The sequence below is a fragment of the Anabrus simplex genome, chromosome 3, assembly GCF_040414725.1.
Source record: "Anabrus simplex isolate iqAnaSimp1 chromosome 3, ASM4041472v1, whole genome shotgun sequence".
NCBI classification, from domain to species: Eukaryota; Metazoa; Arthropoda; class Insecta; order Orthoptera; family Tettigoniidae; genus Anabrus; species Anabrus simplex.
In genome coordinates, this window is record NC_090267.1 from 195933586 (window position 1) to 196005674 (window position 72089).

Here is a 72089-nt window from a genome sequence, read left to right on the forward strand (position 1 = left end):
GAAGTGTGGGAAAATTAAACCCCCCTTCATGTCTTGAATAAGGATATCTAAGTTAACTGAAAGAGTCTTATAGCTTCATTTAGTTCATGTATCAATTTTTATGGCCCCTGTGAAGATTGTTTAAGTGGTAAAATACGTCACTCAAGAAAGCAACCTGCCGGGTTGTTTCTTCGTCGTCAAGGAAGTTAATGAAATGACGTTTATTGTTACTGTATTTGAAGTTACACCCAGTGAGAAAACTTCTGATTTCGTCTTTTAGTTCAAAGAATATGAAAAATCTGTTTCCTTTGATAAGCCAGCGAACATCGTCTTGAGATCTGTGTGTATGTTACCAAATTATTCAAGGTAGGTGCTGAAAATGTTTGTGTGTCAATGATGATCTCTCATGCAAGAAATTAATCACACTGTACCAGTGACTGTATTCATAACATCAGATAACTTAGGAGACAACTAACTGCACAACGCTGTTTCATGACTTATGCAGTGGAAAACCACATCATTACTATTTTCAGCTCGAATGTGATGCACCAGGCCACTCTTATCTGCCACCATGATAAATGCATCATTTGTCACACCGATAACAGACTTTGCCATTTCATAGCACCCTCGGACATAATAGCGTGTAGTGATCAATATACTGTATGTCTCCCACACACGACTGCGTTTAATATCCTTGAAGACAGCAATTCTTCCTCAAATCAAACACCATTAAGGAAACGAATATATATCACAGGTGAGCACAGTCAATCTTATATGAAGATTTGTCCAGAGCTACAGAGCTCACTGATTTCCTACTTGAGTTTAGTGCGAACATCCATTGATAACAATTCTTATTTGAGCAAATTTGTAGCAGTAGGTAGAGGTATACTTTTCACGGTTTGTATTTTACTGGTCAGTTGGAGCAACACCAATAACAGAGCAATGGTTTTTCAAAAACGTTGCAGTGAATGCAGGAGTAGAGACAAAAGGGACATCATTAAGATAAGCTCCAGATTTCAAGTTCCTAAGTATTTAAACATAAACAAATAAATACAGTATAAATATTTATTTCTAAATATTTGAGTGTGAGTTGATAGAATCTAATGATGTACTTTCCAGAACGAAACATGTTCAGTTTTCATGTGTAATATTGTTACCATATGCAGGGCAAGTGAAGGCATATGTTTTCTCTTTAAGGTAGTTTATAAATTTATTTACTCATAGTTAGTTCGGGCAAAATGAAGAGCCTAAGAGTTACAGTTAGTACGGACATGAAACCGTTTGATTAGAAAGAGGGTAAAAACCAACGATTTGCTACAGGAAATTATTATTCTTTATTTAATTTGTGCACAAATTTGAAACTCCTCCAAGGAAAAAATTTGTAATAAGAAGTCATGAATGAATTTCAATGAGTATACATACCATTTGGTAATTATCAATATCTTTTAACGACACTGCCTAATCATTGCAACGATTCTTTAACTCTTCCTGATGTTCTCCAATTTCATGGTAATTCTAACATTCAGTCTCATCGTTTGACGTTTTCCCTATGTTCACTAGGATTTTTTATGTCTTGATGATTGCGTAACTTATTTCGTTTTCATTTTTTAATTCTGATATCAGAGTTCTTTACTCTATGTATCTTTTAAAATCTCATTTTTTACTTTTCTTTACGCCCAGAAAATTCAGTTTTATCATCACCACACCCACGTTTTCATTGCTTCTAAATGTCTGCCACCGCAGATTACCATAGGACAAAGAAAACGATTTTCAATTAAAAATAAGTTATTATGTAATTTATATGCTAAACTATTCAATAAACTACATTTTTTCCATCTACTCCTAGTTATTAATCATTAACAATATAGAGGATTCCGTAGAATTTGTACTGAACGTTTCAGTGCGAGAACGACAAATTCCTGGATTAATAGCTTAGAAAATGTAAATAACTTTCAGAAATTTAGAAATGTCCTTGGAATAGTTTCACGGCTGCCGTTCATTAAGACAAAGATGTAGACTTTCTCCAGTGCGTATTTCTTTTTGAAATATGCTGCTGTCGGTTTTCACATTTTTTCTTACGCTCAGTTTCTTGTGCTTTTTAACATTTATTTAAAAGCTCAGGAAATGAAATGAAATACTGTCACACACGTTTGTTTACAAACTCTGGAAAGTAAATTAATCACAGATAACACATTTGTTTACAAACTCAGCACTTTCCTTCTTTTTAAACATAATGTAATTCAGTTCAATAAATGGAGAAATATTGTAAGTGTATAGAACTTAAGTTGTGTTGTATGTTGGTCAGTATAGTTTCATGCTTCCAACAACCTTCAGTATCACTCGCACACACTCACTGTATGGGATGTCCTTAGTAACACTAATTCACTTTCACTGAAAATCTGGAGCTTATTTTCAGAACTGATTTAGACACCTATAGAAAGCCGGGATTAAACGTTTACTATGTATCAAAGGCCAGCGTTCCCGTCTGATGTATGATAGGAATCCAGTGACTGTCGTCTGTTTGGGCTGGTTCCTCTCATGAAGGATGTAGTACACACTCGGTGTTGTCATCCACACTACGGTTTTGTTTATGGTGCTGGGGGTAAAGGAAAATTCCAACGTCATGATCCGTTCTTGTAAGGTTGGTTGAGGTGTGATTTGTAACAGACGACATATCCTTGAAAAAGTCCATCTCCATACAACCGCGGCTCTTGTGCAGGATGGAATGCGGTGATAGAGAGTATGTGTTTGTGTGCAGTATTGCAGACGTTGGTGTCGGCTCGCCCGTGTCGATAGAGTTTGTCCCGAGTACGGCGTATTTCATTAACTAAGAAATACAATGTCTCCTTCCACTGCAAGGGTATCCACTTGTTATTCACGTTACGCCATACCATATTTCATCGCTGTAAGGGGTACTTAACCTGTACAGCAGGTGACTTGTGTGTTGCGTCATTATTAGGGCTCGGAATTTCATGCATTTGCATGTTTTCTTTTAGGGGTTAAAAATGAATGCTTATACATTATGTGCACGAATTATCAGTCATTTGAACATGCTTTTAGGGTGCATATAACTGCATTTTTTCGTGATTTTAATATTTTAGTGCCTACATGCCATATATTATAATAATTAAAATTGTTTTTACAGTATTTTTAATCAGCTTTTTTCATGTGGCTGTTGGCAGTAGTGTTGCGCATGATGACGCAACTTTTCATATGGTGAGGAGTTGTGATGTCACGCAGTGAATCCCCTGTTTCACCATCTACCCTCACGTTTTGTGCTTAGCTGTCGACTGGCTGTCCATTGAGTCGTGTAACGGTGTTGTGAACTGGTTGTGACCACACTATGTTTCGCGTAAAAAGAGTCCGTTAAAATGTTCTTTAAATGCCGAAAATAAGAGCAATTTCGAGTTGTAAATTAACTAATTTACAGAAGGAGTTTTCAGGTGACTTAATATCTGCAGATTCTGTGGAGCGTGGGAGAAAACTACAGGGAGTGAGAAAACATTTCAAATAGTTCAACACATAAACACAGCAAAACATAAGGAGACTTTAACTAGCAAACTCGCAAATAAAGAGCCTGTTCAAAAACAACTATTAAGAGTGTTTAGGAAGTAAGATTAGTGAATTTTCTTACGATTTGTGTCAAACATTTTTAACTGCTGATATTCTTTTGTATAAAATTAATAACCCCACATTGTCCGACTCGTTGGCTGAACGGTCAGCGTACTGGCCTTCAGTTCAGAGGGTCCCGGGTTCGATTCCCGGTCAGGTCGGGGATTTTAACCTTAATTGGTTAATTCCTATGGCACGGTATGTGTTGTCTTCATCATCATTTCATCCTCATCATGACGCGCAGGTCGCCTACGGGAGTCAAATAGAAAGACCTGCACCTGGCGAGCCGAACCCGTTCTGGGATATCCCGGCACTAAAAGCCATAAGACATTTCATTTTCAACCCCACATTAAAACATTTTCTTGCCAAATACACTCGACAACATGTATCTGAAGCAAGTACATTGCGTAAGACTAACGTAGGACGTTGTTACAATAACGTATTGTCAAATTTTACAAATTGATTTAGCAGGTCAGTTTGTGTGGTTGTCTATTGTTGAAACTACTGATTCTGAAGGCCAATTTGCTGCTAATATGATTGTGGGCGCCTTAAATAAGGAACAAAAACGATATCATATCTTCTTAATGTGTGTGATTTGCCGGCCACTAACAATGTAATTGTAACGCAGTGTGTGATGGACTCATTGAAATTATTATGGCCATTTGGAATCAAATACGACCGGCTAATTTTATTTGTTACCGATGCAGGTACTTATATGGTAAAATCAGGACAAACACTGAAAGGCATTTTTCCTAACTTAATTCACATAACTTGTTTGGCACATGCTGTTAATCGCATTGCTGAGACAATACGCAATTCTTTCCCATTGGTAGATCGATTTGTGGCCTGTTCAAAGAAAATTTTTGTTAAATATCCTTCAAGAGTCATAGCTCCTTGATACCGACTTTGCAGTGTTGCAGTCAGTCTACGGGGAAAGGCGAATTTATGGAGTAGTGATCACAGGTATTTATGTGAAACTCTATCAAATGCCTGGGCAAAGTCTAAGCTGAGACGTGCAGCTTGTGTTGTAGGTTCTATACTCATGTATAAGATGAAATTCCGTAAATTGTTAAGCCCAGTGACAATGTTAGATTTCTCCATGACGCTATGTTGCATAGGACCCAAAATATTCTTCAGTACTGCCTTGATGCGCATGGCTGATATTTTTGTAAGAAGCTTATAGTCTGTATTAATCAGGGTGAGTGGTCTGTAGTCGGATAGGGATTTAGGGAATTTAATTTTTGGTACCATGACGGCAATTCCCTGTGTTAACTCTAAACACTGAATATCTCTCTTGAACAGTTCCTGAAAAAGTGATATCAAATCAGATTTCAGTACATAATAATATTGTTTGTAAAATTCAAATGATACCCCATCTGAATCACGGGATTTATTGTTACTGGCTGCGAATACTACGTTTCACAATTCTCCTTCTGTGATATCAGCTTTCTAAACGCTCGGCGTCTTGGAGACTAAAGTGCAACTGGATAGCGTTGAGGAGAGGTCGGCTGTTGGCGACTCGTTCTTCTGGACAAAGACAGTTGTATAGTGGGTAGTGAATTCTAGAAGGATTTGTGTTGCTCCACTATTAATCCAGCTACCTGTTTGCACCTGAACAATGCATTTATTTTTATAGCGGTTTTCATTTTTGGCGATGTGGTAGAGAGATATGCTTCCTTCCTCGGTGATCGAAGGGTGATATATTCGGATTTGAACGTCTTCCAGTATCTGTTGCTGTTTTGTGCAGATTATATGTTTGATTTCTCTTAGTCGCTGATGGACAACTTGGCTTTGTTATTGTAGTCGACTGTAACTCCCAGTCGAGCATGAACAAGCGACAAGCATAGACATAGTGGGACGAGCGTGCTGGTTGTGTAAGAGAGTAGTGCTGGAGGGGAGTGCAGAGTGAAGTGAAGAGTATTGGAAAATTATGGGTCTTGAACAGTACAGGGCAGCTATAGGAAGATGGCATGACAGGGGAGAATAACGAGAGAAGAAGTGAACAGTGGAGGAAACAACATGGAAATGGGAACGAAGATGGAGATGATGCTGACAGCAGTGGCGATTTTAGTATTGTTATGTATTGTGGTGTGGAATTGAGTCCCGGGCCGAGTTCTAATGGCAGCATGGGATGGGAAGACATGGAAGCAATAAGAAAGATAGTAAAGAAGGTCTCAGAAGAAGTTTCTCAGGTCCAGCAGCTGAAGAATATGATGTGGGAGCAATCGAAGGAACGTGAGAACATGAAAAAATGGTCACAGAAATTAGTAGACGAAACAAGAGCAAAAGTGAGAAACAACGAGGAAGAAACTGCAGTTCTAAGAGAGAGAATTAGACGTTTAGAAAAGGAGAAGGACGGCTTGAAAAGATTCACAGCAGCGTACGGCCAGGAGATGAGGAAGAAATGTTTATTCTTATACGGGGTGCAGGAAGAAGAAGTAGAAACTAAGATAGAGACTATTTATAAAGTAGTGGACGTCATACAAAATAAGATGAAGATTAATTTCAGTGAGGTAGATATTGACGATGTAGAAAGAGTAGGCAGAGTAAAGGGTAATAGGTCAATAAAAGTGCAACTGGTATCTATTAAGAAATTTGAGCAACCTTAAAGGGAAGAAAACGTGGATTAGGAGAGACGTGGGATGAGAAGGCAACGAGAACCTGAGGATGCTAAGAAAACAGGGGAGAGCAAGAGCACAGGGGCTGAGGGCGCATCTAAGCGGGCAGCAGCTGGTGGTTTCCAATGGAAAATGGAAGAGGTTTTGGAATATAGCGGATCTGAGAGCTATGGATGAAGAGGTCAAGAAGGAAGAGGGCCTGAGTTCAAAGGAAGATGGGAGGGAGGCTACGAATCAAGTGGAGCGAAGAATGGAGGTAATCAGGGAAATAAATGAAGAAGTTAAGAACAGTAGTATAGGGCTAGGCCAAAGGGATCAGGAGAGGGAGGTGGTGACCGAGGGCCGAGATAAGCCTGCTGTAAATTCCAGGAGAGAAGACCATAATAAAGACAGATGTGAAACGTGTGAGGTTAAGGAGGGGAAAGACAATCTGATGAAAGGGAAGAGTAGAAGCTTAAAGGTCCTGTGGGGAAGAAAAACAAGGGTACATAGGAAAAAGATGGGAATGATAGCCAGAAACTCTCAAATCATGGAGGAAAGGTGATAGAAAAGGAGAGGGTGGTGTTGACAAGGAGTAAATACAAGGAAGGTAATGGAGAAACTAGAGAGACTAATTTATAACTAGACTTGAAGGTAGGATTTGTGAATACTGAAGGGTTACTAAGTAAAATGAGTAACGCTGAGGTGATAAAGGTGGTGGAAAGTTTCGATATCATTGCTCTATTGGAGACTTGGTTACCAAAAAGAAAAGAGATATCCTGGGGAGAACGTATTGTCAAATGCAAAACAACAAGAAAAAAAGTAACAAAGGGAGGTCGGCAGGGGAAATAATTGCACTGATAAAAGAAGAGATTTAGGAACTAGTAGAAGAACTTGGGGGTGGTATGGATGAAGTTGTTTGGTTGAGATTGAAATTAGGGAAAGAAAGGGGTGGAGAAAGGAAGGTATGTAGAGCATATGCGTATTGTCACCCTAGGGGATCTCCATATGCTAACGATAAGTTTTTCGAGGAGCTACTTTTAGAGATCAGTAGTATAATGGGAAAGTACTAGGAGAATGTAGTGATAACACTAGGTGACTGGAATGCTAGAATAGGGGAACTAAGCCCTAGGTATAGCAAAGAGACAGTCATAAGTGTTGAAAGGAAAAGTAAAGACAAGGAAGTAAACAGTTATAGAAGAAGGCTCTTGGAGTTTTGTGTGGAAGGAAAATTCTATATCCTAACCGGTTTTTGGGAGGGGTACCGAGAAGGTAAATTGACGTACATTACTGAACAAGGGGGAAGTACGATTGACTTAGTGATGTGTTCAGAAGATATGCTAGAAAACATTGCAAAGATGGAGGTTGAGGATTTGATTGAATCACATCACGCGCCGGTAGGGGTGTGGATTGAAAGAAATGGAAAGTAGGTAAGGGAAGGAGTCAAAAGTGGGGTAAAAGAAAAGGGTAAGGGATATAACAGATTCAGATGGACTGGGAACGTACAAAGAGAAATTGAAGACCTCATGAAGAAGGAGATAGCATTAATCAGATGCGTTTGGGAAGTAGCCCTGAAGGAAAATAACATAGACAGAGCCTTGGATCTAACTGAATACCCTATAAGGAGGGTGGCAAGGAAAGAGCCGGAACGTAAAAGAAGTAGATGTAGAGAGTATGTTTGGTACGATCGGGAATGCAAGGTATTAAGATGCTCAGTAATTGAGGCCTTGAAAAAATATAGATTAACTGAAGGTAACGAGGAAAGAGAAACGTTTAGTAGATTAGGAAAGGTGTATAAAAGGAAAATCGCCGAGAAGAAAAATGCATGGTCAATGGAACAAGTAGAGTTAATTAATAAAGAACGCAGGTTAAACCAGGGGGAGCGAGTTTGGGAAAGAATAAATAAAGTTAACAAACGAGGAGATGGGGGGTCCAAGCCAGGATTGATTATGATCAGTGGGTGACATACTTCAGTGGTTTATTAGGAGGAAAGGACTGCTGGAAGCCGAAAGAGGGGATAAGGACTCCAGGGAGAAACCTAGATGTTGGTATTTATGAACTCGACAAAGAGATTGACATAGAGGAAGTCCAGGATGTACTGGAGAAACTAAAGAGTAAATTTTCGGGGGGATTGAACGGTATAAATAACATGGTATGGAAGGAGATCGGCAAATATAGACAGATAACAAAACTGTTTAATAGGATATTTAATGTTGGTAAAATACCCAAGGTGTGGGAAGGTGGGATTATCTCTCCAATATATAAGAAAAGATGAAACAAAAATCTACCGGGCAACTATCGAGGGATAACGCTACGGGATTCACTGAATAAGATATATACAGGGGTTTTGGTAAAAAGGTTAACGGCTTGGACAGAAGAACACGCTATAATATCAATACTAAAGGGAGGGGTCCTAAAAGGAAGACGGACTACAGACAACATCATGACGGTGAAGACGATTATTGATAAATACTTAAGAAGGGAAAATGGCTGTGTGTACCTGGCCGCCATAGACTTCGAGAAAGCATTCGATACGGTCAGTAGGGAGGCACTGTTTGAGAAATTAGGCAGGCTGGAAGTCTCTAGGAAGATGATAAGGGCGATTCAGGCTATTTACCACAAGGTATACTGTTGTATTAAGATAGGAAAAAATGTAATCAGTGAGCTGACTGATTGTAAGATTGGTCTGAAACAGGGATGCAAAATTTCGCCGTTATTATTTTTGTTATTCATTAATGATATCTTGGAAGGACATGGAGGAACAAAATGGGCAGTACCGGTAGTACAGAAGTTAGAGATACCAGGAATGATTTTTACAGATGACATCATTCTTATGGCCTTCACAGGAGGAGGTCTTCAAAAAAGTCTGATTGAGTTGTCGGAGTTCGCGGAGAAATGGGCCTTAAAAATTAACAGTCGAAAGTGATAACTATTCAAAAGAAAAGAAGGAGACATAAAGAGAGGAATTGGTTGATCTAGCGGGAAAGAATAGAAGTAGATAATGTAGATTACGTAGGAGTCCTGTTAAATAGAAAAGGAGAGTGGGAAGGCCATATCAAGCGGGCTGGATGGAGGGGTGTCGCAGCACTAGCTGCGGTCAAGACATAAGTAGCAAAATTCCCGGGGATAGATTACAAGGTATTGAGGATGGTACTAAGATCATTAGTCTTAAGCAGAGCATTATATGGGGCCAAATTATGGGGACTCGATCGAAAAAGGGACACATTAAACCTAATCATCCATAAGTTTACTAAGATCATTATGGGTTTGCCTCTATGCACAGCCAACGTGGGAGCGTTGCTATTATGTGGAGAATTCATAGAAGTTGAATGTGTCAGAAGAGTGATGAATCACTGGTCTGGTATGAAACGAGGGGAAGAAGAGTAGTTCAGGAGGCATTTAAACAGCGAGAGAAACATATTATGTACAACGAAAGTTGGCTAGCAGAAATCAAAAACTGTCTTGAAAGTATAGGCATGGGTTATATCTGGTTCGAGACTTGGAAAAGGAAAGGGAGTAGAAGCAAGAAAGCGCTAATGACTAGAATAAGAGATATTCAAAGGAAAAGATGGATGGAGGAGTGTAGGAAATAAACATCTTTGAGTCTACTCTATGAGGTAGTCCAGGTCTCCAATATTAGCATAAGATTCGGAGAGAGAATGTGGAAGAAAGTTTTAACATGGTGGATCTTGGGGTTATACAAGAACAAGGGTGGGAATAGGGAGGATGAATTACACCTAGTTGGTGAACGTGTGTAGACAGAAAAGTTAAGGAATATGTTCCTAAGTGTGAAACAGCAAGATTTATGTAGAACCGGTGATAAACCAAAAATTATTGCTTGGATCTCCAATGAATGGAACAGCATGGGAAATCTGAACTCATTCCTAAGTGCCGTGATGAAACTTTGTGAAAGAAAGGTGAAGTCAGCATGTGATAGCGAGTTAAGAAATGGGTATGTAAACACTCACGTGGAAAGGAACTTAAACTGTATTGAGATCGGACCTGTGGCAGGTAATTTTGGATTTTGTTCATGCTGATATTTAGGCAGAGGGTTTTCGGAGTCCGTAAGGTAGTAAGTTGATTATTAAGGTGTTAGGAATATGGTGTAGAGACTTAACTGCGTAGAATTTTAATAAAACTACATTTCCTTCGCTCAATGTAGCTATTTAAACGTCAATAGCGAAGAAAAATGGACCCCCACAAGACGACTTTTATTATATCAGGAGAGGAAAGTGTTACAGGAGGTGAAACACAAATAATTTCACATCAAGGACTCTTTCTTAAAATTGTATTTGCTTATTTATTAATGAACATATATGACATTAAATACAGTATTTACATTTTCTACAGAAAATGAGTAGATATATGCGTACTTTAACTCATTAAAATCAGGTCATGTTCGTCCCATTTTTATCATGAGAAACTAATAGTGGCCCAATTCAGTTTTTCGGGACAAATTATTTGTACTTTTAATTAGTTTAATGGCTAAAGCATATTACTCTCAAGTTGTAGTGTGAAACATCAATTACAAATTTTGGCTCGCTCTATCATATTTTGTTGGTAATAACAGTGCTGTAGGACATTCTTGGCTTCAGTATTGTGACAGGTCATAAATTTTCTCTTAAGAAATTCGTCGTAATGAGAATAGCTCAAACAAATTAATTGTTGTTAATTATAAACAAAGAGAAATGAATTATCTTTGAAATCCTTACAAGAGGTCTTGCCGTGCCTTGTTCTTCTTATAATTCCATCTAGCAAAGCATTTTTATTCACTGTACCACATAGTTTTAATTCATAGAGCTGATGACTCTATATACTAGGGTTAAGACATTCCCAATATCCAAAATAACAATTGAATTTAAGTTGCAACAATACAAAATGAATTCTACGAGAATGCTTTCAAACATTCGTTGTAGTGACATCTAGGAAATATTTATTCTTAAGATTAGAGGTTGTGTAATGTGTAATAATGTAAATTAAGTATTAAAGTAAATAAAGAAAATTAAAATAAAATAAGCAAATAAGGATAATAAAGCAATGTGTAATAATGTCAATTTTCGCTGTACTTTTGCTGTTCGGGAGAGCGATGAGCTAGAAGTAAGCGATGTAACTGAAAATTGACTGACTCATGCCCAAAAGAGACAGTGTTTAAGAACAACGAACAATAGTACATGGAGCGATAACTTTGCTATTTCTTTCAGATGTGTTGTGATTGCTTATTGGTTTACAGCATGTAATTTTTTAAAGGAGCAGGAAATGGCGAATAATATATGCATAATGCACATGTGAATAATATATGCAACTGAATGATCTAAATGAATGATCTAAACAAAGTAACTAAAAAACTAACTGAGTAACATATGATGATATATTCAATAACTTACGTACCACAAAGGTCCATACATACATGATTGAATAAAGAAATTCTTGTGAACCTAATCCATATGTAAAGTGGGTACACATTCCAAATGTCCCTGCTAGATGTGATAATACATGGACTAAACACATCGTTAACTAAGATTCAAATGTTTATAAATTAATTTCTGAATAAAAAGAACAAACATCCGATATAGCAGTATTTCGCTTGTTAATATCAAGCTTCATTTCATGTCGTGATTTCTATTGCTCAATGCGAGTATGGTATTTTCAGAAGAAGATCCTACATACTGTGATAAAAATTCAAGGTACAGAGGTTTCTACATTTATTTTATAACGGTATTGGATTTATGTATTCAAATTAGAACTGTAAGTCTCCAGCATGCTATTACATTTCATCAACTAACTAGATTTTAAGCTGTCGAACACATCATCTCATTGTATTAATAATTGAAAAAGTGAAAATCCACAGCTTGTTTCCAGCCATTCGACCGGGTCAGGAATGGAATGCATGAACCCCCATCTAGTGGCGAGGATAGGAATTGTGCCGGCTGCCGAAGCCTGTTGCACTCCTCTAGAGCAATGATTAATTAATGACAGATGAAATGATATTGCTGGAATGAAACATGACAGGAAAACCCGGAGTACTCGGAGAAAAATCTGTCCCACCTCCGATTTATCCAGCACAAATCTCACGTGGAGTGACTGGGATTTGAACCATGGAATCCAGTGGTGAGAGGCCGGTGCGCTGCCACCTGAGCAACGGAGGCTCTTATTTTATTAATTAAACACGTAAATTGAGACTCTAATATTTGAAAGAGATCAGATATTTGTGTCATTATTTCGAAAATAAGGACATTCTAAATAAATAGATATGAGAAAATGTCCTTTGAATAATGAACACTGAAAATAATAGTGTAATGTGTTGCAGATAACGCACTGAATATAGACATATTTTAAGGTGAAAATGGTGGAAATTTTAAATACCATTAGTCATTTTGTCGGCCTCGACTATCTATGGAGTCCATCAGATTCTTCCGTGACAAATCAGCTGTAATATTTGCTGAATGAGCGCACACCTATGATCTACATCATACCCGACAACAATACAGCTTCAAGACCTCACTCGTGACCGGTACTTTTCAAATGCTACGTGAAATTTTAATTTTCATTAACAGATTGTAGTTATTTTCACGGACTACACTCCGTATCGTTTGGGGACAAAAATGCTCAAATCTTCTGCAATCCCCGGGGAATTAACTTGAAAACTTATAGACGGCTTGAAAATCCACGTTGTTGTACAAACACTGTAATTACCAAGTCATGCGGAACCGTTGAAATTCCTTAATATAAGATAATATAATTACATACCAAAAATAATGATTTGATACTAAGTTAAATCTATCACTATGACAAAACCCCAAACTTATGCGAATGCCTCCAAAATCTGTTATGAACTAAAGCGGAACTTCCTTATCCCTACTAATAATAAAATGCTGAAAGAAATGTACAAAGTTGTTCAAAGACTGCAGTTTTAAGGATGTAATTTGGGAACTTAACGCTGTAACTAAATGTTATAATGGATTATCCTTGAAATTATTGTTGAAACCTTTCTTATTGTGTCTGAATACAAAACTGGCGCTATATAGCCTACGAAATCGGAGTGAGAAGCCTTTAAATAAATACCAAGGAGCTTAGTATTGTTGATCTAAACCATGTGAAGACGAAATTATGAATGTTGACAAATTAATGCATGTCAGTGACTTGTTAACATTCTCCGACTGCAAATATTTTACAAACAAAATAATAAGTCAATAAATAATACGATACTACAATAATAAACATTTAGTGCATAAATATTTGGAAATTATTAGTTATTCCCTTTTTAAAGCAATACATTTCGAATTAATATTCCCTTTACTTTCTGAAATGCGTAATAATGTTAGTCTAAAGTCATACATTACACGATATTATTAATTTAAAATTAAATCAGAAATTATTCGACAGATTTTTATTAATATGTTACTGGCGACTGTATTCAAGTTTCGATGAATTGTAATTGTAACAGTGTTGATGTATTTTTAAAACTAAACATTTCCCCTAAATATTAAGGTACTAGTCAAAATAATTGTATACAGAGGTAAGTCAAAAAGTAAGTTTCCCTTTTCCTTTGTTTAGAAGCAAAGTAATGAAGCGAGCTCAACTAATGTACCGCGCAGATCGAAACCACACGTACAGATTGCGCATAGGTGCACAAGTCAGTAAACTAGAAACTTGGTACAGTGACAGTTGCGAAATGGCGGAGCGACTTAACGAGTAGTCCCGGAAGAATGTCCCTGTAGTGATCCTTTTCCTACAGGAAAATTCATGGAACCTATCTGTATTCGGCTAGAAAGTGAAGTCTGTCCAACAAGTGATGCAGTGAATTTGCAGAGGATCGAACATCTGTGACATAAGGAGAGCGGACAAATTCGTTAACGCAATTGATGAAATGAAACGAGAAAACAGACATGTAACAATGACTCAGGTAGAAAGTGTTCTACGAACAGGATGCCACATTCTATCGACAAGGAAAGAAGGCGCTTGGATAAACGCTTCAAGAACTTTAGTGATTATGCCGAAATAAATCAGTGTTCATTTTGTTGACTTTTCTTCGCCTGTTTACTTATAAAACATTATCTATGGAAACTTAATTTTTGACATAACCGCGTAATATGGCGTTTTCAACCTATAATATCGAATGTATAAAATATAATTGTTTAATACTCAATTTCAGTATTGTACCGTAACTACTGGTACGATATATAACTAGAGAACATTTTTTTTCAGAATATAAGTAGACAATATTCTTCCATAATCATAAAAATATTTGTGTTTGCCTGCAGCGTGTGAAGTTACCCTTGTTGCACCAGCCTCCTCCTCCGGTGATGAGTTCCATTGTCAATGATCGGGGAGGGTGTTTTCTCGTTTCCCGATTGGATTTCATCACCAACTGATGCATAACCATCGTCCTTGTGCACATCAATACCTCCTTTCAGTTTCTCACTATTTTGTGCATTCTCACCCCATATAACATGACTTCCATCTCCACGTTTTTGTGCACGTAGTCGAATCATTTCCAGGGGAGCTGTCCTCAAACCATAAACCCAGCCTAAACGTGCTGCCGTATCTATGATGTAAGTGGACGGATTGAAGAATCTGCCATACTCAGAAGTGCGGTAATCCCAAGGAAAGCAATGATGGTAGTTATGCCAGCCTTCACCCAAGGCAATAATTGATACGAGGATGGCTTCGACAGGGCGAATGTCTCTATGAAAAGAAATAAAATATTATAACATCACCTTGCAATAATACACAGGATATACGGAAAAATGACATCCAGTAATAACGAATCGTGACGAAGAAAATGAAAGCAGTTAAAATTAGGATTATAGGCATCATCAACACTCTAACTCGCGATTTTTATCCAAATTCAAACAGAGAAAGGAACGTAATATCGTTTTAGACAAGATATGCGGACGAAATGTCTCCAAGCTAACTCCCATGACATCGTATATGCATGTTTTCGATATCTAGTGGTATAGAACTTCAAGATCCGTCCAAAATAGAATGTCCAGGTTTTTTTTTCTTTCTGAAATACGGTACTGCCTTCATTCAGGCCGTCGTTCGAAAGTGAAAATCTAACTGAGACCAACCAAAACGACCATGGAGACTCCCACGCAATTAGAGTATCGTTCCTGTGTACGGGACAATAGCCAGGATTACTTGCTTCGAGAACGGGAAAAGATCCAAAGGAATGATTTGTTGTGGGCGATTTCCGACAAAAAAAAGTAGTGTTACGAAAATGTTATAAACTTTCGGTTGAGGAGACTGGAGAGTAAGGAGACGATCTCTTCGACTAAGTGGTATGTTCCGTGCTGTTAGTGGAGAAATAGCGTGGGAAGACATTAGTAGGCGAATAAGCATGTGTGGAGTTTTTAAAAATAGGAATTTGAATACAAGAGGACAATTTGGGGTAAATAAATTATGCCTTTTTAGGAAGAGGGATTAAGGATTTACCAAGAGAGATTTTCGAAAGATTTCTAACTTCTTTGTGATCATTTGAGGAAATACTAGGTAATCTGCATCTGGACTACAGCCCTAAAAGCAGATCAGTCTTGATTGATTGATTGATTGATTGATTGATTGATTGATTGATTGATTGATTGATTGATTGATTGATTGATTGATTGATTGATTGATTGATTGATTGATTCTTACAAAACTACATTAACTTACATTCCACCAGTTGACTCCGAATGAAAATAGGTGGTTTTATCCTCATTTTAACAGCCATGATCTCCTCTATGACCTTCAGTGATTATTGGGTGGCAGTTTTCTTACTCAGTGTACGTTTGCATAAGACAAGAGACACACTGAGTATCTACTCTAAACTGATAACCTTTTTTGTTATATAGGACTTCCCCTTTTCCTTCAATTGGGACCAATGAACTCTGAGCTCACCAATTCCATGTTTTCTGTGTACACGTAGCCTGTTTTGCACGCCTGTGTACCACATAGGTGTGTATGTATGGACAGTATTTTTTATATGTGTATTTATATACTTCTCTCACTTTTATGACTGCACAGGATCACTTTGGTCAGTCCAATTATCCAAGAATCTTCGAAGGGACTGCTTGGGTCGTGCGTTTATCCGGGTTCGTTTTCATATGTTCTGGTCTTCATGTCTTTTCCGGTGTTGATAGTTTTCCTGCTGTGAGTTTTTATTTTCTTGCAAGTGTGAAGCGGATGTTTGTGTCCTGGATTTCTTGTCTGTATCTTATTGGTGACATCGTCCGGTGTATGGCCAATTTTCTTCAGATCCTCTCTTATTTCTCTGATCCATGTGCATCCTGTCGTTGTATTTTTGAGTCGAGATTATACTGCTCCAATTGTTTCAGAAGTCTCGAATCCTGCATACTCATTATGTGTCCAAGGAATCCCAGTCTACTCTCATGCACAGTATCAGTAAAGTGTTCCAACTCTGTACACGACAATGTTTGGGCACTGTCCGCTTTTCTGGTAATTTTTTTGGTGCAGGATCTTCCAGTTCTTCTTTCAACCGTCTGGAGTCTGTCAGTCTTTGTTTGTTCGTTCAGGTAGAAGAGAGTTTTTGGTGAATATGTGGCTTCCGATTTTATAACTGTGTTGTAGTGTTTTGTGTTTATGGATAGACGTTTTTATGTGATGTCCCGGGTTAACTTTTGTGCTTTAACTAGCTTTATTTTTCCTATCTGGATCGAGTTTTATAGTTTAGGTAGTTTGTTGTTAATTCTCCGAGGTATTTGAATTTTCTGACAATTTTGACTTCATTATCATTTACACTTATACCTTTTAATGTTGTTGTTTATGGGGCATACTTCCGGGAATAATTAACATACTATATAAAAGTTCTTGTCCCGTTGGAAACATTTTTTTCTTCTCCTCCTCACTTTTCGAAAGGTTTTGAATGCAGCTTAAAAAAATTATTTTATGTTTGCTTTGAAGATCAATCATTACAGCTTCCTGGATAACTGCAATTTCCTTATAACACCCTCCTATTAGTGCTCTTTTTTTACACGGTTACATGCTAGAAGAATATGGAGGATTGTTGGATCACTATCATTTTACGTGAAGCAAGAAATTAATCTTCGATGAACAGAGAGGTACGTATGTGATAGTCATCATCATAGACCTACACACACGATGGAACGCTGGCCTTCTAAGCTAAGGTTGGCGGTTTCGATCACGGCTCTGTCGAGTGGTATTTGAAAGTTCTCAAGTACGTCAGCCACGTACGTGGTACGTAAAAGTATTCTGGTAACTCGGCGTCTTCAATAATCGTAAAGTAGTGAGACGTAAAACTATTTTTTAGTTCGTTTGGGCCGCCTGAGGACCACAGTTCTTGTGCTTTAGCTGTGTTGTTGTTGTTAGTTTCAATGATTGCCGCTTCTGGTATTCTTAATGGTAGGCTTGGCTGCTGCTTCCTTCTTGGTACCTTGACCTTTTCTGTTGGTTCAGTAACACTTCATTTCCTTGCTGAACTCTATTTTACTTTCTGTGGATCATTTCCTGGTCTCATTGCAGTTAGCTTTTCTAAGGGATGTTAGGGAGAGTTTGGTTTTGATAGCTGAATGATAGTTTTCTCTGTTAATTATTATGGCATGATTAATATTAATTTCTGCCAGATCGTTCTCTACCTGCTGGATCCACAGTGATTTGTGGCTTTACCCTTGCTGGCTATTTTGAAGATCTTATAGCACAGTCTGTGGGAATCCATTCTACAGTATATAGATGTCCGTAGAAAGCTAACCGTTTTCTTCCGATGGCATCCTTGAGAGTTTCTTGTTGTTGGTAGAGTTCATGGTTTGGTTTGTACCATCGCCTTTCATCGTGTAGGATCCTTGGTCGTACTATCTTTCTCAGTAACTTCCTTTCTTGTACTTCGAGGGCTCTTAGTTAGGAGTTAGGCACTTTGCTGCATAGAGGACTGACGGTCTGACTGTTGCATTATAGTGTCTTACAGTAGTTAGGCATTCATCGATAAGTGTTTTGAGGTATACATTTTTCTGCAGGCATGGTATGCTTTGTCTAGTTTGATTCTCCTCTGCTCGAGATCAACTAGCTTGTTTGTTGCAAGGTCTTCTGAAATCCACTCTACAAGGTGCTTCACAGTTTTTGCTCTCTTGTTATACTTAGTGTCACTGACTCTCTAAGTTCTGTGTGCGTCTTTGATATTGGTGATGAACTCGGTCTTTCCGATGTTGGTCAGGAGACCTGTTTTAGCCGCTATTGAGTGTATTTACTAGTATTATTATTAATCATCATCATCATCATCATCATCATCATTACGTTATCGCTGAATAATAAAACGATCGTCTTCTGAGTACATCAATGTTGACTATAACCGGTTCTCCTGTCAGTTTCTCACTTTGTTGTGCAATCTCAACCCACATCACATGACTTCCATCTCCACACTTTTACGTATGTACGCAGTGGAATCCTTCCCATGGGAGCTATTCTTAAGACATAAACCTAGATCAATTCTAGAATCAGACACGCAGGTCACCCATACGGAGTCAACTCGAAACACTTGCACCAGGCCTCTTCGAAGGTCACACGCCATTTAATTCGAGAATTACAAGCTATGGCACATAAAACCTGTCAGAGCTCCTTGAGTACTTGGCGTTCATCAGTTCTTTCCTGATTTTCTCAGTTTCTTTCTTGCCGAGTTCCTGCCTTCTGCGTTCCTGCGGATAATACTTCACCACGTCAAGCAACGAGAACCTACATCCCCCCAGTTGCTGAAATCAGTTTGATACTTCTTGACATTAAACTTTGGGATGTCCTTGTATCGCTTTTGCTGGCTTCCCCGACTCCTGTTCGTCGTTCATCCGAATGAATTACTTGCTTTGACATATCTGTGTTGGGCTGGAGGGTGGGTGAGTCTATCAAAAATCGTTACCTCAGTGCTCTCCTCCAAGATACAGATGATTGTTGATTTTATTGCAAGTATTATTCCAAGACAGATTTGTTGGTATTACTCCGGACACTGTAACTGTCTTCTGTACAGTGAAGTCGTACATTCGTAAGTAAATTTTGTGGTCAGTATGGCATAGTAAACATATAGCTGGGTCTAAACTTTGCGGTCATGGTGGTCTAGGAACGTTTAAAGATGAAGAACAATTAGCACATTAGCGAATCTGACGTAATACTGTGTTTCTGGCGTCTGTCTTAACATTTGTTGCTAGGTGACTACCAAAGCAAAGTGTTCGGTACTGTTGAGGTCTCACCATTCGCCGTGAAGGAGGGAACTACCTCGTTTGAAACTGGTGAACTTGTGTTTTGTTATGTTGACTTGTATGATATGGTAGTACATTGTTACATAATAAGAACTACTCTCCAGAAGATTATAATAATCTTATCGGCTTACGTCCCACCTGCTGCTTTTACGATTCTAGGAGACGCTCTAGCCAGAAGTAATGTACGCTAGGCATGCCCAGGGTCAAATACGAATTGAATAGATACTCCACAAACGAATACGCGCCACTGGAACAAGCATGTTGTAACTACTTGTCGAATATACCGTAAGTTCTTGAGTTATTGTATTTATTCATGTTGTTAAGAACGTGCATTTTGTATATTTTGTGTATATGTAACTACATATGCACAATGTATTTTCTCACACTTACTTGTTATACGGCCGATTGCCGAAGAAATGCGCGTAGCTGTTCACTAGCCACGTTCCATTCAACTGGATGATGTATCTTGAGAAGAAACAGATAACTACTGAGTTAAAGAGAGTTTCACCCCATAGAAGTGGCACACCAATCGGAATCGTCATGGCAAAAATCACGTAGAGAGGTTTGTAGTATCTGTAAAAGAAATAAAAATATGTTGATTAATATTGGAGACCAACACATTATTTTTCGAAGATTATCATATTACCAGGCCAAGCGCTGCCTGCAATTTTCAGTGACAGAAAATGCTGACCCTTCAGCCTTTACATTAATAAATCTGCTTACTAATATAAATCAAACAGAAATATGTGTTATTAATATTATTGGGGATTTCCTTTAAAAATACCATTTAATTTCTTTGAAAGTATAATAGGGTGGAATTTAATCACGAAAATATTTTCTGATAAGTAAATTACCCGGTGTTTATGGTTATGACAAGTAGATGCTTATAATTGGCAAGTTATGATATTTATCATTCAGAGTAAGTTTAGAAGTAATGGTAATCACCTGTGCAAGGTGTTATTAGTAACGGTAACTCCTGCAATAAATGATAGGTAGGAGCCTTGATGACATAATATATAATTATTGCGTAAGAGGTCATGCTGTAGGTAGAATTCTATAGAAAGTGATTCGGGGTTTCTAGAAATATGTTACTGAAAGGAGCGTGCCTCTACTATGACATCTGGCTGAGTATCGACACTTGTTCCAAAACATGATGAGAATTAGTTTATGCGGATGAGCACATTTATAAATAGTTATGTCGCATTGAATTCTTAACACACAAAATTTTGGATGAATAACTTCATATTCTAGACACAGACATCCTTGTCAATGTTACTGATATAACAGTTGATAATGACATTAAACCTCGATTATTTTTCTTTCAGTGTTATCGAAGAATGTGAGTACTTACTTTTTCTGGAACATAACCAAGGGATCAGCCTCAAGGTCCGAAAGATCAATATGTTTCCAAGTGTTTTTCACGTCTGGATGCTTGCGCATCATCAACCAGCCAATGTGAGAGAAGAAGAAGCCTCGCTGAGAGTTGTGTGGATCAGCATCTGTATCGCTATACTTGTGGTGTTGTCTGTGGTCTCGCACCCAGATGTACAGACAGTTCTGTAAGCACGCAGATACCAGTATAATTCTATTAAATAACAATTTATTTTAATTTTCCTAGTAGTTTAATATCAAACCAACTCATACAGATTTTTTGGCGATGATAGGATAAGAACAGGCCAGGACAGGGAAGGAATAAACATTGATCATAATTAAGGTAGAGCCTTTCCTGATGTAAAAATACGAAATCATGGAAAACCATATTCAGGGCTGCAGATAGTGGGGTTCGAATCCAAGATTACAGCTAAGCGGTCCGTACCACGCAGCCAGCTTGCTTGGTTGTAGAATTAATTTTTGAAATATTGTCGTTAACGTTCTCCACCAATTTGGACAAGATTTTCACATTCCTTGGTTAAGAATCTGCTGCAATACTCACAGTGAAAACTAAATCAGACCAGATGCTCTACTTATAGAATACAATACTTCCATCCCCCAGTTTCGGATCACCTCAAACTGGCGAGGGAGTAATCATTTATTTTAATCCAAAATGTGTTTTGATACATGCATTCTTTACCCTATTACTACATTAAATATTACAATTTAAACTTATTAACTACTTTAATCCAGTTTCTCAGAGGTGCGTTTTTTCTTTAAAGTTTATTTATTTATTTATTTATTTATTTATTTATTTATTTATTTATTTATTTATTTATTTACTTACTTATTTATTTATTTATTTATTTAATTGAAATTAAATTAAATGATCTATGGATTTTAGTGCCGGGAGTGTCCGAGGACGTGTTAGGCTCACCAGGTTAAGGTCTTTTGATTTGACGCCCGTAGGTGACCTGGGCGTCGTGATAATGATGATAATGATGATGATATGATGATGAAGACGACACACACACACAGCCCCCTGCCAACGAAATTAACCAAGGATGGTTAAATTTCCCTACCCTGCCGGGAATCGAACCTGGGACCCCTGTGTCCATAGGCTAGCGCGCTAAACATTTAGCCATGGAGTCGGAGATTTATTTATTTATTTATTTATTTATTTATTTATTTATTTATTTATTTATCTATTTAATTTATTTATTTATTTGTTTGACCAAGATGTTAACGAAGTTATATAGTCTAGGAGAAAGATGTATCTTACTCTCTCTAAGTTGTATAACTGCTTACCTTTGTGTCATCAGTCTTTATAGAGTTATACTACAATTGCAACATACATTTTGAATTATTTAAATGACTGAAAGAATGACTGAATACCTATATGAATTGGTGAGTGAATGATTTCATGACTGATTTGTGCTCATGCTTTAGTGAGTGAACAAAAACTCTTCTCACGCAGTCATGGACAGCCACAAACTGGGAGGAGAGCATTCATGATTGAGTGGATGAATGAAATAACTGTATAAAAAAATAAAAAGGTCCTCTCTCCCTGTCACGGATTACCACAAACCTGGAAGTGCTCTATCTATACTTCTCAATGTTTTCATTTTCCTTCAATTAAATGAATAAATTCACTCAATATGTAGTTTATCGTATCATAATTATGATACACCTGTGTTCATGAAATACTTTGTCTACTAATCATTCTTATTATTAAGTCTTGTTCGGTGGTGGTTCACTTGTAGAGGAGCAAATTCTTCGCGATCGGTGGAGGTTTCCTGCAGTTGGTTTCTTTCAAGTGACATAAACTCCGTGGTATAAAAGGAAATGGAGTAAGTATTAACAATGTCGATTATGCTGACGACAATGTCCTTCTGGCCAAAAGGAGCGGAGAACCTACAGCAGATATTGTCGAAAGTGGTGGAGACGTGCAAAAACCTTGAACTTGAAGAAGACCAAATACATGATTGTGAGCAAGGGCCCTGTCGTAAATCCCGGTCCATGGGTCAACGGATCTCCGATACAGAGGGTCGAGAAAATTATGTAGGCCTACCTAGGTAGCGTCGTCAACGAACACTGGGACCATTCCCAAGAAATGAAGTGCCGCACTGAGAAGGCCAAGGTAGCACGTATAAACCTCCGTCAAGTACTCTATAGCAGAGAACTACCATTGCAGCTCCGGGTTAGGATATCACGGTGTACGAAATAGAGACCTGGACTATGACGGAAACTACCATGGAAAGATTAGAAGCATTTGAAATGTAGGTCGACGATCTATGCTTCAAATCAGCTAAGTAGAGATAATACGCAGATGTGTAAAGAATAGAACTGCATAGGACTGTTAAGATCGAGAAGCTCTCCTACTTTGGCCATATCATGGGGCACCCGGAAACTTACACCCTCCTCCAAATAATTATACGAGGAAAGATCCAGAAGAAGGGAAGTCCTCGGAGATCCCACACTTCTTGGGTGGACAGTGGTTCGGTCCAACAACTATTTCGTTCTGCTCAGCCAAAATGATAACCAACGCCCGATGACGGATACTGCACTAGAAGCATAATAATAAGAAGAAGAAGACATAAACTCAAAAATATACCATAGCTGTTATCTTGGATGAATGAGAGAATCCATTTAAACATTGTTTTTGGTATTCTTAAATTCAGTAATATAATTGTCTGTAAGTACCGTAATTTTCCTAGGGACCGACAATATTTCTTCATTTTAAAAACGTCTCAGAAGCCAGTAAATTATTGAATACAAGATACAGGTAAACCCCGTTATACGCGGATTCGTTATCCGCGATTTCGCATGTACGCTATTTTGGTTTAAAGTCTAGTGCTGCTATCTGTTAACAGTGCATGGAAGCTGTAATGCCTTTATGGCGAACTCACGGGGCAAGCGAATCTCTACGCGCATCTTCTGTCGTGTTTGTCGAGACGTGAATCGCCAGCTTCGGGCAGTAGAGCTGTACTCGGCAGGTTTCATATTTAAAACGCCGACTAAAATGAAAGAAAATGTGCCTGTCGAAGAAGAAACAAGGTTAGAAGTTTTGGATCATTTTGAGAAAGGTGAGCGTACTGTTGACATTCAGCGTGCTTTGGGACTTAGTAAACCCACTCTGAGAACTATTCGTAACAATGCAGAATCAATTCGAAAACTGATCAATCTTCTACCAACTTAAGGGTGACTAGAGTGATCAAATCTCGCTTGGAAGCGACGGAAAGAATGGATTGGATTGAGCATCATAACGAACAATACATGCCTCTCTCTGGAGCTACTGAAGCTAAATCCAAGAGCTTGTATGAAGAGTTTAGTTTATTATTGTGTGTTTCAGTGTTAAATGTTTAAATGTATAAAGTTTGCGCAGGCCCCGTGCTGTAGGGATACCGTTTCTGCCTCTTACCCGGAGGCCCCGGGTTCGATTCCCGGCCATGTCAAGCAATTTTACCTGGATCTGAGGGCTGGTTCGAGGTCCACTCAGCCTACGTGATTACGATCGAGGAGCTATCTAACGGTGAGATGGTGGTCTCGGTCTAGAAGGCCGAGAGAATTCGTCCTGCTGACGATACGATACCTCGTAATCTGCAGGCCTTTAGGCTGATCAGCGGTCGCTTGGTAGGCCAAGGCCCTTCAGTGGCTGTACTGCCATGGGGTTAGGGTTGGTTATAAATAGAACCATGATAATGGTTATTTCTTTTTTGTAAAAATACTAAGAAGCTCTGCTATTCAAACTTAATATCTGAGTAAACGGAAACCTAACCCTATATTTTACATATAAAATGACTCGCGCTTTGCGCGAATTCGGTATGCGTGGCAATTCCGTGGAACGTAACTATCACGTATAACGAGATCTACCTGTAATACAGTAACAGTAAACAATGTTGTAAAATGTAATTGGCTACGAGGAATGCCTAGTCTAAAGTTACAGTCCCCGAAGACTGCCGTGGGCAGTTTCGAAGCCTAAAAAGTTAACCTTAGCAGTCAAAGGAGTTCAGCTGGTTACTTAACTACGTTCCTACAAAATTGTTTCTGGGAAGTATAGATGTATTGCTATATATTCTTAATACATACATCCATACTGTACATCTTCACTACAGTCTATTATGACTTTTAGCGTTCAGTCTTCAAGAATCTGTGAGTATACTGAACGCATCCACATTACTCTATTTCCAGCTAGCCTCCTGGCATCGTTTAGTTCCACACCTCTTATCGTTATATTTAGTGCCGATGACCTCTAACAACAAACATCATTATCATTATATTTGTCGAGTCCAACTATTGTCACCTTGGATTTCCTCTATTTCTCTTACCCTCCATCGCCACGTTAAAAATTATCCTGGGTAACCTAACCTATCTTCCTCCATTTATCTCACATGAACCGTCCACTGAAGCCGGTTTATACGTACAGCTTCATCCATGGAGTTTATTTCTAACTTTTTATCTCCTAATTTGAGCACCCTGCTGCTGTTGCTTCCTCCTGTTAGTGCCACCAAACATCCTCGCTAATTTCATGCCTATTACTTCAATGAATGAATAAATAAATAAATAAACAAATAAATAAATAAATAAATAAATAAATAAATAAATAAATAAATAAATAAATAAATAAATAAATAAATAAATAAATAAAACACCACTGATCCGCATTTAGGGCAGGCTTCCCGGTGGCAGATTAAGTATCATTTGCTTACCTGGGCTTTCCTTAAAGTATTTTGAAGAAGCTGGAAATGTATCAAGTATCTCCCTTGGTAAATTATTCCAATCCCTAATTCCTCTTCCTCTAAATGCATATTTGCCGAGCTTGTCTTCTTGGATTCCAGCTTTATCTTCATATTATGATCTTCCATATTTTGTTAAAATTCCATTTAAGCTTATCCATCTACGAATGTAATTCTACGGCATCTTTTCACTGAAAGATTGGACTATAGCGCTTGGTCAATCAGCTAGTCCCGTTACTTCCAAGTCTTCCCAGCCTAAAGTTTGAAACATTTTCGTAACACTACTCTTTTGTTGGTAATAAAATCCAGTAATCCTAGTGGGGGCCTCACACATTGGAAGCATACACTAATTGGGGTCTTGTTATTTGGTTTACGTCGCACCGTCTCAGACAGGTCTAGGATAGGGCAGTGCCAGTACTGGAAAGGAAGCGTCCTTGTACTTAATTAATTTGATATCCCACCATTTTCTTGATGTGAAAATGGAAAACCTCGTAAAATCATCTTCAGGGGTGCCGACAGTGGTATTCGAACCCACTATCTCCCGAATGTAAACTTATAGGCACACGCCTCAAAATTTAGAGACTTACCAGTGACTTTCACGCCCTCTCCTTCACATCCGTACCACAACCTCATAACCACATGAAGAGATCTATAGCCATTATTTACAATCTCTTAATGTGATTACCCCTATAAAATGTCTTCCTTATAGCCTATTAATATTGCTTACAGTCATCCTCACGAGTTACTTTCATTCCATTAACACAGCAATTAAAAGTTAGAGGACATTTCCTCTTGGTGAAACCTGTAACCTTACTTTTCAACCTGTTTACCATTAAACCATTGTCTGCTCTTCATCTCACATTAGCGGGGTGTTTTTACAGTCGCTCACATTCCTGTAACTTATTTATTACTCTATACAGTATAACATCATCCGAGAAGTGCCCTACTATATCTTGCTGGAATCCTACAGTTTGAGATTCAATGGAATAACCTTTCCTCTCTTTACTCTTTACTTCAACTACACGGTCTAGGGTTACATTGTCAAGCACAGTACCAACACCGTTTTCTTGATTCCATGGTAGATTACATGAGTCCAATTTCCGATGTTTAGTGCTTTGGACACTCTCCACTCTCCTGAATACAGTAGAGGGTGGTCAGTCTTCGATACACCAAGCTCGATAGGTGCAGTCGCTTAAGTGCGGCCAGTATCCAGTATTCGGGGGATAGTGGGTTCGAATCCCACTGTCGGAATCCCTGAAGATGGTTTTCCGTGGTTTCCCATTTTCACACCAGGCAAGTGCTGGGGCTGTACCTTAATTAAGTCCACGGCCGCTTCCTTCCCACTCCTAGCCCTTCCCTGTCCCATCGTTACCATAACACCTATCTGTGTCGATGCGACGTAAAGCCAATAGCAAAAAAAAGTCTTCGATACAAGACCTATTTCATTTCGACTCCTCGTCCAGTCATCGACCCTACATTCAACCTGCAATATGCGCTTTGAAATCATGGTACTCTGCTTTGGCAGTCTATTTACTTCTATCATTTTCATCGCTTCGAGAGAATGTTCTAGCATTTCCATCGCATCGGTGAGATGTTCTAGTATTTCCACTGCTTATGGGGTACGCCTTAGCCTTTTCACTTGTCTTTGCTCTGTACAAATTATTCATAATAAGAACGTAAATTTGAGTAGCTATATGTTTTAGGCCGGATCCTTCCTGACACAAAGGCAGTAATAACCCCTCTTACTAACTGGAGATAAGGATGGCGCCGTTGACCGCTATCCTGCTACGCCCTCCGCCAGGTGATATCGTCGCTGCTTATCATCAGTCCTGACCTCAGAAACGTCCAAGTGGCCTGCCGATTGTTTGCCTGTTGGTCCGCGGGAGGTATTTCATCTCACTCCAGTCACCCGTACTTGGGAGACACCTCTATCCAACACCTGGGGTTGCGCGCACTAGGGGTTACAGGCTCTCCCCGAGGGATTTTTAGTACTATTAACAGTACTGATATACATAAAATGTTAGTATCATCAAGTTTCATACTCAGATGGAACAAATAAGGATACTATTATCAGTTTATTTAAAAGACACAATTCAAAATACAGGCATCTAGCACCCAACGGATATGTTCAATTAAAATTAATGATAAAACTAAATTTACTGGGAGATGATACCTCACCCACAATGGCGCTACAGCCCTGATGGGCCTTGGCCTACCAAGCGACCGCTGCTCAGCCCGAATGCCTTGCGGATTACGAGGTGACAACATTATTTCTCCTAACAAAGTCTGGTATTAGCCATTTCCCATGGGCTTCGCAGAAATTTGTTCCTAAAGAGTGTGACGTGGAAAAACGTGGATTTGTAAACGATGGTAATAATAATAATAATAATAATAATAATAATAATAATAATGGGAGTGAGGACAATCAAATAAGCTCTCTTTTAGTATCTTTGTCATCCATTTGTGAAGTGGATCAGACCATTATTGCAACCACGGCATCCTTGTCGAGAACAGCTCTCAGAAATGCCACGCTCGTTTTTTTCATACGTATTTCCCATTCAACTTCCATTGGATTATGAGGCCAAGTTCTGATATAATAATAATAATAATAATAATAATAATAATAATAATAATAATAATAATAATAATAATAATAATAATAATAATAATAATAATAATAATAAATAATTTCTGAACGGTCAGTGTCTTAGACCTTGGTTCATAATGTCCCGAATTCGATTTCCAGCCCAAACTAACTTACCTGGTGAATTTCTATCATTTGGGGACTGTGTTTTTGTACCTACATTTATTACTTCTTCATGTATGTACATACAGTACAACACTCAGAAACGCGTAATAGTTCAATGTATTGCCTCACACAAGGTTTGACTCGGTAAGGGCATGTGGCCGTTAAACTGGGCCTGTCCCCCATGTGATCGAGATCCCGTCAGGGTTTGGAAAAATTCATCAGTGGTGCTGAAATCTGTTATTTGAAATTGTGAAATAATGCATTCATGTCTAACCCTACCCTACGGATGTCTATAAAGACAGAAAATAATTTCTGTAATTATTTCTTTCTTCGACATCCAGCAAGGTCAAGAGAAGGTAAAATGTGCTCAACTGAATTATCGAGATTCTTGGAATACGTACCCCGAACGCTATCGATTATTAATAGCTTTCGGCGTTACCTGCAAAACGTGCTTCACAATAAGACTTTAAAATTTGTGATAGTCATGTTGAGAAACGTTTAACCGAGGATGATAAATCAGCAGCATGCGATTAGGTTGGGGTTTAGATGTCGAATTGCTATCGTGCTATATAGGGACATTTCCTACGTTTAAGGAACTGCTTCTTCCGATGTTGTTGTTACTGTAAAATAATAAAATCCATCGCTCGAAGACTGGCTATTGTTTATTCAACATTCTGAAGATTTATCGATTTTGATTTGAATTTACGGTAAATAATGATAAAACTGTTAGGAAATATGTTTCTTTCATATTGCTGTAACAGGTATTTAATTTCCTGTTTTCATTACCATGATTAAGATAATAAAAATGCCCTATTAAGTAAAACTACTTCATCCCATGGTACGTGTTGAAGCATGGAACGGGCATTGGCTAGTGTGCATTTAGTTTTCTCCTGGATTCGCATTAACTCAAGTTCTGAAGAACGTTTTCTAAGTCCATCCAAAATAATTGTAAGTATATATACGGCACGGCGGAAACCTAGAAGATCGCCCTATACACACGCGTGCTAAGTAGACGCAGACAACTGAGTGCTTAGGCTTTAGTCCTTAACACTAGAACATAACATAATTTACTAGTGACGTGTCACATCAATAGCTGTGAACAAAGACCAAAAACGAAACTGTTGATACGTAAAGCATGAGAAAAGTAACGAAAAATATACTGAACTCCCGAAGATTTGCCTTGAAACGTACACTTCCGTTGTGACTTTACATATGGAATTTTTGAACTTTGGCAATTTATAGAATTTTTACAACAAATTATGTTCGCAATACTTGTATCTATCACATAAAGCTGGTCGTATAATGCTCGGCAAATTTCAGTAGGCAGTATATCTGAAATGTACCTGTGAATCATACCCTGAATCTTAAAACAGTAACTTAAGGACCTAATCCTGGAATGGGTTACAGCCCGAAAGTCTGCGGATTACGAGGTGATAAAATTATTTCTCTAAACAAACTCTGGTATTAGCCATTTCCAGTGGACTTCGCAGAAAGTTACTCCTAAAAAGTACGATGTGGAAAAACGTGGTTTTGTAAGCGATGGTAATAATAATAATAATAATAATAATAATAATAATAATAATAATAATAATAATAATAATAATAATAATAATAATGTCCGCCTCTGTGGTGTAGTGGTTAGTGTGATTAGCTGCCACCCCGAGAGGTCCGGGCTCCATTCCCGGCTCTGCCATGAAATTTCAAAAGTGGTACGAGGGCTGGAACGGGGTCCACTCAGCCTCGGGAGGTCAACTGAGAAGAGGTGGGTTCGATTCCCACTGCAGCCATCCTAGAAGTGGTTTTCCGTGGTTTCCCACTTCTCCTCCAGGCAAATGCCGGGATGGTACCTAACTTAAGGCCACGGCCGCTTCCTTCCCTATTCTTTGCCTGTCCCATCCAATATTTCCATCCCTCCACAAGGCCCCTGTCGAGCATAGCAGGTGAGGCCGCCTGTGCGGGGTACTGGTCATTCTCCCCAGTTGTACCCCCCGACCCAAAGTCTTAAGCTCCAGGACACTGCCCTTGAGGCGGTAGAGTTGGGAGCCCTCGCTGAGTCTGACGGAAAAACCGACCCTGGAGGGTAAGCAGATTAAGAAGATAATAATAATAATAATAATAATAATAATAATAATAATAATAATAATAATAATAATGGGAGTGAGGACAATAAAATAATTTCCCTTTTGGTATCTTTGCCATCCATTTGTATATGCAAAGAAAGGATGCAAAGAACAGTGCACTATTATTCTGCCTTACATGCTTCATGAAAGCATTATCATGTCGCTTAATATCTTTAAGTACATCATTTACTTAAGGTTGTGGAAAATAAACCAAACCATTGGAGTAACACGGGTTAAAATGTCCATTTAGCATTTCCGCAGCGAAATTTCGTGCTTGCCAATGCATATAGATTTCATTTAATAACTCTACACTGAATAATTCAAGGTAAGTTTCATAATAAAGGACCTCTTTTTAAAATACAGCCATGTATTGGACTAACATAGAATGATCTGCATAGACAACGTTCACATAGCCCTCTATCGGGCTAGCATAGATAGATCAGCGGAGACAACTTTCATAGAGCTATCTACTGGTGAATACAGTTAACTGCAACGACCTAAGCATTGCATTATTCGAAGAAATGACTATTTTATGCAAATACAGGACATAAGGAAATAAATAATATTTTTGTACTGATACTGAGAAAGAGACCTTTCTTTTGATTTTTAATATGTAGATGCTAGTATTTCGGTTTACTCACAATGTTGTTATACAGGTGCAAATTATATATATAGATACCTAGAACCGCCGATGCGGCCATTTTGACCGCTATTGAAATTATTACATTTTGTTCTCAGTACGCATAAGTTATGATACTCATTATCGTTGTTTTGCCTCTGTTTTTGAACATTGCGTTAGTGTGTTTCAGCATTGAGTCATAAATGAAAAGTCGCCAGGCACCCGTTAGACTGTCATCAGAAACGTGGCGCTTTGAATATGGAGTAGGTCCTGGATTTTATTTTAAGTTATTATGGCGAGCAAACCTACCAGGTGTAGTCTTCCCAAAGTCTGCTACAGTCCACTATGTGATGCCATCGTTACCTAGCAGCGTATTACCCGACCCTGGGAAGCTTTTATGTCGGTTGACGTGCAGCACCCCCAAATTCCCGCTACACCCCTCCCCCTCCGATACTGTGCTTTACGGGTTACATTTTCTACGGCTGTAATAGAATAATCGAAAACTCATAATTTCTCAGCCTATTATAACACAATATTAATGAAGGAATTTCACCATAGTTGTCATGCTGATCTATATACACTAGTGCCCAAATATTAAGTATAATAACTAAACGTGGCCGTACCACCTGATAGGAATGTCAGACGGATTGCTGAACAAACGGAAGCTGACTTACACACCATATGTCACACAAATTGTCCAAAAAAAAAAAAGACCAGTGTCAGAATGGTTCTGATAGCTAAGGTACACACTTGACAACAAATAACAAAACTTGCCAATGTCTTCCACAACAAAGCATGCTGGTAATAAGGTGTATGGTTACTCCTAACGGCCACACATGTTTCGCAGCGATGTGGCATGCTCTCTATCAGATGGTCCAAGAGCTTTTGTGGCAGTCGATCCCATTCCTCCGAAAGGGCAATGCGAAGGTCTTGGAGGGTCCTTAGTGGAGGCTGACGGTATGCAATTCGCCTCCCTAATGCATCCCAGGCGTTCTATAGGATTCAGATTCGCAGACCTCGCTGGCCAGTCCATGCGATGAATGTCTTCCCCAGCCAGAAATTCATCCACCAGAGCAGCGCAGTGCGGTCGGGCATTATCGTTCATTAAGAGGAGGTCTAGACCAACCGCACCTCTGAAGAGTCGACCATGTGGTATCAGTACCTCATCCATGCATCTCCGACCGTTAACAGTGTTCCTGGGACCACCCATGAAGATGTGCAGGTCCGTACGGCCATTCAACATGATGCCGTCTCACACCATGACGCCACCACCACCATACTGGTCCTGCTCCATGATGTTCCTGTGGTTGTATCCGCTACCCGGTTCTCTCCAGATTAATGTGCGATGGGAACCGTTCTGCAAATTGAAGCGGGATTCATGTGTGAAGAGCACATGCCTCCACTCATTCTTGGTCCAGTTTCGATGTTGACGGCTCCACAGTAAACGGGCCCGTCTCTGTGATGGAGTGAACGGGACGCGCACCGCTGGACGTCGGGCAAACAGCCCTGCTGTTCTGAGCCTCCAGTACACAGTTTGCCGGGAAACGTGAATCCCTGAGACGGCTGCAAGCTCCACCGACAATTGTCTTGCAGGTGCACTTCGATTTCGTCGGGCGGTTAAGGCCAGATATCGGTCCTGCTGTCGGGTGGTTACCCTTGGTAGACCTGGTACTGGCCTACGACTAACATTTTATGTGTCCCAAATAGTCTCCGAAGTCTTGAAATGACACTTTGAGGCATATTTAAGGAAACAGCGACTTCGGTGTGTGCCTGGGCTGCTTCCAGGTGGCCGAGTATTCTATCCTGCAAAACGGGGTCCAAATGGCGTCGTTGTGCTATTATGTTGTCGCGTTCACCACGAAGCTACACTCCGCGCACTATAACAGGGCAAACACGACAGAGGGAATATGGGGCGCAGGCACTGGCTGTGTTTACCTTTCGGTTACGCCGCTAGTCAAAGCAGGGAACACTCCGTTCCTATACAGAGCAAACACGTAAGGTTGGTAGGTGCATACGTCGTGTGATTTACGGTCTATTTCCTGTTGCCCTGCTTACTCGTAACTTATGCTTAACTTTTGGAAACTAGTGTATTAAAAGAGTTTACTAAAACAGCTTTGGAAAATCCATCCGTCCGTTCTACTGCACCGATTTACTTAATTTTTGTTTTCTTTCTCTCCGGAATTACCTGTCGGGGAATCATAAGACATTGATAGGTCTCTAAATTCATCCAACTAAGTTCAGTGCTTAGTAAGAACCTATTGTGTTTAGGATACGTCTGAACGTAGTTTAAAAATTATTGTAGTGTATTGTAGTATCTGAACGTAGTCTGAACGTAGTTTAAAATTACCGGCATTGTAGTGTATCTTATTAGAAAATAGTGTGTTTATTCTTTTTTTTTCTACGGGCTTTACGTCGCACCGACACAGATAGGTCTTATGGCGACGATGGGATAGGAAAGGCCTAGGAGTTGGAAGGAAGAGGCCGTGGCCTTAATTAAGGTACAGCCACAGTATTTGCCTGGTGTGAAAATGGGAAACCACGGAAAACCATCTTCAGGGCTGCCGATAGTGGGATTCGAACCTACTATCTCCCGGATGCAAGCTCACAGCCGCGCGCCTCTACGCGCACGGCCAACTCGCCCGGTTGTGTTTATTCTATTACTGTGAAACATTTCTGTAGTATAGTGTCTGTGTGACTGTAGTAACACTCTTACTAGAATTCTGTTGTAGTAATTAGGGTAGACTTAATTGTAGTTTAGAATTGTGTAATTCTCGTGTATGATTCTCCGTTTCCAGTAATTAACAGCAATTTTCGTCCTGTCAGGGTGTTTTAGGAAAAAATCCTACAACTAAGTAGTATTGTAGTGTAGTAGTAGCCTATATTACTTACCTTATTGTCGTGTGATCTTTATGAACTATCCTAGACAATATTTCTTTCCTTTCATTTTTATTTTGCACAGAACAAGTTATCTTATTTTTCCTTTCCTTTTCATTATTCAGTAAAGAATGGCTAAGGAGTGCAAGTGTAGGAACTGTGGGTGTGGCCAGGCATTAAGGAGTATGAGGGCGGAGTTGGAGAGTTTGAGGGAGATAATTAGGATTCTCTCAGAGGACAGGAACGAAAGCAGGCCTCCCTCAAACAATGTACAGGACACAGTAGGTGTAAAAGAGGGATGGGAAGGAAAGGGGGAAATATAGAAGACAAGTGCTCTAATGCTTTAACGGGGAGGAGATTGCAGGCCAAGGGCTCTATTCATGACCAGAATTCAGGACAGGTGTCTGTGAGAAATCGGTATGAGTCACTGAAGGTACAACAACAGAGGGAAAATGAGGAGCAGTGAATTGTTGCTTAGAAGTGTGGAAGTAGGAGAAAAGGGAAAGGTAGAAAAGGGAAATGTAGAACAGAAGGTAGGTAAAGATAGGTGGAACGGGATCATGGGAGGGAGGAAAGTGAGGAGGAAGTAGCTTCTGCAGCAGGGAGGAAAGATAGGGAGTGTGGAGGGAAAGGAGGAGGTTGTAGTGTTTCACGTTGAGCTTGTGATGATGATGCTTGTTGTTTAAAGGGGCCTAACATGTAGGTCATCGGCCCGTTTCACATTGGTACCAACAAAATATGGGAAGCAGGTATAAGTACCAACATAGTTCGGGATATATGGGACCTGGTAAATGCAGCACGGGTGAAATTTAAGGTAGCGGAGATTGTTATCAGTGGAATACTGTGTACGAGGGATACTGACTGGAGGGTGATTGGGGACTTAAATGAGACTATGGAGTGGGTATGTGGGAAACTGGAAGTGATATTTCTATATCGTAATGGGTGGGCAGGAGATAGGGATCTGCGCTCAGATGGCCTTCACTTAAACCGCAGTGGTACATATAAGTTAGGAAATTTGTTTACAAGGGGTATGGGGAAGTACATTCAGGGAAACGGGGTGGCCTATGGAGCGGTGATAAGGGAACAGGGAACTGGAAATTAAGTAGGGATGGCATAAAAATGTTAGAGCTGTACTGTAGAAGTATTGCAAAGAAAGGAATAGAATTAAGTAATTTAATAGAAGTACACTTATCAGATATTGTAATAGGAGTTGAATCATGGCTGAGAAATGATATAATGGATGCAGAAATGTTCTCACAGAACTGGAGTGTGTATCGTAGAGGTAGGATGAGAATGGTAGGAGGGGGAGTATTCATTTCGAAAATTTAAATATGACAAACATGAATTTCTAGGTATAAGGCTCATCTCTAATGATAATAGGCAACTTGATGACTTTGGAGTGTACAGACCGGAAAAGGGTAGCGTAGACGCTGATTCAGAATTATTTCATAAGATAATCAGCTATGTGGGAAACGATTAGGAAAGGCACGTGATTGTAGCGGGTGATCTCAATTTACCAAATGTCAATTGGGAAGGTAATGGGAATGACAGGAAGCATGACAAACAAATGGAAAATAAGTTAGTATGGGAAGGACATCTGATTCAGAAAGTGATGGAACCAACTAGAGGAAAGAATATTCTGGATGTGGTGCTGGGAAAACCAGATGAGCTCTATAGAGAATCCGAAGTAATATATGGTATTATTGATCACGAAGCTGATTTTGTGGTAGTTAAAAATAAATGTGAAAGAAATGAAGATATTAAAATTAGGACTATTAGGCAGTACCATATGGCTGATAAAACAGGCATGAGGGAGTTTAAAAAAAGTAACTGTGATCAATGGAAAACGGTAAATAAAAATGTAAACAGGCTCTGGGATGGGTTTAAAGCAATTGTCGAGGAATGTGAAAAAAGGTTTGTACCTTTAAATGTGGTAAGGAATGTTAAACCTCCACTATACTATAACAGAGAAGTAAAGAGACTAAGAAGAAGGTGCAGGTTGGAAAGAAATAGAGTTAGACATGGCTGTGGAATTAAGCAGAAATTGAAGGAACTTACTAGGAAATAGAATCTAGCAAAGAAGTCAGCTAAGGATATCATGATGGCAAGCATAATTGGCTGTCATACAAATTTTAGTGAAAAATGGAAGAGTACGTATAGGTATTTCAAGGCAGAAACAGGTTGCAAGAAGGATATTCCGGGAATCATTAATGGACAAGGGGAGTGTGTATGCGAGGATCTTCAAAAGGCAGAAGTATTCAGTCAGCAGTATGTAAAGATTGTTGGTTACAAGGATAATCTCCAGATAGAGGAGGTGGCTAGGCCTAATACTAAATAAGTATTAAAATTTACCTATGACAACAATGCCATTTACAGTAAGATACGAACGTTGAATACTAGTAAAGCAGTTGGAATTGATAAGGTTTTGGGGGATATACTAAAGACAATGGGTGGGATATAGTACCATAACTGAAGTAATTATTTGATTGTTGTTCGCATGAAGGAGCTATACCAAATGGTGTGTACAAAGGAAAGGGTGATGGACATGAAGCTGAAAAATTACAGGCCAGTAAGTTTGACATGCATTGTATGTCAGCTTTGGGAAAGCATTCCTTCTGATTATATTAGACATATTTGCGAAATTAAGAACTGGCTTGATAGAATGGAGTTTGGGTTTAGGAAAGGTTATTCCACTTATGCTCAACTTGTAGGATTCCCGCAAGATATAGCAGACATCCTGGTTTCAGGAGGTCAATTGGACTGTATTGCGATTTACCTATCTACGGCATCTGATAGGGTAGATCATGGGAGACTACTGACAAAAATAAGTGCAGTTGGACTTGACAACAGAGTGAATGAATAGGTGGCTACGTTTCTAGAAAATAGAACTTAGAGAATTAGAGTAGGCGGAGCTTTATCTGTCCCTGTAAAAATTAAGAGGGGAATTCCTCAAGGAAGTATTATTGGTCCTTTATGTTTTCTTATATACCGTATATCAATGATATGAGTAAAGAAGGGGAATCAGAGATAAGGCCATTTGCAGATGATGTTATTCTGTACAGAGTAATAAATAAGTTACAATATTGTGAATAACTGCAAAATGACCTCGAAAATGTTGTGAGATGGACAGTAGGCAATGGTATGATGATAAACGGGGATAAAAGTCAGGTTGTGAGTTTCACAAATAGGAAAAGTCCTCTCAGTTTTAATTATTGCGTTGATGGGGTGAAAGTTCCTTTTGGGGATCATTGTAAATACATAGGTGTTAATGTAGGGAAAGATCTTCGTTCGGGTAATCACATAAATACGATTGTAAATAAAGGGTACAGATCTCTGCACATGGCTATGAGAGTATATAGGGGCTGTAGTAAGGATGTAAAGGAGAGGGCATGTAAGTCTCTGGTACGACCCCAACTGATTTTCATCCTCAGTGATGTTATTGCATGCAGCCACTTTTTATGACTACAGTATCTGTCAAGCCAGAGAGTATAAACTTCTTCTGATCACGGAAGAACACTATTCCCCGCTAGATACTCTTTGATTCTCTAACCTTTCCCAGCTTCCAAATATATTCAACAGATGGCAGAGCATTCCTAATAACTTAGATGCTGCTCAGAGAAAGAAGTCGACGTATAAACGGACACCATCATGACATACGCCTTAGGTATTATCTGGGAACACCTATCGAAGTATAATCTCGCTGCATGAGAAAGAATGAAAGTCATATATCTTTAAAAAGTTCTCTGCCTGGCAAAAAATGCTCCTTCGAGACGAACCTATGATCTCACAAGACAACCATTCTACGGCACAATAACAAGCTTTACATCAAGAACTGCAAGATAAAAAAGCGAATAGATGGATAGACTTTTACCAAACAGACGGCATGGTGGCGTCAGAATGGATGAATTCTGACTACGAACGGCGGCATACCATAACGCGCTTATTATCAAATGTTCATACAACCATTGAGAAGGGCAGGCAAAACAATATGCCTACGACAGGCGTATCAAGGCAAGTTATCTGACCTACTTATAACGAATGTTGCGGAGAAGAACGCGTCCTCTAGTTGTGATAATAGTAATAATATCAACTTACCCTCAGCCTGAATAATGCGGTTTTAAGCGTGATCTGACCCTAATTGCTTTCCGAGTGATTACTTGGTTGGCAGTTTTTTTGTCTGTAGCTTCTCCTCTTACGTCCTTTATATCTGGACCACACTCTACAGCAGGCATATCTTCTGGCTATTTCTAGCCGAGTGCAGCCCTTGTAAGGCAGACCCTCCGATGAGTATGGGCGGCATCTGCCATGTGTAGGTAACTGCGTGTTATTGCGGTGGAGGGTAGTGTTATGTGTGGTGTGTGAGTTGCAGGGCTGTTGGGGACAGCACAAACACCCAGCCCCCGAGTCATTGGAATTAACCAATGAAGTTAAAATCCCCTACCCGGTCGGGAATCGAACGCGGGACCCTCTGAACCGAAGGCCAGTAAGCTGACCATTCAGCTAACGAGTCGGACTATCTTCTGGAATGTCACAAAATAGACTAAATAACTCTTCGTCAGTGAGAGACGGTGGTCCACTAGATATTGTTTTTGTTCTATGACTACAGTAGCTGACGAATGATAATACTACCAAAGACGCAGGGAAAACAATTCCCTACAGTTTTTAATATATCCGAATTCCATTGTTGTGGTTTTGAATATTACCATAACTTGATAATAATGAACAGATTATTACATCTCCCAAGAGCTACGCAGACATATATTATAATACATTTCATTACTGCCTGTGACAATAAAGTTCAGTGAATGAAGTCAGAACGGTCGATCCGGCAACATTGGCGACACACAACGCTGCACCTGCTTGGCAACCGGTTTTGGCCACCTGCTCCCAACCTTGTTCCGTTGAGCTTCGTGTGTGTGCCGTGTAAGACCGGTTTGACACAGTGTGTTTAGTGCGTTGGTTCTGAACTGCGATCAGGAACATGAACGACCAAAATATCAATGTACAGTTTTGTTTTAAGCTTGGCATGACACCGAAAGAAACGCATGTGATGCTGGTACGTGTTTATGAAGATCAAGCACTGTCCTTGAAGTGTGTGTACGAGTGGTTCGCCCATTTTCGAGGAGGCTGGGGAAGTGTTTCTGACAACCCCCGTAGCGGAAGACAGGCGACCGCCGTCAGTGACGATAACATTGAGAAGGTGAGGACATTAATCACGAACGACCGGCGATTAACTGTGCGCATGATAGCTGATGAACTGCAGATTAACCGTGAATCATGCGACAAATCGTTACCCAGAAGTTAGGGAAGAGGAAAACGAGTTCTCGTCTTGTGCCACATTACTTAACTGATGATCAGAATCACGCACATTTATAGGCTTCACAGGACTTTGTCGAAACGGAGGATACGACACCAAATTTCTTGAACTGTATGGTCACTGAGGATGAAACCTGGACAGGTACGACACTGAAATGAAACGGCAAAGCATAGAATGGCGTTATCCGCAATCCTCCATACTTCTTACTATTCCCACGACTCAAAATCGCTTTGAAAGGAAAGAGATTTGACGATATTCCTGACATCCAACGAAACGTGACGAGGTTTCTGAACACCATCCCAAAGGAAGCCTTCCTGCAAAGTTTCAGGACATGTATTGCCAAACTCAGCAGTGCATGGTTATGGGAAGGGACTATTTCGAAGGACAGTAAGGTGACTGTCGTGCATTTTTTTTCATCTATGTTGATAGTACAGGACTATTCACCGAACTTTATTGTCACAAGTTGTATGATCATTAATACAGCAGTAAAAATGACCTCTCCAACGATTGTAGGTATACCCGTTAGTAACGCCCTATCAAATGATGCAAAATGAATTATATTTATTACGGATGATCCTGACCACTATTCGAGAAAATTCATTTCAGGACAATATCCTACAAAAAATTGCATTCAAAATAGATTTTGGTCATTTTGACCACTCCGGAGGCTATAGTGTTAAAATGAAATTCTGTAATCACAATTTACAGTCTGTACTCTTTCTAACCCTATATCCATATCAGGTGAGTTATAGTGTTTGAGGTGCATTATCTAAAGCCTTATGCATGCAGTTAGGTTGGAGTTCAGAGGTTGAATTGGTAGCGCTATGTGTATGGGGACATTTCCTCCGTTTAAAGAACTGCTTCTTCCAGCGTTATTGTCACTGTAAAATCTTAATAGCGTGCTACTTTGAACAACCTCTATCAGTCTGACTCATGTCCTTGGCAATACGAAAGTAGCAGAGGTATAACGATGGCAGTTACATCATTCTTTCTACACCAGTCTTTGTGGTGAATAGGCTGAAAATGTCACTCATGTTATTATTTATGTTGTGAGTACCAGTATGATGAGTCCTTAGCCAAAAGGCTGCTCGAATATCAAAGTTCTACCACCCAGCTGCCACAGAAATGCCAATCGTCTCTGAAAAGGCGTATTAGCATATATTTTCCCCAAAGGTTTATTATACGTTTGCATAAAATATACCAAGGACTATTCTGACGCCTAATTTCTTTACCAAATAAACTCTCAAATGGCATAGAGTAATTTATGGGATAATATTGAGAGGTATGGTAAGTCATGATTTCTTGGCTATGCACCTGTGTAAGACCTGACATTTTTCTCTCTCTCTAATTTTCCCTGCACTAAGAAGTGAAAATCAGAATGGATAACCTCAGTTTTCAATGTACTTCTGATGATGATACAACAAGAATACTGAGTAACCTGTACAAGGAAGCACAGAAAAGCTAATGAAAAATGTACATTCTTTCCTGAATGAATCTGACCAACAGAACAAAGGAATTCCATGAAAGACTATGGGGAAGTGGAGGAACTGTCCTTAGCCAAGTGTTTCATTCAATGCCCACAAATCTTCGCTTAAAAAAGTCGATCTAATATACTGTAGGTAGCCTCGGTGAATCTAAGAAATGTGGTCTTGTCCATAAGTGATAATGTATCGCTTTCAGATGTCATGACTTTCTCATAGGGATTAAAGTATACCTTTACCACCTCACATACCACACCTGAGCGATCTTTCAACAATAGACCTATAATTTTTGCATATGTTTTAGGACTATCTGGCCGTTAATGTTCTTAGCATTTCCAATAGACACTCTTTCTTGTTATCTTATATTAAACCTCTGGGGCGGACTGTATTTAAACTAGGGACACCTTATTTGGTACTCGTCAGATTACCCATTGTTACCGTGGCGACTACGAAAGTATGCAATTTTTTTTTTTGCTAGGGGCTTTACGTCGCACCGACACAGATAGGTCTTATGGCGACGATGGGATAGGAAAGGCCTAGGAGTTGGAAGGAAGCGGCCGTGGCCTTAATTAAGGTACAGCCCCAGCATTTGCCTGGTGTGAAAATGGGAAACCACGGAAAACCATCTTCAGGGCTGCCGATAGTGGGATTCGAACCTACTATCTCCCAGATGAAAGCTCACAGCCACGCGCCTCTACGCGCACGGCCAACTCGCCCGGTAGTATGCAATTAACTGGATTTAGACTACGAGGGTGGTAGCTGAATTACTGTAGGCTTTGAAAGAGTTAGTTCGAATGAGGAACTATGTGTAAGACTAATAAAGGATGACACACTCTCAGAACTTCATGATCTGGACAAATTTATTAAACCTGATGAATTATATTCAGCATAAGACAACTTAAATTCAGATGACGAAATTAGCAGCTTTACAAATCTTGCACTTGCAGTGAGTTCAATCTTCAATCACTACTGATCTGCATTAGGGCAGTCGCCCAGGTGGCAGATTCCTTATCTGTTGTTTTACTAGCCTTTTCTTAAATGATCGCAAATAAATTGGAAAATTATTGAACATTTTCCTTGGTAAGTTATTCCAATCCCTAACTTCCCTTCCTATAAACGAATATTTCCCCATTATGTCCTCCTGAATTCCAACTTTATCTTCATATTGTGATCTTTCATATTTTTAAAGATACCACTCAAACGTATTCGTCTACTGATGTCCTCCCACGCCTTCTCTCCACTGACAGCTCGGAACGTACCACTTAATCGAGCAACTCGTCTCCTTTCTCCCAAGTCTTCCCAGCTCAAACTTTGCAACATTTTTGTAACGCTACTCATTTGTCGGACATCACCCAGAACAAATCGACCTTTCTTCCTTGGATTTTTGCAATTCTTGAATCAAGTAATCCTGGTGAGGGTCCCATACACTGGAACCATACTCTAGTTGGGGTCTTGCCAGAGACTTATATGCCCTCTCCTTTACATCCTTACTACAACCCCTAAATACCCTCATAACCATGTGCAGAGATCTGTACCCTTTAGTAACAATCATATTTATGTGATTACCCCAATGAAGGTCTTTTTTTATATTGAAACCTAGGTACTTACAATGATCCCCAAAGGGAAATTTCACCCCATCAACGCAGTATTAAAACTGAGAGGACTTTTCCTATTTGTGAAACTCACAACCTGACCTTTAACCCCTTTTAATACCTGACACGAAACTCGTACTGTACTTCAAGAATCACTGGGGATTCAATGTCTCGGCGTAAGATGTCTGAAATTAAACCCGTACGCTACGAGTTACCGGGGAAGAATGAGAAAAATGAAAATAACAGAACACATACGTTTTGAGGAAATAGTGAAAGGTACAAATTATTTATGTCATCTACAGGCAATCATTGGAGTAAGTATGAATTAGTAATGGAAATGATCATCAGGCATGCCATTGCTCCGTGATTATTGTAGTTTACACTAAGAAAAATACATCATTCATTTATTTACTTGTTTCAATTCGTTATTCACTCCTCTTCTCCCAGAACACGACAGACGTCGTAGTTCGGTCATTTTCATTTAGAGTATTGTGTTAAATTGTTTAAATGTTAATTAAATTTACCTTACCTGGCCTGCAAGTGTCTGCAAGATGATGAGGAAGAGCCTGAATCCCCAGACTGCCTTGTATGAACGATGTGTGAAGAGCCGATGTGCTCCGACGGTGATGCCTATACCACCCAAAAAGACCAGTAGAAAAGCTGGAACAAAAGTGAACAACTCAGTTAGTAAAAACATGCACCGGAAGGAGAAGAGCAGTAATACGGCAATACAGTCTCTCACGTCTACTCCGGATTTGGTTTTCAAACATTCACATTGCGTTTCTGCAGTAGATTGAGAGTCGTTCCAAGAGCATGCCAGTGAGTTGGCGTTGCTTTAGTGATCCCGCTGTTTCGCCTAATGTAAACCGATTAAGCACATCGGAAAAATGGTAGAATTGGCAGTAAACATGATCTCTTTTACAAAACAATCTGTGAGAATGGTATAGAGTTCCCTCAAGAACGCTATCAAGGACCTGAGAAATCGCTACCAAGACAAATCCAGGCCAGTGTGACTGCCAATGTGGACACAACAATGTGCAAGGAAATATTCGCAAATTTCTTGTAAATTAAAATTGTAAATCCGTATTGTTAGCATATTGTTGAAAAAAATAAATCGCGACCCTCGTCCTCCGAGGCTCCATCAAGATCCTGAGACACCACCTCTACAGCTAATTTTGAATTGTCTTTAATTGTCTTTAATGTACAGAAAATTGATATGTTTTACCTTGTTCTTAGCGGCAGCCTGTAAATACAGGAGGTCTTCCTAAAATAAATGGAAATTATATCTCGTACTTAATACTAATAAATAAATAAATAAATAAATAAATAAATAAATAAATAAATAAATAAATAATACCGATAATCGTATGTAATTATATCAGAAATCACAATTATTCGCCTTCTTCAGCTGGTGAGTGCAGGGATAAAACCTAGCATACGGTCTATGGACTCACTGAGCAAGTAGATGCACGGTGTGGGCCACGTAGCTATCGGCTTGCATTCGAACCCCACTGTTGGCAGCCCTGAAGATGGCTTTCCGTGGTTTTCAGTTGTTACACAAGGAAAATGCTGGGACTGTGCCTTAAATGAGGCCACGGTCGCTTCCTTCCCACTCCTAGGCCTTTCCTATCCCATCGTCGCCGTAAGATCTATCTGTGTCGGTGCGATGACAAGCAAATTCAAACAAATCGTCTACGGACACTCAAACCCTAGCTGCAGCTCAGCTAATAAAACGTGCATACTAAGCAGACAACAGGATAACTAACATAATTAGACAGAGTTCACACGCGAGTCTGTAGATCATGACGTCTCAAGGCTCAGTGTGAAGAGACATGTGTTTGTTTTCTGCATGTTCAAAGATACCGTTACCTTCCTTCCAGATATTCTAGCAAATAAAAACTAAATGAAAGATAGTTCAATTATTTTACCTTTTGACATATGAAAGCGAGAATGGATAAGAACACACTGAAAGGGTTCCAGAAATGAGGAGATGAAAGGCTGTAGCGAATAAACTTGATGGGTGGACCTGTACTTAGACTATAAACTGGCTTCGGTGGTAATTTCAAGAGGTAACGGAGGAGAATGGAATAAGTTACCTAAGAGAAAAATGGACTAGGTCATCTATATAAAGACAAGAAGAAGAAGAAGAAGAAGAAGAAGAAGAAGAAGAAGAAGGGGAGACCAAGGTGACGATAATCGGACTCCGTTTTTTATTTAATGGTAACAGGTGTGAAAAAAAATGGTGCTAATGTGCGATTTCAATGAGAGAGTTGGAAATAGTACTGAAGAATGCAGGTGACTGGGAAATGTGGGGAAGATATGGACTTCTGTGCTAGCCACAGAGCTAGTTGCAAATAATTAATTCACAAGAGGCTTGCAGATTTAACTCTGAAAGGCAGAATAATCAATAACGAAGATCTGAGTTGCCCTCTAAATGGTTTTCCGTGTTTTCCTATACTCACACCTGACAAATGATGGGGCTGTACCTTAATTTAGGTCATGGTCACTTCCTTGCCATTTCTAGCCCCATTCCATTGTCGCTATAAAACCTGTCTGTGTTGGTGCAATGTAAAAAAAATAGCATAAAAATGTAATAATGAATATGTGTTAATGTATGACGTATGTTTTCACTGTCTAAAATACTGTTTTTCTCCCTGCAATTTGCTTAACGTCGCGCCGACACAGATAGCCTAGGTCTTTTGGCGACGATGGGATAGGAAAGCCTAGGAGTGGGAAGGAAGCTGCCGTGGCCTTAATTACGGTACAGCCCCAGCATTTGTCTGGTGTGAAAATGGGAAACCACAAAAAAACATCTTCAGAGCTGCCGACAGTGGGCTTCGAATCCACTATCTCCCGGATGCAAGCTCACAGCTGTGTCTGAAATCTTGGACGTCCTAAAATTTCGAATATACTACGTGTGAAATATCCGACTCTCTGGATGAACGGTCAGCGTTGAGGCCTTCAGTTCAGAGGATCCGGGGTTCTATTCCCGGCAGGGTCGGGAATTTTAATCACGTTTGATTAATTATTCTGGTTCGGGGACTGGGAGTTCGTGTTTGTCCCAAAACTTTCCTCTTCATATTCAGCCAACACACTACACTAGCAGCTACTTTATAAATACGCAAAAGTGATTACGTCCCTTCACATTTGGTTGGCATCTGTCCGCAAAACGAGGCCAAATCCATATATGCGACACAGTTCGCACCAGCAACCCCACAAGTGTGGGGAAATCGGTGATAGTAGTAGTAATAGAAGAAAAAGAAGAAGAAGATCGTGTGTGAAACGGAGCAAACTAACCAAAGGCTGGACTAAGGGAAGAATGGAAGTTAGAGGGGAAGATCCTTTGTAAAATAATGGCCCCGAAGATTATAAATGGACAGCATACAAGGAAAAGGAAACCTATGCTGGTAAAACGAACAACTGAAGGAGACAATAAGTAAACGAAATAAACATCGGTTCAGAATGGACGAAAAACAATTAGCAAGACATTTAAGAGAATATTACGCAATAGGCCGAAAGTTCCGTAAAGGTAGTCATGACGGACCTCAAGAGGACCGGGCTATGTCATGAATACATTTCAAATCAAATCAAATATATAATGAGTATAAAAAGTGTAAGGACTTCCACGAAGAACAAAAAAGAACAGTGGTTGGACAAAGCAGAGAAAATAAGCTACCAGAGAACGAATGCAACATTTTTTCTACTCTTTTCCTTTTGCTATTTGCTTTACGTCGCACCGACACAGATGGGTCTTCTCCAGCATTTGCCTGGTGTGAAAATGAGAAACCACGGAAAACCATATTCAGGGCTGCCGACAGTGGGATTCAAACCCACTATCTCCCGGATGCAAGCTCACAGCTGCACGCCCCTAACCGCACGGTCAACTCGCCAGGTGCAGCAATTTTAGGCAGCAAGAAAAGCTTCTAAGTACATATAATAAAAGTGGCACGAAATGGCCCTTAACCGACTTACCTTACTTTCTTTCTTTCTTTCTTTCTTTCTTTCTTTCTTTCTTTCGTAGCCTTTTTTTCCAATTATCTGGACTCAAAACTATTGTGAATTAGTTTTACGGCTGTATGTTCTCCCCTACGCCAACCTACCAACCTATTGTAGAAGGAGGTATTCATTACAGCGGGTTTTTGTGGTGGTTTTGTGGTGGAAGTAAGACTTACGGCAACTAGGGGATAAGAATTGAAAATAAACGTTCGTGGCCTTAATTAAGGTACATCCCCAACATTTTCCTGGCGTGAAAATGGAAAACCACGGAAATCTCTTCAGGGCTGTCGGCAGTGGGGCTCGAACCCACTATATCCTGAATGTGAGCTGACAGCTACTTGCTCGGTGGTTTCTAGTGTGATATATTGCGTGTAATGAAGCTGTTTATTATGAAAGTCACACTCAGCCACTGAGCTTGGGGAATTAATTAAACAAGGCTAAAATCCATACCCGGCCAAGAATCGAATCCAAGGCCCTCTAAATTGAGGGCCACTACACTGAGCATTCAGCCAAGGAGCCAGATCCCAAAGATCCTAAACGACTCTAAAAAATGATATCGTGGTTTCGTTTAGGGAATTGAAATATCAAGGTTTTCTAGAATTAACTCGACTTGCATGCCACTTACCCCAAAAACCAGCATGTCAATTATTAATGGTATTACACCGACAACATTATTTACTCATTATTATCATGAATATGTTGGTACTTACTCCAGAAAAACGTGAGAACTTTCATATGAAACAGGCAGTAGAGTCCACCGATGGAGCCAATGAGATGCATGGCCAGGAAGCCGAGCAGATTAAACCACACGATCTTCGTTTTGAAGTAACCTTGGCTCGGTTCAACTAGAAAATACAAATATTAATCATTAATAATAATAATAATAATAATAATAATAATAATAATAATAATAATAATAATAATAATAATTGTTATTTATAGTAACAACGCTGAACAGATTAGGGGTTTAATTATTCTAGAATCTGTAACGCCAAAGGGTTGCTTGAAAATGTAAATATGAGGATAATAGAGAAAAGTAATAGGCCCATAGCTGAGACAAGTGCTTGCATAAAGAAGTATTTCAACGAAGCTTCAGTTGACATGTTTTTCTGTGTTGGTCGTCAAGGGGATAAAGGGTAATTGATGAATTTCTAACCGCATTCATACACCCAATCATGAAGTAGATGTAACTACAATGAGTGTACCGAACACTTATGAAGCAGTAATAATAATAATAATAATAATAATAATAATAATAATAATAATAATATTATTAATAATAATAATAATTATTATTATTATTATTATAATTATTATTATTATTATAATTATAATTATTATTATATTATATTATTATTATTATTATTATAATTATTATTATATTATATTATTATTATATTATTATTATTATTATTATTATTATTATTATTATTATTATTATTATTATTATTATTATTATTATTATTATTATTATTATTATTATTAAAAGTCCTGAGGTACAGTAAGGGAACCAAATGAGCTCTCTATATGGGAGACTTCCTCACACTTCAGAGCCTTCCGTCATCCCAAAAATCCTCACTCATGTCAGACCTCCTTGCAAGACTTCAGACATGAATCATCGTTCAATATCATGAGTTCCTTGGTTTTATGCCTGGAGTTTTATGCCACACGAGACATCATATGTATGCCGATGATTTACAGATCTATTACCATTTTCCTGTGAATCGTGTTGTCGAAAGTATTAGTAAAATAAATCTAGATATAGAAAGACTACATCAATATACACTAAGTCATAATTTACTATTAAATGAAAACAAAACTTTAGCTATTTTTCTAGGATATCGAAGAAACTTATCAAATCTTTTCAACAGGGACATTCCTCCAGTAATTGTAAACGGTTCTGTAGTCAAGTATCAGGAATGTGTTAAGAATTTAGGTATTCTAATGGATAACACTCTGTCCTGGACCTTTCATGCCAAGCACTTGGTCAAGAAAGTGTCTGGCATATTGCAGCAGTTTCGACGAAACTTGCCGTACCTTCCTTTCTCGGTGAGAAAGATGTTGATCCAAACTATGGTATTTCCTATTTTAGATTACGGCGCTGTAATTTACAGCGATATCTCTGAGAAATATAATAGCAAACTCCAACGTATTCAGAATGCCTGTGTTCGATTCGTCTTCAATATTCGTAAAGACTGTCACGTAACATCTTACTACAAAGCCACAGAGTGGTTGAAACTCAGGGATAGACGATCATACTCAGCTGCTTGTTTAGTTCTGAGAATTTTAAAATCTAATGCTCCCTCATATTTGACCAAGTCCTTTGTTCAGATGAGTCAAGTGCACGACCGGGACAATAGGTTTACAGCTAACACCCTTCAGGTTCCACAGCATCGTACGGTAAAGTGCAAGAAGTCGTTCATTGTCACTGCCTCTCAATTATACAACGATCTTAAACTATATGAAATTCAGCAAAGTAGTGTTGGAACTCAGAAAAAATCTCTTAAATACCGCTACCTTTCCACTTATTAAGCCATGTAAATGAATTTTCACCAAATTAATTAAATAGTACGATATCATAATCCCCTAGATACATATTAGATGCTCAGTTTTACTCTCAATTCATCCTCGGCTTTAAAATTCTTAGGTTTCTCTTTCGTCTTCTGTTCCTTGTTAGTATAGTGTATGTTTATGAAATGTTAAAAGTATTATTGTAACCTCCTAGATGTTTAGTTTTTAATCTTATTCTTATATCCTCAGTAGGAAAAGGTATCTTACGCTTTTTATGTATTCTTTTATCAGATTTTGTATGTTAGGTGATACATTTATGTTAAAGTGGCAGTTAGTTACAGCCAAAGGGACCTCTGGTCCTACTTGTAATTAACTTTAAATAAATATATTTCTATATTTCAAATAGAATGATTGCTCCCACCTCTTTCTTTATCCATTAACTACTTCCACCCTTTCGCGATTGACTAGGATACGTGCATCTGTACGTGGCAATAGGACATCATTCTTAAGCAGGGAATGACACATTTCTGCTTGTTATAGGCTGTTCTGTACACTGTCAGGATAGTAGGCATCATTCGAATACTGCAGAGCCAGTTTCAACAGGTCTTCTCAATGTACGACTGAATGATTGGTACATCCGTTAGGCTTATAAGCGTAGGTACACTTGTCAGATGTGGACGGAATTTTAAAAATTATATCAGTGAAGTGTTTTATATGTACGTGATATGCATTTTGGAGTATGAAGAGATGTTCTAGCGAATCGCATATGATCAAATTAAGAAATATAGAGGTTGTTAAAGGTTTTGCACATCAATGAGGATAAGAAAGGTCAAAAGAATTACACCGCATCGAGGTTATGTAATTTAAATGAGAGTAGCGAAATGGCTAGAACGTAGTAACCATGATCACTTGGCACCGATTCATAGAGATTCTCATGGAGAATCTTGTACCTCAACGCAGATTCAGCAAGTTTTTGTTCTAAGGGAAAAAAACAGTCAAAAATGGGTGGGGGTTACCATAATTTTAGGGGACAGCTCCATTTTTAGCAATACTTTTAAATATATATGGAAACATATATCAAGGAGGGGCTTCCACTTAGTTGCTTATCAATTAGAGTAAAGAGTTGAAGGCTGAAATGTCTAGTAAAATCACTAATCAGACAAGGAAATTCTACAGTAATGTCGATAATCGAAGTAAGAGTTGAATAATGAATTGAGTTTTTAAAGAAGTGAAATATGTAGTATTAACAGTGAATTAATTTCCGTTAATGGTGAATTGTCTAGTAAAATAGATAGTTTAAGTAGCGATGTAAATGGTGGAGAAGATCAACGGCGTGTCTTTGAGCAAGTGACTCTAACTATACGTGTTAGAGCCAGTGTTTAACGAGGTAAAGCATCAAAGTGTTATAACATATGTCGATGGTGAGAGTTGGCAGTTTGTGCCGATACAGAAGAACAGCGAAAGGCAATATAAATGCATTGTAATTATTGGTCATCGGGCTCACTACAAATCGTACTGCAGTCATCGCTGTCGTTCCACACTGCTTTTGTTCTAAAGATTAATCGATGTACATGGGGAGTCTTCCAGCAGTTGTTGGTGTTTTGAGTGTGCATTGTATATTCGTGTGTAATGAACTGTTCATGCACTGATAAAAATGAGAATATAGTTAGTAATTTTAGAACCAGTGGAGAAGTTGTTGGTGAACCTAGGTGCAGTTCCTACCTCTTTAAATTTTTCAGATGATTAGGTAAGGCCTGTAGCAGGTACACAAATACGCAGCTTTATATACACACCCTTCGAGAGAAAATGATCTTACTCTATCAAAATTCGATGGATCCATTCTGGTGAAATTTGGTACCAAAATTTTGGATATTTCAGTTAATTTTAATTTCATGTTGGTTATATTCGACTAGATTAATATTTTTCTCAGTGGTGCCATTTATTCACTCACGACATACTTTCTCCACAGCAGCACGCGAACAGTTTACAAATTGTACTGCTTCAGAAATGTGCTACCCTTGGCTGGTAAGACAATAATAACTCAAAATCGTAACTTCGATGAATTGCCTCTTTTACCCATGACAACAATGAGTAGGGTGATCAACTGTTGAAGGAAGGAATACGGGAAAAAACAGTCAAAAATGGGCGATGGGATCGCATAATATTGGGGGACAGCCTCATTTTTAGCAGTAAACTTTTAACATTTTCAAAAGCACTGTGTTGCCAGTTTCCCTCTCTTATTGACCAAGAGTACTCTTACTGAAGTATTAACATTCTTTATAAGTTCTTTCTTCCTTAATCGGCTTACCCTCCAGGGTCGGTTTATCCCTCGGACTCAGCGAGGGACTCCCCCTCTACCGCCTCAAGGGCAGTGTCCTGGAGCGTGAGACATTGGGTTGGGGGATACCACTGGGGAGAATGACCAGTACCTCGCCTAGGCGGCCTCATTTGCTATGCTGAACAGGGGTCTTGGTGGGGGATAGGAAGATTGGAAGGAATAGACAAGGAAGAGGGAAGGAAGCGGCCGTGGCCTTAAGTTAGGTACCATCCCGGCATTTGCCTGGAGGAGAAGTGGGAAAACTCGGAAAACAACTTCCAGGATGGCTGAGGTGGGAATCGAACCCACATCTACTCAGTTGACCTCCCGAGGCTGAGAGGACCCCGTTGCAGCCCTCGTACCACTTTTCAAAATTCGTGGCAGAACCGGAAATCGAGCCCGGGCCTCCGGGGGTGGCAGCTAATCACACTAACCACAGAGGCGGAATTAAAAAAAAAATCACTCATTTATCATGTATAATTTATTTTCCAGTCTGTGGGTTGAAGACACTTCGTCGATGAGATGGGATATACTGAACGTCTTCTTGCAATGTTTACAAACCGTCTTGTGGACATTACTTCGATCAGTAGGTAAGTATGGCATGTTGCTTTCCCAGTTTACATTATATGCACATATGCGTTTATTTTTCCCTTCTCAGTTTTGAAAGAGGGCTTTCTTTTTCGTGAGGAAGTAGGAGCACAGTCATGACTATCCGATACCGAAACCACTTCAAAAATCACAAAAACCTAAAATAAAAACACCAGTTAATAAAGCACGTCTATGCCACGGACTAACGGAAACTCGGAAGTCGGAAGTTACATCCGGAATGCTTCACCAAAGATGCTATAACCGTCTTTATTGCACTTTCAAAGATCATACTGTTGGCAATGGTTACGCTATGTTTAGTTGAAGCTCGATGGCAGGACAGTTACGTACTGTGAAAATTCTTACCGATGACAATAACACGAAAATTAGTTGAGATAGAAAACGAAACAATTGCGGGAGAAATACCTTAAATGCGGGACTGTTCGTGAACCTAAACACGAGTGATATATGTACAGAAACCTTGCCGTTGACCTTACATACTCACTATGTCAGCTTACGACACGTGATACCACACACTTTAAAGACGATTTATCAGCGGTTGCAGAGTGGGCTTCGGCAGGTCCGACGGCTCTGCACTCTGACCGACCAACCGAGCAGAGGAGGGGTGGTCGCGGCTCTGTCGTGGCTCTACGCCTCTGTATTCGGGAGACGGAGAGGGGCTGGTCCCAACCGTCGGCTGTCCTGAGAATGGTTTTCCATTCTCCTGCACTAAGGCGAATGCCGGGAGAGTTCCTAGTATAGGCCACGGCCGTCAACCCCTCACATTCACCGCACATCTCCTTCCCCGATACAAATCTCCTGGCCTGAGAGACGTCTGGGAGGCCCGCCTCCCCCTTCAGGGGAGGAATGAAAACAATATTTAGTAGCAGTCAAATGTAAGACACGTTCATTGCAATGTGATTCAATCTGCGTAGTTTATTTTAATAATAGTGTTTAATAATAATAATAATAATAATAATAATAATAATAATAATAAACTTAAAATATGTTCTACTTAATGAGGAGCCAGTTTCTGTGCAGACAAGAAGTGAAAAACTTCACAATTTTAGGTTTTGATGTTAAGAAAAATCACGTTTCTTTCCTGAGAACATTTGACCCGAAATCTGAAAAATAAAAGGTGAATGACAGGTCCCAGACCCCGTTGAAAGCAATTTTATGTCGCATATAGAAAAATATTTTGGCCATTTTTATTGTTTTGGTCATGTTTTTTGTGACATAAGGTAATTTGGTTATATTTTTAGCTTTTTTGCTCAAATGGAGACGTCTTCTTTAAGAAGGTACATTTTATCTGCGTCAAGTCCCAAACACAGGATTTCCAAATACTGTAGTAGCCTATATATATATGTTATATACATTCTTTCTTTTGGTGGAAAAGACAGGTAGCAAGGTTAGAAGACCTGTTTCCGAGAACGAGCTGCTGTACGGACGTCTCACTGGGTATGATGTCCGGCTCTATGGATAAGTGGTTAGCGTGCTGGCCTTTAGTCACAGAGGTCGCGGGTTCGATTCCCGGCAGGGTCGGGAATTTTAACCATCATTGGTTAATTTCTCTGGCATGGGAGCTGGGTGTATGTGTCGTCCTCATCATCATTTAATCCTACGGGCGTCAAATCAAAAGACCTGCACCTGGCGAGCCGAACATGTCCTCGGACACTCCCGGCACTAAAAGCCATACGCCATTTCATTTCACTGGGTATGATGTCATTCCAGTAGATGTAGTTAGCTCAAGATATTAGTCAACAAGGAAATTGTATGTATCTTTCGCCTAGTTACAGCCCATTTCCCCTCTTTACCACCAATAAATTTCAACAGATTGGTCACACTTGTAGTGCTGCAGTGAAACCTATCATACCTAAAGTGAAGTGCAGTGAACGTGTAACATTAAGAAATTATGTGAAAGAGTTCGGCGAAGAGATCTTCTGTACTGGACGAAATATTTTGTTTTATGAAGTTACGATAGTGGCAGTAAAGCGATTTAATATGCAATACCACTGCGCTATGGCAGCTTCCGTGGCTCAGGTGGCAGCGCGCTGGCCGCGCGCTGGCCTCTCACCGCTGGGTCACTCCATGTGGGATTTGTGCTGGACAATGTGGAGGCGGAACAGGTTTTTCTTCGGCTACACCGGTTTTTCCTGTCATATTCCATTCCAGAAGCACTCTCCAATATCATTTCATTTCATCTGTCATTCAGTAAACACTGCCCCACAGGAGTGCGACAGGCTTCGACAGCCGGCACACTTCCTATCCTCGCTGCTAGATAGGGCTTCATTCATTCCATCCCTGACCCGATCGAATGACTGGAAAACAGGGTGTGGATTTTCATTTTTTCACTGCGCTACGACTAAGCATAAAAGCTGCGTGAATCGTAAGTCTTCTGAACAGTGTAGGCTGGTTCTTTTGTTTGATACAGCGATATTTTCTCAATCAAAGTTTCCGAATTCTCAAGACATCTGTGCGAAATATTGTCATTTGCCAATATTTCACCTAATAAAGTGAACAAAAAGCACTTTCGCATATTCTTAACTGCGTACATAACGCAGTCAATCCCGGACGAGGGAACATTGTGGAAACGTTATTTATCCCTCAAACATGCACTTTGAAAAGTCAGTTGATGAGACTTCGGATCATACTTTATAATTTTCATGATCCGTGTTTATTCCCCAATTTCAGCAGAAAAGGACTTTTATTATGAATCCACCTATTCAACACTACATAACACGGTACACACAATCTTATCCCATCTACTAAGAAGTAGCACCAGTTTCGGTCACTGTGTGACAATCTTCAGCTACATGTGTGAATTGACTTAAATAATAATAATAATAATAAGAAGAAGAAGAAGAAGAAGAAGAAGCTGAAGATGGTCACACAGAAACCGAAACTGGTACTGCTTCTTATGAGATAGGATGAGATTTTGTGTACAATGTTACGTGATGTTGATTAGGTGATACCTTATAAAGATCCTTTTCTACTGAGACTGCGGATGTCAGTGGGAATGTCGTAATTGGCGTGCTCCTTGTGGATCGTCCGGGCGATGTATTTTTACTTCTTTCAGAGGTTCTTGATGCTTCAAACAACTCCACAAATGTAATACTTTTTGACAATGACATGAAGCTTTTGTGGGATGGTGAAGTTAGCCGAGAATGAATCTTCTTGTTAGTAACCGATGCAGCACCATACGTGGAAAAAGAAGCAAGGGGATTTAAGTTACTCTACCTAAAAATGATCAATTCAACGTGTCTTGCTCACGGATTTGACAAGGTTGCTGAGGAAATATAGCAGAATTTCCCTGATGTTGACCGGCTAATATCAAACGTTAAAACATTTTTCGTAAACGCTCCATCAATGGTGGCAAATTCAAAGATCATGCGCCTTCGCTTCCCCTTCCTCCTCAGCCAGTGCGAAATATTTCGCAAAATTGTTTCTGTTTTTGACTAATGAATCATCGCCATTAAAAGCTGTACAGGAACTGTTTTCCAATGATTTGTCGGGAAAATTAGCATATATTACTTCAAAGTATAGGGATCTGTCGAAAATAATAACTCGTCTAGAAACTGTTGGTTTAGAGTTATGTGAGAGTTTTGGGATGGCAAAGGACATGGCATCCAAAGTATAACAAGCAAGTAAAAGTTACGATGAAGAACAAACTCAATAAGGTACTGAGTGCAAATGAGGGATGACATGTGCAGAATTCGAGCTATTTTAAAAGATAGTGGATCTGACTTAGATAAAGCCAGCTAAGCTAAGCAGCAGTGATCTGAATATATTTAAATACGTACCTGTGACGTTATGTGACGCTAAGAGGAGCATCTCCCAGTATAAAACACACTGAGCGATCTCGGAAAGGAATTTCTTTGCGACAATTGAGAATGCACGTGGTCGTGGTGTGCAATGCTCGCAGAAAAGGTAATTACGAAGTACAGACGATAATGAACTCAATCAACTTCCTATTAGGCAGTGTCCTTTAACTTACTCTGACACATACCAAAAAGCATGCTAATAATTCGTTTTGTAGTTCATTTCTAGAAAAGCCGAGTGAGAATAAATAAATGAATAAATAAATAAATAAATAAATAAATAAATAAATAAATAAATAAATAAATAAATCACCATTAATCTGCATTTAGGGCAGTTACCCAGGTAACAGATTCCCTATTAGTTGTTTATCTAGTATTTTCTTAAATAATTGCAAATAATTCAAAATTTATCGAACATCTCCCTTGGTAAATTATTCCAATCTCTAACCCTCCTTCTTAAAAACGAATATTTTCCCCAATTTGTCCTCTTGAATTCCAGCTTTATCTTCATGTTGCCAACGGTCGTAGCCGTGTTAAAACACCGGATCCCGTGAGATCTCCGAGGTTAAGCAACATTGGGCGTGGTCAAGATTTGGATGGGTTGCCACGCGCTGTTGGTGGGGGGTAAGAGAATTGATGAGCGGAAAGGAACTGGCCTGCCTATCGTACGTAAACTCCGGCTCAGGCACACCTCTGCGAAGTTTCGGACCTGCCTTACACCATTAAAATTAAAATCTGTATATTGTGATCTTCGTCCGCCTCTGTGGTGTAGTGATTAGCGTGATTAGCTGCCACCCCCGGAGGTCCGGGTTCCATTCCCAGCTCTGCCACGAAATTTGAAAAGTGGTACGAGGGCTGGAACGGGGTCCACTCAGCCTCGGGAGGTCAACTGAGTAGAGATGGGTTCGATTCCCACCTTAGCCACCCTGGAAGTGGTTTTCCATGGTTTCCCACTTCTCCTCAAGGCAAATGCCGGGATGGTACCTAAGTTAAGGCCACGGCCGCTTCCTTGCCTGTCCAATCCAATCTCCCCATCCCTCCACAAGGCCCCTGTTCAGCATAGCAGGTGAGGCCGCCTGGGCGAGGTACTGGTCGTTCTCCCCAGTTGTATTCCCCTCCCCAAAATCTGAAGCTCCAGGACAATGCCCTTGAGGCGGTAGAGGTGGGATCCCTCGCTGAGTCCGAGGGAGAAACCGACCCTGGAGGGTAAACAGATTAAGAAAAATAAGATATTTGTGAACTTCTCTACTTTTAAAAACCCACTCAAACTTATTCGTCTACTATTGTGAATCCGCGCCGTCTCTCCACTGACAGCTCAGGACATACCATCTACTGTACTACTGTAGTCGTCTGACGAGAAGTCGCGTGGATTCGGGGTAAAAGGTGCGAGGGATTAGCATTATTGCCGCGCACGCGCATATCTGAAGTCTCAAGGCCTGACAATAAACATCGGTTCCGTCAGCGGTAAATCTTACGAATTCAGGTGATGTCGTGGAGTTTCAAAGTGCCAGTGTAATTGCGCTTTGGTTACACATTTTCTATACTAAGTAAGTACTATATAATGAACATGTTAATAAGGAATATGCAGGAGCTTGCATTATCTGTCACGACTAACGTTTTTATAGTTAAGACGGAGTGTAATATCTGTTACTAGTGCCGTACCTGACTTCTCGTCAGACACAGATAGTAGTAGAGCAGCTCGTCTTCTTTCTCCCAAGTCTTCCCAGCCCAAACTTTGCAATATTTTCGTAACGCTACCATTTTGTCTAAAATCACCTAGAACACTGCGCCTCGAAGCTGTAATACGGTATAAATATTGACAGTTTTAGCGTACTACCGGTATAGCTCTTTCAGTTTGGATGATCACACATGTCTGCTGTTAATTAATTTTGTTACGTAAGATTGTTAGTTAGTAATACTCTAATGCGAATAAAAATTAGAAAACAAATTAATGAAATAGTATTATTATCACTGAGTTTAGTAAAATAATTGAACTGAGTAAATGATAAAGACAAATTATACTTATTTTTTAGAAAATTATCTTAGCCTTATTACCTCCGTGATAATCAGCACAGTTGACCTATATAGAGGTGAAGACATTTATTTATTTATTTATTTATGTATTTATTTATTGCTAGTGGCTTTACGTCTCACCGACACAGATAGGTCTTATGGCGACGATGGGATAGGAAAGGCCTAAGAGTTGGAAGGAAGCGGCCGTGTCCTTAATTTAGGTACAGCCCCAGCATTTTCCTGGTGTGAAAATGGGAAACCACGGAAACCATCTTCAGGGCTACCGACAGTAGGATTTGAACCCACTATCTCCCGGATTCAAGCTCACGGCCGCGCGCCCCCTAACCGCACAGCCAACTCGCCCGGTGGAGATATTTATCCTTTATTCGGTTACTCGAACACGACCTGTGGACTTTTATTACTGAAAGTAACTGGTTTCATGAGTAAGTGAAGCAAACGAACATAATTCTTACGCAGTCAAGTTATAAAGTAGCAAGAAACATACCCTAGCGAGGCCTAAATAAATTACAATATAATGATGATGAAGATGGATAAATATAAAGTATAATGGAACATGAAATTTCTCAGATGATTAATATTACCTGTCTTTTCACCTACCTGATTTATTCTGAACCGCATCTTCCTGAATGTGCTCCGTTGTCGAATTGGTGGACATGATTTCTTGAGTCTGTAATATAAATAGGATATTTTTCAGGAACTTACGTAAAATATTATGCATATAGCCTATATTCACCTACTTTAATTCTCTTTCTTTCTATAAATTTAGCCACACATTCAATCACTTTCTGTCTAATTCAGTAGGCCTCGTTTTCGTCGGTAGTCTCTCATGATCCACTCTATCAAAAGTCTTGGATGGGTGAAATGCTCAACATCCCCTGAATCTAAAAATATCTTCTATATCTTACTAGAGCCGGGCTGAGTGGCTCAGACGGTTGAGGCGCTGGCCTTCTGACCCCAACTTGGCAGGTTCGATCCTGGCTCAGTCCGGTGGTATTTGAAGGTGCTCAAATACGTCAGCCCCGTGTCGGTAGCTTTACTGGCACGTTAAAGAACACCTGCGGGACTAAATTCCGGCACCTCGGCGTTTTCGAAAACCGTAAAAGTAGTTAGGAGACGTAAATCCAATAACAATAACATTATTATGTTAGTAGAATCCTGCAAGTTTAATCTCACTAGAATAGCTACTACTACTACTACTACTACTACTACTACTACTACTACTACTACTACTGTTATTGGCTGTACGTTTAAGGTTTTCGTGCCGAAATTTAGTCCTGCAGGAGTTCTTTTACGTGCTACTAAATCTACCGTCACCACTAGAATAGCCTTTTTGTTATTACTCCTTGTGCGGAGAGAACACATGCGTGTCTGCAGAATTATTATTATTATGTATGTACAGTTTTAATAATAATAATAATAATAATAATAATAATAATAATAATAATAATAATAATAATGGCTTTACGTCCCACTAACTACTTTTACGATTTTCGGAGACGCTGAGGTGCCGGAATTTAGTCCAGAAGGAGTTCTTTTTACGTGCCAGTAAATCTACCGACACGAGGCTGACGTATTTGAGCACCTTCAAATACCACCGGACTGAACCAGGATCGAACCTGTCAAGTTGGGGTCAGAAGGCCAGCGCCTCAACCGTTTGAGCCACCCAGCCCGGCATGTACAGTTTTACAATGCACTTAATATTAATTGAGAAATTTGAAATATCCTGTTTTGGTTCGCCTGATATTGCTACGTATCTGTACACTAATGAAATAACGTATAGCCTAGTGTACAGCCCATCCATCCCTGAACTTGTATCGAGTTTAGAGAAATTCTTCTAAGCCTTTATTTTTTCGTGATATCGTAACAGACAAACAAACAAGCAGATGGACAGACAAAAAAATTGATCTGAACCCACTTTCGACCACAACCTAATCTCAGACGAAAACGTGGTTTGCGGCAGAAATTAGAAGTGAGAATATAAAATTATAAGTTTATTTGCATAGATATTGTAAAGAAATATTTACCCGGTTGTAACCCTACAGCAAGCCTTATTTTAGATCAAATGTCTCTTGTAGATTTTCTCTAGGATTTGAATATTTACTTAAATTAAATGATCGAGTTAAATCAGTTTTCTACGATAATGGGAATAAACGTATTCCTACACCTGCTATCATGGAATAATAACATGAATACATGAGCCTAAACGAACATTCTGTCGCAAGAATGAAAGCTAGACTGTGTCTATTATGTCTAAGAGAAATACTGTGACGAAGTGAATTACACCATGTACTGCGATACTTCACAACGTCGCTATGTGTGAATAACAATAGTCCCATTATCTGTCGGTAATATTTCATCATGTAAGTGACGATAAAATCGAGGAGATAATTTTATGGGGTGTGTATAATGGGAATGATTTGAAATCATAGTAGAGGTCATCCGAATTCATTACAAAAAATGTTTTGGGTAGACATAAACCCTTTGTAATTCAACAAAATGCAATGCCCGCGTAATACTGTATTACCGCTAGCATGCACTCCATGGACTTTCACCTGAATTTATTTTCTGACAATATACAGTCAATGACCAACAGTAAAAGTAATGGACATTCATCACGAAAAGTCTGTCATTCAATGCAGATACCACGGGTAACATAATGAAATAATTATTGATAATTATTAATAGAGCTGAATGAGGACATTCCTGGTCACAAACATTCAGGGCGTTAAACAATGTATTAGGAAAAATGAAGGCAGGTAAATGTATGCATGTACACTATTCACAATGTAGTGGCTTGTGCAACAAATGCTGCTAAGAATATAAATAAATAAATAAATAAATAAATATGAGGCGTCTAGGTGGATCAGTGGGAGAGGAGGAACACATGACAAGTACTTCATTAATGTTCGTTATAACATTTCAACAATAATTGTAAAAATGGACGGAGGTTTTAAAATAATTGGTTTTTCACTTCTCAATAATATTAATCAGTTCATAAGTTATAAAGAGAGTGTGTGATTGGATAGAATCTGATAATGTCCTTGCAAGAACGGAACATGCAATTCTGTCTTAAAGTGTTTTTTTTTTTTTGCTTTTTTTTTTGTTTGTTTTTTTTGTCAGGTACAATCTGTTATTATATGTTTTCCTTTTCAGTCATTTGCTAAATGTTATTTATTCATAAATTAGTTTCGTCAGACTGATGAACCTAACAGTTAAAAATTAACTGAGTCAAAACTTCCACTATAACGAAAAATAAATATCATACATACTCTCTGGGCTAAGTTTCTATTAGACGAGCCTCTGCAGAATTAGCGGCGTCTACAGGGACGTCCTCTAACAGACAGAGCGCTAATTTTTATATACATTTTTCGACGGTAAATCTATTTGTTCGTAATAAGAAAACTTCAAGTCACAGCTCATAGCAATGTCACGCTACCGTTTGAAGAGTACAGTAACGTGGTACTGCTTGAAACTAACGATTCTTCCACTCTAGCGCCAGTAGCAATGACATCTGCCACTCAGCACGGATCGGAGGGCCTTGAAACTACACTAGCTGTCATAAATTACCTAGCTACTCAGTCCAATACCTAGTGGAAATGATGTAGGAAATTTGTTAATCTTATCAAAAGTACTACTTTTCCGAGGATTTTAAATTTTTACGTGTTAAAATGAGTGGCCCATTGAGATTTTTGGTGAGATAGTTTCACGGATAAGAATATTTAAAACTACTTTTTCCAGTTTCATTACTGCGGTCAATAGATTACTGTATACCAATGCGAGAACTAGAAACACATGACGTACAAATTTCCAGGTCCTCTAAATACTGTATAAAGTACTGTATGATCTCTTGCAAATCTCTAGTCGAGATAGCGAGAAACTGTGCTTGAGAAAGGTTATTTGTACATTTTATTACGTTTCTTCTACTTACGAGAGCTCTTCTGGAGTGGTACAGTCGTCTCGAACAATGAAACAACTCTGTCCGATATGTTACAGGTTACATGAACTATATATACTCACAATAGGTGATTAGGCCATTCAATATACCAAAACAATCGCTACAACTACATTTTATCATATTCTCCCTACAGGTTGACTCAAACTTCTCACGCTCTCAATTGTATTACACATATCCTTTATAACGTTACACTGAAGTCACCGCTGAGACATTGTCTTTCACTTTTCTCTCTTAAAAATATTGTCACGGCTTTCTTGCGTTGACACAAGGACATTTCTTGTTATCAGTTAAAGAAGTAATAAATCCATACTGTGCAAAATGAAGTGATGATAAAAATTAGTTGATGACGACCTATCAAAACCGACGGAAGTTCTCTAACAAGATATGTTTTACATAAAGAATGAGGAACAGCATTAAATTCAGTATTATTCTTTTAATGAAAAAAAGAAAAAAATATTAAGAAGTCCAATTAGGATTAATTTACCTTGCAATTTCATGATTTACAATGAAAATTGTATATAAGTACTGATAAATTCATAGTATTGTTTTGTTTCTAAGCTCATATCCACATTTATTTCCCGCCTGTGCATGTGCGAATTTTAAAATGAAAAGTCGCATTCCTATTCCATGTAATATAGGATGTCCAATGGTTATGATCGCAATAAAACAGTCACATAAAACTACACTAAACTAAACTTTTGCGATCCTTGTTTATTCCTAATTCAGTCCAGCTCTTAGGCTGAATGATCAGCGTATTGGGCTTCGGATCACAGGGTCCCGGCTCGATTCTTAACCACACCGGGGATTATAAGTGTGCATAGTAAATTTTTCTGGGTCGAGGATTGGGAGCTTGAGTTCGTCTTATAAATTGTGAAAGAGAATCCCCGTTTAAATGTGCAATCCATAGTTTGATATTAATTTGAAAATCATTTACTGCACTTATCGTGCCTGAGATGTCATTATCATGTCCTTGCAATTCCAGATTCAAATCCCTTAATTTCAAAGTGATATCTACCAAGATATCTAAATCTAGCAGCAGTACAATATTATCAATTTCCTCGCAATATTGCTCGTGAAATGATTTAAGAAATTATGTTATCTCATCCAGAACACCCCAGTATCTTTCTAGATATTTTCCTCTCCTAAGCCACCATATCATTGTATAAAGAATTAACCGCCATGTTCGGCACTGTCATGTTCAAAATCTTCTTCAATAATTTATGACGAGTGGATCATCTGAAATAGTTTTACATGCTCGAATTCAGCACTTCAGCGCATAAAGCCTCCTGGTGAATAATTCAAAGATATGAATAAAACTATGGAAATTATCTTTAGCACAAAGAGCAAAAATTGTTTATTCCAGTCTTTGCTGGCGCTCCATTTGTAGTCATATCAAACGGGTTTGGAAGCTGTAAGTTACTATGCCTCACAATGATTTTAGAAATGAATAGCACATGCATTTTCCCCTAGTATGTTCGTGAAGGGGAAGTGGTTTAAGAAACTATCCCTTCACTCTAAAATAAACAAATACCGTTGTGATAAACATACACAATTCAAAATCTGACGTGGCCATGGTTTCATCAAACTGAAGTGAAAAATATTCACACGACTGTAAATCACGATATAACTGAGATTCCAAATCATTAGAAAGAGCTCAATCTGTCAAGCAGCAATTTGGTGGAGAAACTGAATATTTCTAATGGAAAAAAACGAGTTCAGATTTATCTTCGCGACCTTCGAACAGAGATCCAGCCACACTAATCATTGCTTCCTTAACTACATCACTGTATACCAACACGAGAACTAGAAACACATAACGTACAAATTTCCAGGTCCCCTAAATACTGTATACAAGTACTAATACATTCATAGCATAGTTTCGTTATCCACATTTATCTCTGACATGTTATTTTCTTTTAGTTAACACGAGGCAGATTTTGTAATAAACCATCTCCGTATTACTTGATTGATTAACGGGGTTTGCAAAGATATATTGCAGCAAACGTATCTAATATAACTAGGATGAGTGTTTTCTCAAACCCCGCAGGCAACACGTGTCAAGCTTAATGGCCTGTAGTTATCTACTTTACGTTTATCATTCTTTATTTTGTGCACTGGGACAATTATACCAACTCCCCACTCATTTGGTATTACTCCCTCATTGCGAACAATAATAAAGTAACTACTTCAAACATCCCAACTCATTGACCTTCAGTATTTCTACAGAAATTGCATTTCTAGTTTTCAACTTTTGTATCTTTCTGTAAACATCTTTATAATACGTATATTTCAGTACTTCACTAGTGTTAGTTACCTCCTCTACCTACATACAGCTAACTAAATACTTTAACCTTCTGCAAATGCTAATATATACACTCCCCTTGTTCATTAATGATTCCTGGAATGTCCGTACTAGAACCTGCTTCTGCCTTAAAGTACCTGTACAAAAATTTCCATTTTTCACTAAAACTCACATGACTGCCAATTATTTTAGCCATTGTGTTATCTTTGGCTGACTTCTTTGCTGAATTCAATATCCTGGTAAGTAACTTCAGTTTTTCCTTATTTTCACAACAATTCCTACCTTTATTTCTTTCCAATCTGCATCTCCTTATGTATGGCATGTTCTGCCACAGCAGACTTCTCTGGCTGGCAAAGACGTAAGTGCCTACGATGTTCTTTAACCCTTGTTGCTACTTTCCTACATGTTTGGCCAACATAAACCAATCCACAAGAGCAAGGAATAATATATATTTCAGGACAACATAAACCAATAGGATATTTGACAGATCATAAACAATTGCCTATGATGATATTAGGCTTTAAAATGGTCTTGATATTGTGCTTTCTGAGAATATTGTCAATCCTATCCGTAACAGACTGTACGTATGGCAAGGAGGCCTGACTCAAAGGACAAGAATCACCGTACAATCTTCCTTTTGGCTCAGGATGCAGCACTTCGTCAATGTGCTTCCTTGAGTGTCCCTTGCTCAGGAATTTTCTGATTAGGAACTCAAGTTCACCGTTTAATTTATCCTCCTCACAAACCTCCCTTGCTCGGCTGACAAGGGTGTTAAGCACAGCACGCTATTGGCAAGTATGGTAAAGAGAGGACCCATGAAGATATCTATTAGTATGGGTGGGTTTACGGTAAACCGAATGACCTAAAGTTCCATCTGATTTCCTAGAAACCAAAAGAATAAAAATACAATGTACCTCTCATGACCACGACTTGGACTCCCATTGTTTGAAAATCATTTTACCATCAGATTTTTAGCCGGAAAGAAAAAGTATGTAGTGGTATACAATTTCTAATCACTACATTGCGTGCCACAAGCCTGGATTAAATTCCAAACCTCTCCGCAGTGCTCATATGGCGTGAGCGCATCTCTTTGATCTATATGTATAATTATAGTAGCAAATGTACCCGTGCTTTTCTACGGTACTCTACTTTGTATACGGATATCGAAGTAAGTTGCTGTACATGAAGTGAACAATATTTTTTAAATTGCATGTCTCTTGGCGTTATCCGAGAAACAGCATTCGGAAGTCTACAGACGTTGTTTCCAATGTAAAGTGCGACTTGCGGAGTTGCGATGATAACGGCAGGTCCACTTGTATACTGCAATTCACAAAGGAGTTGGTAATTTTCATTTAACGGCAAGCCCCATTTCCTACTTTCAGATAGATTACAGTTGAGGAACTTTTATTATATTTGCAAGTACCTTCCCTACAGCCAGAAAAAATTGAGTCGTGTTGTTATCATTACAATGCAAGACGTATTGTCTAATGCCAGTCGGCTTACTGGCAGTCACACCGAGTTGGCGAGTTTCTATTATAATAGCAGGCCACTATGCCTAACGTCAGTCACATTTTAGATGGGTAAATTTGTTCATGATCGAAGGCACCCTTGCCTACTGACAAACAGAATTGGGTACAGGTGTTTTAAAAAATTCATGCTCCCTTTCCTTCTGCTAGTCGAATCGAGAAGGGAATTATTATTTACAATGGTGCACTGGAGTTGGAGCATGACTCCATTCTTACTGTCGATGTGGGGAGTACTGATTACAATAGCAGACCCTCTCCTACTGACAGTCACTACCGATGTGTAAAGTATTAATTACAATGGCAGACATACCCTTTCCAGATCGTTACAAATCGACTTCAATGAATAAATATTGATGTTCACCTTCATTTACAGAATAAATGCTGCTAAACTGTACGTCACATCGAAAAACGGATTTTATGATAAGAGGCCTCTGGCCTCATTTAGCGATCTAAATGGCTGATCCTATGCTATGCTCAAGTATCTCATCTATTCAAAGGTAAGATAGTTTTAGAAACGTTGAATAGGATGAAATTGGTGTAACCTTTTCACACATTACATTACTTTTCAAATACTTATAAGACAGCTTCAAACATAGAATTTGGCTCACATATGTCTACTGGGTGGACCAATATTCGTGTAGAATTTCATGATCCCATCTTTAATATAAGTTATTCAAACCATCAATTATACGTGTAGAAAGTACAAAATTTAGGTACAATCCAGAAATAGAGTCCAATTTAAGGTATACAGGATAGCGATACGACAAGAAGTCATAGGACCACTCAAAATTGAACCGAGATTGTGCCATCCGTTTTGTGATATGACTTACCGTTTAGCCAACAAAAACCTCAAAAGGAATGTCTGCCCAGTCACTAAATTTTGCCTCCATATTTCGATATCTTTGGGGGTAAAATTTGAACATCTTGGAATTTTTCCATCGATTAGAGGCTAAAACTATAAAGTCGCCAAATTTCAATTTTCTAGCTCGTCTGGCAGATTGTGCCGCCATCTTGATTTGGCGGGAAGGAGGATAAAAATGAAGAAATTCCTGCAAATTTGTTTAAGCCCACGAAACCTATAGGTTGTCGCTTTGGATAAATTATACGACTGAGTTCTTATGCTGAACCCAAAATTTGAAACCCCCCAGCTGGTCCCCTTCAGGGAATTTTACAAATTTTCGATTATTCTAGGGAACCTGTGACCATCAGCTTCTCCGGTACCAAGTTTCAAATTCTGAGATTTCTGGAAGTGCCTCATTAATTCACGTCTATTTTTCATTTTTATATATTTATATATACATCGCTCAAGACAGACTTGCTTTTATATATATAGATGATGGGTAAGCATGAGCACGTTGAAAAGTGCAGACCTCCACTTCTAGATTTACTACTCCTAAATGGTACATTATATTAACAAAAGTTTTGCGCCATCGGACGCCCCTTATGTTACTTCTACATTTTTGTATCTAGACCATTTTCTCGTTTCTTCCATACTTACGGGTTAAACTGAGGTCGGAAATTTGAATAGGGTGAAATTTTGATACATGTTCGACTTTTGCAATTATTTTTTTTTTGCATACTTATGTATAAGCTAGAATCATGAAATTTGGTCCACATATAGCCTTCGATACTGTGTCATTGAAGCTTCTCCCAAATGACATGCAGTATTTGCAACAGTTAAGAATTAAGCTAATGCAGTCAAGCCAGTCAGTGATGAAAGTAATGATATGTCTCTCAAAGCACTAAGTACCACAAGATTCATCAGCAGATACGAAAGCTGACGAATAGTTCAAGAGCACCTAGCAGATATGCTTCATACTTTAGAAGTAATTGAAACTTCTGACTCAAATCTGGTGTGAAGCTCGCGGTTTGATAGTGTGTATCACTAAGTGTGAATTTGTTTTTGGACTAAATGTCATGAAACAAGTATTTCCAAATACATACAAAGCCATGATGTATCAGTTCATGAAGTATATTAATTGATGTTGCTAATATAATATTAACGTACCGTATGTTGCTGATTTTAAAAATGAACAAGAATTCAAAAACCTTTGTTCTGAAGCACTTACCATTTGTAAAAGTCACAGTTTTGAGGGCCCAGCTTTTTAACTTAAACGAAATGTTCCACAGAAACTTGGTGGAGGAAATGTTCACCCGGGTTATGACACACCTGAAGACTTCTATTTGAGATTTTACTACCCTCTACTAGACACCCTCTCTGAGGGCATCAAGTCACGTTTTAAGAAAAACAAAAAACAGCTAACTTTACTGTGCCATATGGAAACATTACTAACTGCTTCAATGAAGAGCAACTTGGTTTGTAACCTCATCAAAGAAGCTTGTTCAGCAGTGAGTGAAGCGTTTGGGATTGAAAGTGATACTTTATCTGCAGAAATTGATGTATTCTCTAGGAAAGAGCCTGAACAAACAGATTTTAAATTGATATCAAAGTTAGTACAATAATTTAAATCTGAAAACATTCAAAACCAGAAAGTATTTCCAAACCTTTTCAAGCTTTTAAATCTGTGTTTAACTGTCCCTGTATCCACCGCATTGGCCGAACGGTCTTTCAGTGTCTTGCAAAGAGTGAAGAATTATTTGAGGACCTCAGTGCCTCAAGAACGTCTATCATACTTGGTAATGTTGGCATTGAAAAAACGGACCTCAACTTGGATTACTGCGTGGAAGTCTACGCCGGGCGAAAACAAAGACACTTACCGTTGTTTTAAAACACAAAGACTAAATACGTGAATATGAGAAATCTTTTTATATAGTATATGTCACTTTATATAATGGAATTAATTGTATTGCTTTAAACATTTAAATAAATGTCATTACAAGTAATATAAGCCAATATTTTATTACTCCTTACACACTTTGTAGTCTAACGGGGCATAAAAGGGGGCCTAGAGTAAATTCACTGGTGGAAATTTGGCAAATTATCACTTTTCAGTGCTTATTTTTAACAAGGTATACTTTTGAATGAAATTATTTGTCAATTCTCTATTTCGATATGTCCGCTTCTGTGGTGTAGTGGTTAGTGTGATTAGCTGCCATCCCCGGAGACCCAGTTTCGATTTCCGGCTCTGTCACAAAATTGGAAAAGTGGTACGAGGGCTGGAACGGGGTCCTCTCATCCTCGGAAGGTCTACAGAGTAGAGGGGGTTTCGATTCCCACCTTATCTAACCTCGAAGTGGTTTGCCGTGGCAAATACCGGGATGGTACCTAACTTAAGGCCACGGCCACTTCCTTCCCTCTTCCGTGTCTATACCTTCCGATCTTCCCATCTCCCACACGGCTCCTTTTCAGCATAGCAGGTGAAGCCGCCCTTTGGGAGGTACTGGTTCTTCTCTCCAGGTGTATACCCCGACCCAAAGTTTCAGGCTCCAGGACACTGCCCTTGAGGCGGTAGAGGTTGGATCCCTCCCTAAGTCCGAGAGAGAAACGAACCCTGGAATGTAAGGATTAAGAAAGAAAGATTTCTATTTAATTATAATGCATGTGTAATTGTTCCTTTTGTGAAAGTTTTATTGTATAGGCCTAGAGTTAAATAAAAATCTCAAGAAACTACTATTACCTCAGTTAAGTTGGGTAAACTCAACTGTCAACCTTAACTTTTCTGGATACATTCGTTCAGATGGATGTAGATGTATGGAAGAGCTATTTTGTTACTGTTTTTTAAAAGAATTCTAACTTCCTACAACTATACCCCTCCGCCCTTGGTATCTCCGTTTCACGAATCAGACAACAACTCAATGTGAAAGAATCCCATGCCTGGCGTGCCTTACCACAAAAGGGTGAGGGTGTTATACTGTATAAGGAATGCACACCAGCCAATCAGTAGGTAAGAAAACCCGAAGGTTTAACCAGCAGCGATTGGAGAAATAACACAAACCTGACAGCAAACGTAGTTCCAGTTCGTGCATTACCTGGCAAATCCCAAGACAATTACCACGGTCGGCGTTGCTACAGTGAGATTGAAACACTTGGTCACGTCTTGGGTTCCTGTCGATTTAATGATACCTTACGGAATTCTCGACATCATCGTATAAGATCTATGATTGCTGAAGCCCTGAGAGAAAAGCACTATACAGTCTATGAGGAGGTATGTGGATTGTCTCAGGCGAGTCAAGCCGCCGGATTGACATGATAGCTATATCACCGGTCTCAAATAAAGGGTTCATCGTAGACCCCACGAATAGAACCGGACCATCACCCACTCAACCACATGATGTATACAAGGAGAAGGGTGATACATATATGAACCCCTACAATACCATATTGCGCTGAGAAATATACTTTTTTTTTTTTTTTGCTATTTGCTTAACGTCGCACTGACACAAATAGGTCTGAGAAATATAATCTGGACTCCATAGAGGTGTTAGGTATGATGATATGAGCAAGAGGCACCATTACTTACATAATTTGGATAACCAATTTATTAAGGACATTGGGTTAACAGCCCTGGAAGGCTCGTTAACAATAGTAAGAAATCATTTATACTCTTAGCTGTATCTTTGTCCTACAAGGAGTTCCCATGGATTTCAAAATTACAGTATTGACTGATACGATTTTTATTAAGTAACTAGCAAATATACTCGTGCTTCGTTACGGTATTCTACATTGTATACGGATATCGAAGTAAATTACTGTACATGTAGTGAATAAGATTTTTTCAAATTAAATGTCTCCTAGTGTTATCCGAGACTGTTTGTACAGTTCAGCTGCACGTTGTTTGCAATGTAAAGTGTGAGTTGCGGAGTTGTGATGATAACGGCAGACTCACTTGCCTACTGACATTCACAATCGAATTGGGAAGTTTTCGTTACAATAACAGGCCCCCTTTCATACTTCCAGGCAGACTACAGTTGAGGAGTTGTTATAACGGTAGGCACCTTCTCCACTGCCATTTAAAACTGAGTTGTGCTGTTATTATAATAATGACAGGCCCGCTTTCCTAATGTCAGCCAGATTACTGCCATTCACTCCGAGTTGGTTATTTTCCATTAAAATAGCAGGCCAATATGCCTAATTCCAGTCATATTTTAGCTGGTTAAGTTTGTTTTTAATGGCGGGTACCCTTGCCTACAGCCAAACACAATCAGGTAGGGGATTTCTGAACTAAACTGCATGCGCCCTTGCCTTCTGTCAGTCAAATCGGGAAGGGAATTATTCATTACAATGGCAGCCCTCCTTACTAATGCCAGTTACACAGGAGTTAGGGAAGGACCCCAGTCATACTGCCACTCAAATTCGATGTGGGGAGTTTTGATTACAGTAACAGACACACCCTCTGTAGATCGCTACAAATCGACATCAGTGAATATATATAGATGGACATACGAATATATATGCATGCTTACAGTATTGCAGACCTTTATTTGCAGATTAACTGCTGCTAAACGGTAAAACATATCGACAAACGGATTATACCACAAGACGCCGTATTTAGCGGTCTAAATCGCTGGTGCTATGATTTTTTCTTGTATCTCATCTATTAATTGATCAGGTTGAATTAGAAACGTTGAATAGGGTGAAATTTGGCTAGAATATTCTCACACTTTTCGGAAAATTATGTTATAACTACAAACATAGCATTTTTTCACACATATGGCTACTGGGTGGGCCAATGTTCGTGTGGAATTTTATGATTCTATCGTTCATGTAAGTGATTAAAACTACGAATTATACTTGTAAAAAATGTAAAATTTACTTACAATCGAGAAATAGAGACACATCTAACGTATAAGGAATACAGATACGACAAAACGTCATATGACCAAAGTTGTAGTTCTTTCCAAATTGTACCAAGATTGTGCCGTCCCTTTTGTGATACGACTTACCGGTTAGCCATCAAATACCACGAAAGGAAGCTCTGCACCGCCATTAAAATTTCCTCCATATTTCGATATTTTTGGGGGATAAGTGAAAAATTTGAAGATCATGGAAGTTTTCCATCGTTACAGGCTAAATCCTATAAGTATGCCAAATTTCAGTTTCCTAGCTCGTCTGGCAGATTGTGCCGCAATGTTGATTTGGGGAGTTGGGGATAGGACATTCAGGAAACTAAAGCTAAAAAGTATGCAGACGGTAATTATTACACATTAAACAGATAACTCTACGAATATTTCGCCAAAATAGTCAATGTACAGACACACGCTCGTTACGATTTTATTTATATAGATAAGTAGGCTATACAAATCTTTTATGCCCTTTCAGTTGTCAATCAACTTTTTATGTTAGCTTTGTCTTTTTGGCAGCCTCCAAATTGGGAAGCAGAAATAAAAGCAGTTGTTTCTCTACGGTGGGTGAAGCTGTACGCATAAACAGGCTTCGATGGCGAAGTCATGTGAGATGCATGACGGAAAATAGGTTTGCTAGAAAAATAATTGAATCAGACATGGAAAGTAAGACAGGCAGAGGGTAATCAAGGAGACTATGATTAGACCCAATTTGAATGTTAAAATGATATGAAATATGAAACCAAGTGAAGCCACAAAGCTAGTCGCAAATGGAGGATTATGGAGGCGCAGATGTATGTGTTTAATAACTACTACTTTTTACGGGTTTTGGACATACTAAGTGCCGAACATTTTATCCCACTGGTGCTGGTATTTCTAGTGACGTGAAACATACTTCAAGAAGTATTCACATTTCGAAATTTTAAATAGCGTTGTAACAAAAAATATTCTTTCCATAGACAGGGAATGGGGAGGAGATTTTCGAGTACTTCGGTACAGATAATCATACTATATCAAGCGATTCTCACGTGCACTAAGTATGTGGGTCTTCTGGACAGGT

General features: G+C 39.1%; 1 protein-coding gene across 1 annotated transcript; it reads right to left on the reverse strand.

Annotated features, from left to right (window-relative positions):
* Positions 1 to 14458: 14458 nt before the first annotated feature.
* LOC136866732 (acyl-CoA Delta12-desaturase-like) lies at positions 14459 to 58159 on the reverse strand. Its single transcript, XM_067143841.2, has 6 exons — positions 58102 to 58159; positions 46950 to 47084; positions 42773 to 42903; positions 20736 to 20941; positions 19775 to 19957; positions 14459 to 14873 (listed from the first exon to the last, which is right to left on the reverse strand). Exons 1-6 carry the CDS (start codon positions 58157 to 58159, stop codon positions 14459 to 14461), a joined length of 1128 nt encoding a protein of 375 aa, XP_066999942.2.
* Positions 58160 to 72089: the final 13930 nt, after the last annotated feature.

What these genes read in the sequence shown, in the direction of transcription:
- LOC136866732 (XM_067143841.2), bottom strand. Translation starts at nt 58,159, where the DNA reads ATGTCCACCAATTCGACAACGGAGCACATTCAGGAAGATGCGGTTCAG. An exon ending in TGCGGTTCAGAATAAATCAG is followed by an intron (nt 47,085 to 58,101) that starts GTAGGTGAAAAG and finishes TGTATTTTCTAG; the next exon opens with TTGAACCGAGCCAAGGTTAC. An exon ending in GGCAATCGGCCGTATAACAA is followed by an intron (nt 14,874 to 19,774) that starts GTAAGTGTGAGA and finishes TTCTTTTCATAG; the next exon opens with AGACATTCGCCCTGTCGAAG.